General features: G+C 37.8%; 1 protein-coding gene across 3 annotated transcripts; it reads right to left on the reverse strand.

Moving 5' to 3' along the window:
- Positions 1–4,821: 4,821 nt before the first annotated feature.
- On the reverse strand, positions 4,822–42,368 carry LOC591714 (ets DNA-binding protein pokkuri). Of its 3 annotated transcripts, XM_030989239.1 has the most exons (10): positions 42,140–42,368; positions 27,976–28,021; positions 18,655–18,989; positions 18,146–18,352; positions 16,735–16,812; positions 14,181–14,306; positions 12,645–13,319; positions 11,739–11,873; positions 7,628–7,877; positions 4,822–5,967 (listed from the first exon to the last, which is right to left on the reverse strand). In XM_030989239.1, the coding sequence occupies exons 3-10, from the start codon at positions 18,818–18,820 to the stop codon at positions 5,385–5,387; spliced, it is 2,220 nt and encodes a 739-aa protein (XP_030845099.1). In that variant the 5' UTR covers positions 18,821–18,989; positions 27,976–28,021; positions 42,140–42,368; the 3' UTR covers positions 4,822–5,384. The 3 variants fall into 3 exon arrangements, with proteins under 3 accessions (XP_030845099.1, XP_030845098.1, XP_030845100.1); XM_030989238.1 differs by lacking the exon at positions 27,976–28,021; XM_030989240.1 differs by lacking the exons at positions 27,976–28,021; positions 42,140–42,368 and adding an exon at positions 31,561–32,210.
- Positions 42,369–72,089: the final 29,721 nt, after the last annotated feature.

Below are 72,089 nucleotides of genomic sequence, written 5' to 3' on the forward strand. Positions count from 1 at the left end.
TACGCTGTAATCCTGGAGATGGAAAAGGAACAGGATATTCACACGCTGAAAATAAAGCTCTGTAGAAGGATGTCGCTTTTAGCGTTCATTTGTCTTGGCTTTGATTCAAGAGAGATAGGATGACTGAAAGGATGAAGGGTGAATGACAAAGATAGACAGAGACAAAAAGGTAGTGAAAGAGAGAAAATGAGAGAATGTCAGAAAGAGTGGGAGGTAGAGAGAGAGAGAGAGAGATACAGATGAGATCAAGAAAGAGAGGGAGAGAGATGAAGGATGAAGAGAAAGAAGGAGCAATCATAAATGGAATCGTAGTGAGATGTGGAAAAAAGTGATGGGGGAAGATGTTACGAGATTCAATTAAAATGAGAAAAGAAGACGACGCCATCATTTCATCATCAACATTATCACCACATCACATCATCATCGTCATCATCCCAATTAGTTATTCCGGGAGGAGAGACCAGAAGCCTAAAGGTTACAGTGATTCAGTTTGTTTTTCATTCCCAGGCTCAGGTGACGCCAAATACATCATGATAATTATAATAATAATCGTCATTTCCATCATCACCATCATCATCATCACCATCATCATCACCTTCTTCATCATCACCATCATCACCACCACCATCACTATCATCATCATCATCATCATCATCATCATCATCGTCACCATCACCACCACCATCACCATCATCATCATCATCATCATCATTATCATCACCATCATCATCATCATCATCATCATCACCATCACCATCATCACCATCATCATCATCATCATCATAAAACCTATGTGTCCATTTTTGTTGCATTATCAAACATACAATCATGTAGTTCGATAGCACGATTTTTACAACTGATTGATTTTACAGTGCTTCAAATTTGTCATGAGTGGACGAACACAACAAACAGCAAATAAAGAATGCAACATCAAAGATGGTTTTCGATTTTAGTGCAAAATCTGACCCACTATCTTCCACTTCCATAGCGGGTACAGACATAGATTTAATATTCAAAATTCTCTTCACTTTCCTCTCCAGTGCCTAGCTGCAATTTCTGTTACCAAAAAAATGAGATTCAATGCCCTCTTTATCTACTGTCTATTTCAACTTGCAATACTCTATCCTGCATTGCCTGTTATATAATGGTTCCATAACAGGCTGTATAAGTATAAAAAGTGTGTTCTTGCAAAGAATAACTGGATAACTAGTACCTAGGACTGGGGCTAGAGGTTTGATCAAACCTGGTTCAGTGACCACCTGTATAGAAAGACCACCTGTCTACAAAGACCACATTTTTTGTTTCCCTTCAAAATAGTTTCTCATTGAAACATGTACTAAAGGAACCTGTACATTAAGACCATCTGCCTGTAAAGACCACTTTTCTTTTCTCCCTTTGGTGGTCTTTATAGCCAGGTTCCAACAGTTTCAATGTAGATGGAAAGCCTTGATCGCCAATGTCTGGAATAGACAGGACACCTATAGCAAGCAACAATCTAACATGACACATGTACCTATACATGTTTGAGGTGTATGATTATATCTTCCCCAAAACAAGTTTTTTGCACACTTCTGCCAGCTTATAGATAACAAGTAAGTTTGTTTCGACCCCCCCCCCCCCCCCCCCCCCCCCCCCCCCCCCCCCCGTTTGTTCAGGTTCCCATAAATCTCAACCTTTATACAAAAAGAAAAGTGTGTCTTACAAAGAATAACTGGATAGCTATACTGTAATGTTCAAACATGTCAGGAAAAAAGATCTTTGGGTTGTGTATGAATATTTTCCTGGGAGCTTTTGTATAATTCCGTCAGATTTATAGATCGATCACAAGAATACAAGATCTTTGACCCTTTTTCCTGTCTCTATTAAATATTACAATTACATTTACATATCTTCCGACCAAATCAGCTAGGAAAATGGATAACAAGTGATAATATGTGAAGAAAATGGAGGAAATTGAGCCGATAGGACCTGTAGTCCCTTATATGCATATATGTGTTTGTGAATTGGTGCTTTTGAGGGTGTTTAAATTAAAATGAAGTACATTTGTATTTTTAAAGATTGCTGGTTTTGGCAACTCATCGACTTTGAGATAAACGAGTCACAGTGAATCTTTAACAGTTTTTTCTGTCAATCCAATTCCATTACAATGATTCGAGAACATTTTTTAAACAATTTTCAGAAGTTTTCAATAGCTTTGCTCAGCTTTGAAAAAATAAATGGTAGCAGCTGCTTAAATTCCAGGTGTGTATTGAATCAAGATCAAAATTTGCAAAATATTTTTGCATCATCTTTACATTGACTATCAAATTGCTTATCAAATTGAACGAGATTCCCTAAAGCTACGCTTATTTGCATGTATTGCACCCTGTCAAAATAGTATATTTACAAATTATTACATTTGAGATTAAAGATTTGTGATTTAAGGTGAATTTCAGTGATTCATTAATGTCATAAACACATTAAAAATCAGGATACCAGTTTTCAAATCCAGAGAGAGAGAGAGAGAGAGACAAGAGAGAGGGGAGGGTAAAAGAGAGAGAGAGGGGGGAGAGAGGGGAGAGAGGGAGAGAGGGAGAGAGGGAGAGAGGGAGAGAGGGAGAGAGGGGAGAGAGAGAGGGGAGAGAGAGAGGGGGAGAGAGGGGAGAGAGAGAGAGGGGGAGAGGGGAGAGAGAGAGGGGGAGAGAGAGAGAGACAAGAGAGAGGGGAGAGAGAGGGGAGAGAGAGAGAGGGGGAGAGGGGAGAGAGAGGGGAGAGAGAGAGAGGGGGAGAGGGGAGAGAGAGAGAGAGACAAGAGAGAGGGGAGAGAGAGAGAGAGACAAGAGAGAGGGGAGGGTGAAAGAGAGGACGAGAGAGAGAGAGAGAGAGAGAGAGAGAGAGAGAGAGAGAGACAAGAGAGAGGGGAGGGTGAAAGAGAGGACGAGAGAGAGAGAGAGAGAGAGAGAGAGAGAGAGAGAGAGACAAGAGAGAGGGGAGGGTGAAAGAGAGGACGAGAGAGAGAGAGAGAGAGAGAGAGAGAGAGAGAGAGAGACAAGAGAGAGGGAGGGGTGAAAGAGAGGACGAGAGAGAGAGAGAGAGAGAGAGAGAGAGAGAGAGAGAGACAAGAGAGAGGGGAGGGTGAAAGAAAGTGAGAGAGGCAAGAGAGTGAGAGAGAGAGAGGGGAGAGCATAAGGGGAAAAGAGTAACATGAGGGAGGGGTAAGGTTTAATAGCAGAAACGAGATGGGAAGAGAGAGAGAAAGTGGCGCATGAAAATAACTTTACTTCTCGCAATTCATGTATGTCTAAATCACAGTGACAAATCACAGGTCCACTATCAACTATACATGTATTCAGCTTGCAACCCTGGTTTTAATAAGTGTCTGTTTCAGGGTTAGGTTCTTACCTGCACAACACATACAATTATTTTTAACACATGATGTACATGTACATGTAGCTTTTATTCAAGGGAAATCCAACCTTTAATAATAGACAACTAGTCTAAAAGAAAGCAGAAAACTCAGACAATCAGACTGGTGAAAGTTTGAATGAAATGGGATAAAAACTAAGAAAGTTATGAATTTTTGAAAGTTGTAATCACTATAAGTATGGGCATTTTAAATTGGCAATTGGTAATTGGTAATGTCACTGTGACAAAGTGCTAGACTATTTTCCCATTATTTCAACACACAAATGATTAGAATTGTCAATTTTTCAAAATGTTTGATTCAGGATTTTAGGAGGGCTTTTCTTCTTAGAGGACCTGTAAGAATATGCTATCTATAATATATTTTGAGTAGTGCCCCAAGAGAGAAGGCATTAAGAAAAGAAATCTAAGGAATTAATGATATTTTTGTAAATGACTAATGAGAGAGTTGTCCCATGACTACGTCACTATCAACTTACCAAATCGCCAATCTGAGATTGGCATGGATTTAGTGATCTCATATTTCAAACATTCATAACTTCCTTATAATTGGCCTGATCGATTTCAAACTTTCACCTCTCTGTTTCTCTTACTTTTCTGCTTCTTTTCCAGCAAAGGTATTACAAGGGTTGGATTGCGCCCTTTTATTTCTCCATCCATTATACACAAAGGCAACAAAACAATACATAAATCTTTGGTTACGACAATAATAATTTCTCTGAGTGTATATATATGGAATACAATAAATATAAAATCTTAAATTCAGGCAATTCATGTCCTAAAATGCAAAATAGCTGTGTAGTGTTCCAACCGTGCAACTGTATAAATATACGTTGCCAACCTGTTTTAACAAATCGCCTTGAATAATGTTCATAGGTATACATGTAGTCATTTGTTTCGATGCGGATATTGCCATCTTATAACTTGTTAAAATTAAGATGAGAAAAATTAATGTGAGATACAGCTTGTGCAATTTACCTACGTTCAGTCTCATATTGAAAAATTAAACAAATTCATGAATTGTAAGCTTTGGAAGAAGACATAAGTATTCCATTCAAAATTGTATCGTTATTGATTCTTGGTTTCATTTGAACAACTGTTATCTCTAAAATTGCAAAAGCAGAAACTGAAATCAAAATTAAATGGCAAAAGTTTTGTAACACAAAATTTTTCTTCTGTAAATTTAGGTTGAGCAGAGCTGCAAAATGGCTTTGTAAATATGATAAAAAAAGAAGATTCCTGTTTAACATGTTAGTTCACTCTTAATTAGAGGAGCTTCTTAAGTTGCTAATAGGGAAATAAATACACTGCAAAAGAAGTATGGCACTAGTGTCTTAATCTTGTATGAGCTTAAAACAAGATTTTTAGTGCTCAAAACTATTTCCTAATATCTCATCTAAAAAGATGAGCTTGAATTCTCGGCAGTAATTTTACTCTGAATATGATGATGATGAACGCAACGCAATTCTTTAATTTCAAACAAAATGAGATACTTTGGCTTAGCTTGGACATTCATTCTGGAATAATGGCAGGCCCTACAAAATCAAATTGCAAAACAATATGATTTCAAACAAACAATTAAAAAAAAATTGTAGATCTTAAAATGTGAACTTTCGATGTGGTGCACTAAAGCGAAACGATCATGTTGAAATATCAATATTTTCTGAGATACGTCAATAATGATATAAACACAAGTTACTATCAAAAATATGCTGGGTAGTTTGAATTCAGAACAATTAAGACAATCTTGATTATCATTTAAATATCCAAATTTGGCCTGAAACTTTTGGTACTAGTTTTAAAGTCAAAGGCAACAGGAATTACATATACACAGTAAACATAAGACATTCTATATTAATGCATTCTTTACTGTTCGATACTGATCTTTACTTCAATGTTCGTTACTGTTCTGTATTTGCATTATGACGTGATGTCATGGTACACATTCTCCAACTACAGAGAGACAAAGGTCCGTATATCCTCTAGCATACCATGTCTGGCGAGTTCGATCTACTACTGGGTTCCTCTTTGACCTTTAACCCCTGACCTTTGGTATCCGACGCTCCCGAGGCGCCACCTTGCCACGGCGACGCAAGTGCCATCATGGACACGCCTTCCATCTGATGCGTCGCTATGGCGACAGGGTCGTCGGCAGCTTCAGGAGGAGACGGGGAGGGGGTCGACGACGTCGAAGCCATGTGAACGGACGACCTTTGACCTAGGGATGAACTTTGACACGTGTCTTTGGGGTCAGGATAGACATGGATAGATGAAGAGTGTGGGCTGGGAGTAGACAGGCAATACACCCTACTTGAACCGAGCGATGAGGGTGCCATTGACGAAGACATCATGGCCGATGACCGCGATGAAGTCGACGTCGATGTCGATGCCGATGTCAAAGGGGAAGATGAAAGCATCTGTGGTGAGGTGGATGATGTCGCCGAGAAGTGATGTATCGGTGAGGTCGTCGACCCCGTGACCTCGGAATGTTCTGCATTGTCCTTGTTACGGGCCATCTTTGAAAAGCGTTGACTGTTGGCGATGTCCTTGGGGTCTTGCAGAAACCTGAAAGTATATTAAAGGTGATAGAAATAAATAAAGTTAAATAAGAATAATAATCAGTATTAATAGCATGGGCAAGTTTGACACTTTTTTACTCTGATCGTACATGATAGTATGTTTTAGTACGTTTTTTGTTTTTTTGTTCTGTTCTTTTGTTCTTGTTTCTTTTTTCTTTCCTGTATGTGTGTTTTTAGGGGTAGGCTTTCATATGAGGAATCCCTCCTTTCTGCCTATCCCAAATGCTCTTATAAATTGCCATTGTATTTGTTATCACTTTCTTGTTTTTTTATTATTCCATTCTGTATTTGTATGTTTTAAATGTTTTCATGAAGAGTGTTGAATAAACTTTGAATTTGAATTTGAATTTAAAATGAGAAAGTGGATGGTAACAATTCTGTCAAAGAAAAACGCACAATCATACCTCATCATTTATTAAAGAAAGGATATATCGGTTAATCAATGCTTTGGCAACTTTCTATCAAGGGGTCATGTTAAAGGAAACTGTCAAAAACAAGTCACATAATCTTGATAAAATGATGATGAAATCTGACATCTTTCTATTGGCAATCGTTGTAGAAACCTGAATCCTTACATGTAGGTGATAGAAATTCGAAACTGGATGGTAAAAATTCTGTCAAGAAAAAACACCCAACCATACCACATCATCTTTTCAAGAGAGGAGTGGCAATAACATTGAGTAACTCTGATGATGAACACTAGAACATCTGGGTAGAAACTCTAAACCTTCATTACGACGATTAACACATTGGCTCCTTTCTGTCAAGGGGTCGCTTTCAGGGAACTATTCATAACATGTTGGTACATCACCTTATTGATACTTCAGCAATAAAGGAATATAAGGTGCATCTTCATCATCTCGCGATTGCCAAATAGCCTGCTATTTCTGATTTGGGAAATAATCCCGAAGTTACAAATCGCGTCTTCATCAGCTCGAGATTTGACCTCGAAACTTGAAACTCGACCTTGAGAAATTAGCTCAAGACATTTTGCTCAGCGTTAGGGCATAGTGCGAATCTTCGGTCTAGTGAAGACGCACAGGACAAATAGCTGGATATTTTGCCAAATAGTGGGATATTTTGCAAACTATCCCAAGATATCTTGGGATGAAAATCCCGACCAAATATCCCGCTAATTGCTACTTCGGTCTGATGAAGACGCAAATTAGCTGGATAGTTTGCGATCGGGATAGTTCAAATAGCTGGATATTTGGCAATCTCGAGATAGTGAAGACAGGCCTAGAGACATTATGACAAAGGCATACAGAGAACAGGAGAGCATAATAATTCGACACCATTCGTGTGTTAACCCAAGAACAACAGGTGTTGTCAATCACAAGGAATAACCTTCAGTTCAGTGATCAACATGCAATATGTATTAATGCTCTGCATTTTTCACCAGCTGGCCCATATGGAAAATTAATTATCTTGCATTTCCCTCAACCGAAGGCTCTCCGAGAGACTAGGGAGTATTTCTTGATGGGACCACAGGCTTGCTGTGTGTGAGATTTGTACACCCATTCATGGTATTTCCACCAAGTTTGGTGTCAGCGAATTATGACATGGAAACTGACCACCATCTCTCTTTAAGCCAAAGACAATGAACAAGAAATCCAGCATCATTTATTATGAGTGGGACTACACACCTGTATGTTAGCTTCTGCCCCTGTTCCTTCTGTAGAATCCCCATCTTATAGTAGTACCGGAGCGCCCTGGAGAGCTTCTCGTACGTCATGTTGGTCCTGTTCTTCTGCAGGCCCCAGAGATTGGCGATCTGGACCGGGTCCAGGATCCTGAAGACCCTCTCTCGTCGGTCCTCCCAGCGGATGTAGGGCTTGTAGGTCTCGTTCTTCAGGAGCTGGACCAGGAAGTCCCAGAGAAGACGACAGTCACCACCTGTTTCAAAAAGAAGATTACAAAACGTATCATTCTCAACACTCTTAACACATAACAAAAGTACAACCAAGGCATGAAGTGCATGTAATAATAAGTCATAACTTTTGAGACACAAACTTTATTAAATTAACAACATATAATTTGCACTACTGTACTGTATGTCACTAATACATTGTATTCAAGGCACTTTTGAATGTGGATAAGGCAAATTGAGCACTTAAAAACAATGAAATGTAATTAAAAGTTTGCATAAAATGTTTGTGATATTGACATATAAATACACAGACAGTAAGGTTCTCATTAAAAGTAAAAAAGAAAAGGATATCTTGTGATACATATATTGCTAATCCATGTTTTTTTACATTAAGGAGCACCGTTTGTCTTGTAAAGAGAACAGAAGGAAATGAAGTGGCATGAAAATTCAAAGATTAACCAAAAAAAACCTACATGTAGATGATGTAAAGGTTTGATGAGTTATAATGTGGTAACCATTGCATTTTTTTAAAACATGTAAATGAATGGCGACTTCGTGCAGTGTAATGCGAATGTGAAGTGCAATACAAACACATTATCATTATAAAAACAAAAACAAAAACAACAACAACAGCTAAAACTACCATCAGCCTTTTCACACAGGGGTAAGATTCATTAAACATATCTAAAGCTGTTTAGTTGAAAGCTTTTTAACTAAACAGCAAAAAGTTAATTTCCCTGTGTGACCGTCCAAATATACGATGTTAGGACAGATACGAACTCGCGATCTAATGACCGTCAGAGCAGGGTGCAGATAAAAAGCCTGTATCTATTAAGAGGCAAGACATTTTGTGTGTGAACGGATGTACATCCGAAACTTGGAGGAGCTAAGACCGGGACCAATTATCTGCCTGATAGTTAACACACAATGGCCCTACTCCACATTTAAGTGCAGTAAATCTTGAAACGATTGCACCGAAATTGTCTGTGTGTGAATGATGTTGTATGTAAAAGCTGATTTTTTTGAGCTTTTTGAGTTTTGAGCTCTTTAAACTAATCAGCTTAAACAAATCTTTCCCCTGTGTGAAAGCGGCGATAGTCATATCTAAATGAAGCTTTAGTCGAAATCATTAAAGGAAATGTCAGGGAAAATAGAATTTGACATACTTTCACTTTACTTGAATGGAAGGTACACTAATTCTTCCCCATCCTATTTCTGAAAATTGTTTTTGTGTTGCTTTTCTCAGAATATTGCCCACAAACTTGGCGACATAAAGTTAGGAATGATATCTCTTTTGCAGGCCGGGAGCACTAAAGAGGAAAGGGAAATTTATTTTGATCCTTCCTGACCACAAATTTCTAGGTATATGTAAAGTGAGCAGTGCTGGATAGCTCATTATTCAGAGCAGACTCATAAACTGAGTTAAGGCCCCCTTCTGAAGTGTTGGGAGCCCCAAAGTGTTAAGAGCTCCAAATTTGATGGCAACATTTCACTTAAATTGTATCATAATTTGAAAGAGGATGTCATTTAAAACTCACTTCTGCAAAGATCCTTCCCCCCCCCCCCAAAAAAAAAAAAAGACCAATGTTGGTAAAAGAATACATAACTTGGGTTTTCTTGTTTTTTTTTGTTTTTTGTTAACCAAATGTGGAAATAAACTTGAATTGAATAGGATTTATAGTTGTGATTGGAAACTTGTCTTGTAAAATTACAGACATTAGTAACTGTGTACAAACTTGCTATTAGAAGTACGATGTTTTATTTAAAGCTCCCCCCCCCCCCCAAAAAAAAAAAAAATAATAATAATAATAATAATAATAATAATAATAATAATAATAATGCTAATAATTATTTAAAATTAAAAATAAATAAAAATAAATACTTAATAAAGTACTTATGTTTTAGATGAAACAACAGACCACTCATGCGATTTACGTCACTACTACTTTTGTCTGTCATTGTTTCTTTGAAACTGAATTGAAAAAGATTGATTTTATGTTTGCAAATTTTGTTGCAAATTTACATATTTTAAGAGGATATGTCCACAGGACAAAGGGAATGCCATGCAGACTTCCTGGAAAACTGTCTGGCGTAATCTACCACTAAGGTTGGTGGATAGTCTAGTCCTTCAGACTTCTTGTTTAATGAATGGAAATGTGAAGGGTATTGTAGGTACTTGATTATCATTATTATTATTATTATATTTCTTTATTGCAACCAAAACTTGAGGCTGGATTTCAAACACAAATAATAACACAAACAGATATTAAACAATGGTAGAAATAATGTAAACAAAGTCAAAGAAACTGCATTCCAGAATGAATATTTGACAGGACTTTATCATAAGAAAATAAATGGTATTTCTGATTTGAGATTTGTAAACATAAAATGTTACAGGGCGCAGGTGTTTTAATTAAATTTTCTCCTCTGATAGGACAACTACTCTACTTTAAAAGAAAAAAATTATACCAATAACAAAGAAAATTAAAGTTTATGATATTTTCTGTGCAAAGCAAGTTGGAGAGGACCTTGAAAGATACCTAACAGTGTTGATGATTTGTGTTTCAGTGATGAAAACTTCAAAAATGTATACATTTCCTACTTTTAATCATAATTTGCTAAAAACTTTCACTGACCTGTTCTTCTCATTTTTTTGCTTCTATTAAAACCAACTTAATATCAGGATGGACTTCCCCTCCCTTCAACATGCACTTTACCTGTTTAAATGATTCGACCTTTGCTACATGACCAGCTTTGTTTTATCTACCCTCATCTATTCGTCACTAGACCACAAGGTGTGTCTACATGCGTGGGTTTCATTATTGACAAGGGCATTTTGCTATTTTTAGCGGAGTTGGGGATTTTGCCAGCTTTGTGTATATGGGAACTTCTACACTTGGGAATGTGGTTTTTCTGCCATCGAACATTAAAGATAAACTTTAGTACTGGTAATGCGATTGCATTGTGAAAGAAAAGGCGTGGAAAGGATCAGAAACAGTTGATCATGTAGCATGTAAGTATTGGTGTGCACTGCAAGGTTCTGGAGTCATCAAAATCATAATAAATTTGACCGAGTCTTGGTAAAGTAACAAGCACTCACATAGAAAGCTATATATGGGACAACACACATGGTGTCGGGGCTAGTACTACCTTCATTTCCTTGTCTTTCTATGCTCATTACTCAGCCAGTATACATTTTCTTCCAAAATTGTTTGGCACATGTCATTTATTTGTAATCTTGAACATTCAGTGTAAGTTTCGTTTGATTCTGTGAGAATTAATTTTCTTTTTTTTACCAGAACTCGAGTTTATCTTTAAAAGGAAGAGGACAACAAAAAGGATAGGCGCCGTTGTGTGAGAGAATGGAGGCCAGAGGGTTACAGTAAACTAAACTAAGCTTTTTATTGAGGTCATGATTGTAATACATTCTAACAAAATTTACATGAGATGTTAAAGGAATCTGGTAAATTTGTCTCAGATTCTGAAACAAAATCCTGGATTTAGCTCATGCTGCAATCATAATTACAAACGTTCATGTCAGTCAGGAATGCCATGACTTTTACAAGCCGATCGCCTGTCTGTTTATGATTGGAAATCGAAATTTCAAAACCGTTTTCGCAACGGTTTTTATTATACTACAGTCTGTTGGGGAAAATGAGGATGGTAAAACTGGTCGCTCAAAGATTTTTACTTTTTTGAGGCACTTCATGATCCTTTTGAAGCGCAATCTTTTAAGGGCTTCAATATTACACCATCTCAGATTTGTAAAACTGGAAACATTGTTAAACGATGCGTTTAATACAAGTTATTTTAGCCTTTGGCTGCTATTTTGAATGTATGTTTTTCAAACAATCAATCCATCAATCTGAAGTAAAATGTTTTGTTACCTGCAGCTTTTCGAGTCTCAAACCCTTCCTCATCCAGGAGAAAGACATCGTCTGGATCCATGCTCCGTCGTCGTGGCATCGATGAGATGCTCGCTGGATGCTGATGAGGGCTTTGCCCAAGGCCATCACCTATACCTGGGTGGAGAGAGGCGGTTGAAATGAAATGAAACGCAGCTGAAAATTGGAAGTCAGTTGGTTTGTTTGTTTTACCCAGACTGCTAAGAAAGCATGTGTGTGCTTGTAAGTAAGCTACCAGGGACCAACTACTTTAAGTCCTCTCTAATGGACCTGGTAATGAGGATCGATACCGTACCAAAGGGCACTATAGCGCATTGACTTGGTTTCAAACCCAGAACCTTCAAGTTGCGAGACCACTGCTCTACCACTGAGCCATCACGCCTCCATTTTTTTATTTATAGATTGATATTTTTTCTTACAGAATATGGATGCCTAATTACATTTGCAAGATAGAGAGAACATAAGGGCATATAAAACTGTTGAATAGAACGAATATTAAGGCAGATAGAGCTGAAGATGAAAATCATTGGATATTGCATGTTTTGAAAATAATCAACAAAATTCAACACCAGATGGATCAAAACCAGACATAAGGGTGGAAGCTATAACCAACTTATCACATTTTTGAAAGAAGTGTCATATTATCTGACCTTTCCAAATGTTTTCAGATCAAGTTACCTGGACTACAACAATAAAATATTACATAAACTGATCACTATTAGCCTAAATGACCATTAGACCAAATGATTATCAGAGCATGTGGGTAGTAGACGGGCTTGGTTTAGACCAAATGGGAATAGACCATATGGGAATAGACCAAATGGGTAGTAGACGAACTGGTTGTCGATCAAACGGCTCTAAACCATAGAATGCATCTCTTACATGTACCTTCAGCTCCTCCAGTGCTGTTTCTCCTTTGTTGCAACCTTGACAGAATGGCTGACCCCGCCGCTAGGCTAGGTACCGAGCAAGGCACCGGGATAGCTGGTATATTACCATGATTGTACAGTCCCGCCATACCAATCAGGGCACCGGTACTGTGCCGTTCGACCCCGTACGACGACGTGGCTCTCCCGGCTGCAAGGCCATCATCGGAGCTTAACCTGCGTCGTCCCAAAAGCCGCGGGTGCGTCTGAGGATGCAGGCTGTGGTGCGATCCAGGATGTACGCTCTGCTGTTCCATCCGCTCAGCTGTATTGGCGCGATGCCTGAGCTCGATGTGCGCCGTATTGACGTGCGGGAACGCCGTCGCAACCCCGCCCTGCTGCCCGTAGTCCATGCGAAGCCGCTTCGTGGGCGACGGCGGAACCTGAGAGGAATCCATCACCGACTCGCTGAAGTTGTCGTGGAGGTTTTTCCCGCCGGGAAGTCGCAAGGGTTGTTTCTCGAACATGCGCTGCTGGGGTGAGCTTCGGTTGGACGACGTGAGGGTGATCATAGGGGGCGCGTTCTGACGGCGGTAGTGGATGGCGGATGCTTGGTTGTTGGTTGCGGCTTGTCTGAGGTCTTCTGCTGTGTCGGGTGAACTATGACCTGAGTCGCTGCATGGTGTGTTGGACTTTTCTGAAGAAGAAAAAAAATCATCATTGTGAGTCTTTCTTAGCATTTCTCCATTGATGATGTAAATTTGATTTGATTTGATTTATTTAATTCCGTTTGATTTTCTTTTTCTTTTGCACTTTTACAAATAGATGACAAACATAACATTGCAAATTTTACACATGACAAAAGAATATATATTATGTAGAATAAAGTAAGGTTGGCTGTAACTAATCGAAAACATCAAACAGGAGGATTTGCAAAGTAAATACATCTATATTCCCATAATATACCCCTTGATTCAAATTCTACATTAAAAACACTGAATCACAAACACAAGACAGTTTACAAGGGAAACACTATGACAGTTTTTAGCTAAAATGCTCAAAAGTATCACTGGCATCAAATACATATTACATTTTTATGGTAGTTGTAAAACAGGTAACCTCAATTTGGTCTCCAAGTTTAGCAGTAATTTCAGTTAGTAGACATCACATGGATTTCCAAAACCTGAATTTGTTCTGGTGGAATCAGTGTAATATTGATGCAATATGAGATAAAACAATGTGTAGATAAAGAATATGAATCTTTGACATGTATGCATCAGGGGGGCATTTCACAAAACTTGTCATCAGTGACAATTGACAGTGTTATAAAGCAACTGAAATCCTTGCTTCTGATTGGTTATCATCAGATTTGTCACTGATTTTAGTCATTTGTCATTGAAAACAGGCTTTGTGAAATGGGCCCCAGGTTTGGTCAATAATTTTAAGAATAAAATGGGTAGTTACACAAAATAAATAACCCAAGGGGTATGTGTTCAACACCATTTTGACTTCACAGAGAAACAAAGAGATGGACATGTTTATCGGACAGAACAATTACCTGGCTGTGCTGAGAGATCCATCGGTAGACGTGGGCTGGAGTTTGAAGGAGGTATCGTCAGGTTGCCTTGGTAACCCATCGGTTCCCGCGGTGATCCCGGGACATTCTGATGTTCTGCCGCTCCACCTTATAGAAGAAAGGGGTATCAACATGTTAAGATGGTACGTGAGTGATGTAAAATTTGTTCCAATGCCAATTGCTCTATAAAGCTTAACTTCGTTTAGCGCTGCGATTGGTCTTAGGTCACTAAACTGCCTCCACCTTCATTTATCAGTTCCTACTCTGGGGAGTGTTTCACAAAGACTAAGATCGACTTTAAGTTGGACTTAAATATGGCAGGCCATTTATGCCACTGTTATCTCTCACCATTAGATAATAATTTTTCCTTCAATAATGAACTATCAAAAAATTAAAAGTCTGTAGATTTGTGAACATGATAGACCAATACCAGTAAATGGTGAAAGAAAACAGTGGCATGAACGGCCTGCCATATTTAAGTCCAACTTAAAGTCTTTGTGGTCATCCATTTCTTTTTCCTACAGTCATTTCTTCAAACTATCCATCCCAAAACATCTTTTTCTACTCCTCTTCCCTGCATTCTTTCCCGTCAATGCCAGATCCCCTTCCTAATCCTCCACAAATGTAAGTTTCACACAATCCGCAATCATTTCCTCTTCAGTACATTTCTTCTTAATTCTTCCTCATTACCCTTTAAACAGAATCCTCCTTAAAGATAAACTTTAGTACTGGTAATGCGATTGCATTGTGAAAGAAAAGGCGTGGAAAGGATCAGAAACAGTTGATCATGTAGCATGTAAGTATTGGTGTGCACTGCAAGGTTCCGGAGTCATCAAAATCATAATAAATTTGACAGAGTCTTGGTAAAGTAACAAGCACTGTACACAGAAAGCTATATATGGGACAACACACATGGTGTCGGGGCTAGTACTACCTTGATTTCCTTGTCTTTCTATGCTCATTACTCAGCCAGTATACATTTTCTTCCAAAATTTTTTGGCACATGTCATTTATTTGTAATCTTGAACATTCAGTGTAAGTTTCGTTTGATTCTGTGAGAATTAATTTTCTTTTTTCACCAGAACTGGAGTTTATCTTTAAGCGTGTTTTTTTCTATATATATAATGACATACATGTAGGTGTAATCCGCTTCCCGTTTTTGTATCTTATAAAACAGAGCTAAGTGAAGGAATGTATAAAAGACCATTGTTGCGTGCAGTTGCCAATCCTTCTCTGCAGCATGTTGTTGTTTTTGCGATGGTTTACCGAGTCATATCTAAACAAGTCATTAGAAGGAACTGCCGCTATTTTTTTTCCCAGCAATATTTTACTTTCTTTTGTCTAGTATTACTATAAACTGGAAGTCTCTTTCATGCATTACAGTTTCATCTGCATCCTGTCTAATAAACCACTTGACAAATGCAAACTGGGCTTCACTGATGCTATGTTTCATACTGTTTTACTTGGTAATGAAGATTAATGCCTTTAAAGATAAGATTGAGTTATGGTCATGCGATTGCATTGTGAAAGAAACGGTGTGGAGTAGATCAGAAAAGGTTGATCATCTAGCATATAAGTATTCGTGTGTATTTCAAGGTTCTGGAATCACCAACATGATAAGAAATGTGGTCAAGTCTTGGTAAAGTTACAAGCCCTGTACACAGAAAGATGTATATGGGACTACACGAACACGTGGCGTAAAAATCCGTCCCGATTTTTACGATGTTACATGCAATATTTAGAATATGAAGGCATTTGAAGAGCCATGCTTTTCAGGGAACATGTTTTATCTGATGTTTTTCCACATTTGCATAATAACAATTATAACGCTCTCAAATTATTGTTCGCCTCTTCCCAGAACTCAACCTTCTCTTTAAAGGTAAAGACCAGTTATGGTCATGCGATTGCATTGTGAAAGAAACGTTGTGGAATCGATCAGAAAAGGTTGATCATCTTGCATCTAGCATCTGCAAGGTTCTGGAATCATCAAAATGATAAGAAATTTGGCCCATTCTTCGTAAAGTTACAAGCACTATACACAGAAAGATGTATATGGGACTACCCTATATCTCTCACAGACCATGAGAGAAACAAATTTACCAAATATATGAATTAGTAGGTGGTTTCCCGGCAATTTTTTTATCATCATGTATTAGTCAAAACATATTCTTTCACATGATTGGTAATGAGAGCTTCCATTTCATTTTTTGAAATTGGGGCGTTTCCAATACTGGTCTTTACCTTTAATATCAAAGGGCACAAGTGCATTGACTTGGTTTCAAACCTGGGACCTCCCAGTTACAAGTCCACTGTTCTACCACTGAGCCATCGCACTCTGTTTCAGTAAAATTTCATCAAGACCACATTCCGATGACTGGGGTAATAATATATCTGTAAAGCGCTTAGGTACATCGTTGGATCGGTGTATTGAGCGCTATATAAAAAAACGGATTATTATTATTATTATTTCATAAAGGATTCATGTCAAATTCTGACGCCATGTTACATCTTTCAATTTTCATGTACAGGTACTCACTGATTCTGCTACTACTGTTAAACTGTGGGTCTGGCGATCTTCTTTGGTCTGACAAATTTGGATGATAAAATCGACATTCTGAAAAGAAGAAAAAAATTGAAAAGTCAATTTTTTTTTTTTAAATCTAGACACATCCAATTTTTGAACATATTGATGTACTTTTTCTTTGGATAATAAACTTCAAACTCATTATATAATGACATTTTGAGGTAAAAAGAAAAAAAAAGATATATGTATAAAAAAGGACAATTTGTCATTAATATCATTCATAAGTATATTTTTTCTGGGGTCGTGGGGGGGGGGGGGGGGGGGGGGGGGGGGGTAAGAGGAGAAGTCATGTGGATTAATTCAAATTGTCCTCTAATTGTTGTTTTTGTTCCCATCGCAAAGGAGCACTTGTAAACAAGTGTTTTAGACATTAAGTCTGACCAAGGCCAGGTTTTTTAATCTCTCACATGTTCAGAGTATTTCCTGGTTTGTGATATCAATGCCATTAAGCTTTTAGGAAAGCTCTATTAATAGTATCATAGCCTTGGGGGCTTGTTTTTAAAGTTACCGGTACTATCCAATAGTTTGTCATGATCAATATAAACATGAATTCTTCATAATCCACATTAAATTGTAGGAAAAATCATCTCATAAATTCTAGGGGAAAAGATCGACCTCGGAAAGATGGAGAAAAAAAAACGTATGCTCATTTGCAATAAGGTTTATTTATGAATTCTGGTATGACAAACCCTAAGATGGTAGATATCAGAAGCAAGTTCACAATAATTTCATATCTTAGTTACTACCCACATAAATTTGATTACCTTATAGGCTCATTCCTCCATGAAGCGAGACATTGTATTTTCTTTCATCTTTTATATGTAAAATGTATGGCAACAAGGGATGGAAAAAATGTGGCTGTGTGCTAAAGAAGATCCAAAACATACTGACTCGAATTCACAAAGGAGGTTTATATTTAACCCAAGGTTTAAATCTTCATTTACAAATTACTCATGGTCTAAAATTAAATTAGCGCAAAATAAGCGCGACACAGACAGAGGTCCAATATAAGATGCGCGGAAGGTAAGGTACGCTTATTTTGCGCTAATATTTAAACCATGGGTTATGTAAACAAAGTTCAAACCATGGGTTAAGTTAAATCTTTGTGAATTCGGGCCACTGCGTGTTATAAGATAAAGTATTATGAAGCGCTTGACACTTTAATACACAATAATGAAGAATTTTTTTTTTTTTGGGGGGGGGGTGTAAAGAATGATGCAGTTCACCAAATCATACCATATCTTTATTAAAGTGAATGAGCCTTTGAAAATGTATTCAGTTATTTCTTGAGATAGGGGGCTTTCGTTAATTATAGGTCACTACCATCAAGGGGTAGCCCGCTATAGGTCTAGCCCTGGCTTACCTTTACGGAATAATTTCTGAAGAAGCTCGTAGAGGATGTCCCCGCATTCCGGCGCCCGGTCGCAGAACGACTGCTTGGGCATGAGGCAGAGCGCTTTACCGTTCATGGTGAACTTCTCGGCGTTAACACTGTCCAAGGAGAACTCCTCTTGGCACCATTTCAACCAGTTCAAGACCTCCTCTCTGGTCCATTTTACCGGGTCCTGGTCTAGTAAAAAAGATAAAGAATACACGGTCCTCTTAATTTTGTCCTTCCTCTTATATCTTTGCTCAATCCTGTAATGTGTGTATGAGTGTATGTGTGTGCTTGTATATGTGCATTTAAATTTATATTTCTATTATAATGTACTTGTATGTAGGGTCCCGATTACAAGCAGTCTTGCTTCTCAGGGGTCCTGGCCATTGTTACTTTTGATGTTATTGTTCTTTGATATTATTCTTTTATTGTATTGATGTTTTTGTGTGCAAAAAGATGGAGAATACTTGAGATGAAGATGAGTTGTCTCTTACTTGTAGGCATGGGAGAATTTGTCTGCAGTATCATCGTATCACTGGCCTTCTCTGCTCCTACCGACGAGCGCTGGTGGTGATGATGATGATGGTCTTTGCCTTGCATCATGGGAGGCGGAGAGTGATGGTGGTGGTGCTGCGCCTGTCTGGTAGAGGCCGGGTCCATGGCTGGGGCGCTTTAATGGCGTCAGGAGTGGGATGAAAACACGCCTTCGTCGGTCCAGGAAGACGATTCCAGGTCGGGCGGAGCTGCAAGACTCTCAAGATGCGGTCAGGAGGCTTCCCTTCCTAAGACATCTTCTTTGATTCTAAAGGCGGAATATTTTCGTCTAAATCTGCAAGGTTATAAAAAGAAAACAATTAATCATTACAAATTGCATTTACATGTTTAATTATAAATAAATACACCTGAACATACACAAAACAGGTTGGGTGGGGCTGAAAGACTCAAAATGCTGTCTGGAAGTTGCTTCCCTTCCTAAGACATCTTCCTCGATTCAAAAGGCGGAAAAATTTGTCTAAATCTGCAAAGTCATAAAAAGAAAACAATGAATCCTTTCAAATGCATTTACATGTTTATACACCTGTAAATAAAATCCTCGGGAGTGAGTCAAACCACGAACCATGTGATCCACATTTGAGTAAATTATACACTAGACCACAAAACCCATAAATACCATCTCAATATATGTAAAAAAAGAACTTGTAATTAACAAACATCACTAACTGTTATGCATATTTCACAATTGCGAATGTATCTATTCATGCCACTATGTGTCGCTAATCTATCTCACAAACACGTTCAAGCAACATTCCAGACAATCAAAAGTACCAGTGACGGAAATAAATGATAAACAATCAACAGTCTACACACCAGTCTAAATGTATTTCCTCTTTCACCTGCAAACCCTAAAAGTTAAACTGATTGAATCGGACATTCCTCTCTTATATCAATACCCGACGAACTTCCCGCCTTCTCTGTTCTATATCTATTATTTACAGAGATAAAAATACCTTTGTCACATATCAAATGCTTGTTGAACAAAGGATAATAGAATTTTTCATGCAGGACTGATATGGCATCGAGAGGAAATTCTCGGAACTGTTGACATAGTGTGTAGTGGATCGGCAGATGGATAAGCTAAAAATAAGGTGATTTGGGTCCATTTTTTCTAGCAAATCTTTTATTTTCATGCAGATATCAGTCAATTTTTAATAATTTCTAGCAAATTTGTTTAGATTTTGGATTTCACAGGCCCACATGTATGTGTATAGAATATTAATCTTCTTTTTATTCCTGTATTATGATTTTATTTGGCATATCAAGTCAACAAAACAAACAAACACAATTCATGATAAAACAGACTGTGTAACCATAAGCAACAGACAGAACAAGATCATAAATTTATGCATACATACATGTACATCTTCCTGAGCATGCTTCCCCAAGCTGCCATGTACCGGTATGCACATATTTGTTTCTGTCACAATCTACTTTAACACTGACTTGAAATAATGACAAGACAGTATTGCTGTATAGCACTACAAGTTCATGTCGACTTAAACAAATTTACTCACCCTAAATCTTTATCTTTTTTATTTTCCAAGAACTCAACGCCCCTTGATGGGTACTCAAAATACTGGGCAAAGTTCGATAATTGCCACTTCAAACATTATAGTTTAGAGGTTAAATCTGAAGTCATACTCATTAAAAGTTTTATCTCACATTATAACTAATTTCAAAATGCAATCGATTCAACATACCCTCATGATCTGTTTATAGCCATATACTTTAACACAGAGTTAACATCAGAGGTGGATTTTTCAATTTGGGTTTTCTGTCTTGTTTGCTCATAGTTGCTGCAGGAATCAAAAATAAAGGAAAGGCTAAATTAAGAGGCTGAAAAGGTTTAACTGACATCATTTTGAGGCAGTTTGGGTATAAAGAAAATCCAGAGTATCTAGTAAAATGTTGTGCTGCCACTCGACTATTTGAGTTTCGGACTCTGATATCGTTATTAAAGCTGGATAACTCTGTGATTGTCTGCAGTGCAAATATTACTTTTGAGTGTGGAAATTACCCCCTTTGATGGAAAATCCCAGTGCAATTCAACAAAAACTATTCCTTGAAAACTTCTTACCCCACTTTTAAAAACTTCAACAGCACTCTAGACAATATACTTTCATGTAAACACTGCTATTTACATTGAAACTTAAATACATGCAGCTAATTTATCATAGGGGAATTCCTAAAAAGTACTTGTTCAGTTTCTAGTTTTCATTTCCAATAATTCTGTAATATATAGTCGAGTGTAAGGGAATAACCGGATGTGGTTAGTCTCGTAACAAGGATATAAGAAAAAAAAAAGAAAGGGGATGTTCAGATATTCTGTCCATGTGTATCGCATCAACGGTCAGTACTACAGGTATCAGTTACATGTTTATATAATCACATGAAAGTTTTTCCATTTGATATATTTTTAATAGAAATGGACAAAAAGTAATGTTACAGCTACAGAGCCACAATTGCATCTTGTAACCACGAAAAATTTACATTCATAATTAAAAACTATTTTACGTGTTACACATTATCTTGATAATTAGATTTTTTTCACTGCTATTCTGCAAATAAATGTGCACCATCTCCACTCCAATGGAATATTCAAAATAAAATTCATTTTCCATGTTATACATTAATTTGATGATCGGATATTTTTCAATGCTATTCTGCAAATAATGTGCACCATCTCCACTCCAAGGGAGAGCATTCCAGACAGTCACCATGTGCAGGCACACACTTGCTAATCAGTATAACAAACATTGCATACACCCGAGTAGAGAGAAGCAATGTTGATCAAAATGCCTTGCTTTGGCATTAATGCAGTTCATGACATCAAGACAGTTTGGATGGTCTGTTAATGGCCGGGGTAATAATATGATTGCAGGGCCCTCAGGGAGAACAGTATTAATACTGATGAGGCTACCCTCGGGCCTCGGTAGACAAGATATATTATTATTAGTAGTAGTAGTATATACAGGAAGTGTAAGTTTAATTGTGTTTGTTTATTCCATGACTCCAGTGTAAATGTCAACATCTTTTATTACATGTACTTCCTTAAGTTCCTTCTAACCTTTTTTCTCCCCATGAGCAGAGTTTTATATACAGTAGGCTTGCGGGTGCACCATGTGAGAGAGAGGGAGGATTGAGGAGTCCCGAAAAGGATTCTCAGTAATCTTTCTTGAGGGTTTGTAGTCCTGAAAAGGACTGTTTGGTATAGCCTTGAAAAAGACCGTTGGTTATCTTTCTTAGCTAATAGTTCTAAGGAGAACTATAGCGCTTGGAGAGGACGAGTGGCGGGAGTGGCTCGATGTTTCGAACAGGTCGACTATCCTTTTTTATAGTTGAACCACAGATCAATTAATTCAATCATGTCATATTTTTGTCTGGTCAGTGCCAAAAGGGCATTAACTCTCTATAAAAAGCACATGATTTAACGTCCTTCTGAATGTCAGCAAATGTTTCCCTTCAAATATTTGTACAGTGATTACATGTATATGAGTAATTCAAAATGAAACCGGTCATCAATAATTTGAAGCTCTTAAGAATGGTCTCATGAGCAGGTGATATGAGGAGATATGATTAAAAAGTTCAAGATTTTGTGTAAACGATTCAAGTGTTCTGAGAATCTTCCACCCACCTAACAGTTAAATTGTGTCATGTGACCTATAAAACTGTTAAAGAGCGCCAGATCTATGGCTTCATGTACGTGTACAGGCTAAACTAATATATAGTGATGATTTCCAAAGCATACTGGAAGTACACAATAAGATTTAAAATTAAGGTGAGAAGACATGAGAAATTTCAAGATTTTGTGTAAACGATTTAAGTGTTCCGAGAATCGTCCTCCCACCTAACAGTTAAATAGTGTCATGTGACCTATAAAACTTTGAAAGGTGCTGGAGCTATTGCTTTATGTCCATTTTGGAAGCACATAAATAAGACTTTAAATTAAGTTTAAATTAAGCTGAGAAGATATGGAAAAAAATTCAAGACTTTGAGTAAACGATTCAAGTGTTCTGACTTCTGAGAATCATCCTCCCTTCAAAGTACAATGGTGTCATGTAACCTATAAAACTTTAAAAGATGTATATGTAGGTAGATCTTTAATAAATGGCTGAATTGCAGGCCCTATGTAAGAAATTACACTTGCATGGCATTTTATATTCCCTCCCATCTCCCTGTCAACGTTGGCTTTCTGTATGCATGGTATATGCCATGCACCCAAGTGTCGGATCCCCAGTCCATGTACAATCTTCACAGGCAACCCTGGTACAACACTTCCCTTTAGCAGCCTAGTCTCCAAATTCAGACCCGTCCAATCGATCTTCAATTCCTTTTGTACTTTATCACTGTTGAAAAACCCCTCTCTCTGTCTCTCTCTCCCCTACCTCTCTCTTTCTTTCTCTGTCTCTCTCTCTCTCTCTCCCCCCTACCTCTCTCTTTCTTTCTCTCTCCCTCCCTCTCTTTCTTTCTCTCTCCCTCCCTCTCTTTCTTTCTCTCTCCCTCCCTCTCTTTCTTTCTCTCTCCCTCCCTCTCTCTCACTTCCCTTACATTCACTTCCCCCATCCTTCCCTCAATCCCCTTCACTCTAACAAAACCAAAACCACCCCTCAAATAAATTACACAAAAATATATATCCTCATCATGAATTTCCCCATAATCTATTTTTATGCCTCCATACATCAAATTCTAAGAAATACTTGCTCTTGGGTCAATCCTCTTCCTGCTTCTCACTCTCACCGTGGCCGTTTTAGTCATTTATGTATCCGTGTCGAGCATCGATTACTCTCGATTCTTGAGAATTGCAAATAACGATGTATTTATTCAAAGGAAAGCTGTTTAAAAGGCAAGCTATCTAAAAGTCATTCTGAATGACTTCTCCCAAGGTTGTACATGTATGCAGACAAGTGTACATTGCGCAACGGACTGGTGGAATAATGTTTACATTTAGACATGATAATAATTGTGTAAACTTACATGTATAGAATGCACACACCGTCCAGGGACGCTCAATGCGCTAGCTCAGCAACAGTTCACTTTAATACAAGTAAAGTAAATGTTTATTTAATAATAGAGTTATACCATCAGAAAATCAAAAACAATTCTACAACATTTTATTTCACCCAAAAATTACATTTACATCTTTAATCTTCTAAATTGTTTTAATTGTTTGATGTAAATGCTCACTTGTGATGGGCAATATTAAATGTAGAGATTGTATGATGTAAATGTACTGGGAGTAGCATTTCACTTTTGAGCCCCCTGACCCAATTGCTGTTCCAACTCCTGTTGTTTTTTCATAATTTTATTATGTAATTGTCTCTTGCCACTGTTTTGTATCTGTGCTTTGTAAGATTGGTCAAAAAAACAATAATAATATAATTACTTTAAAAAAGATAGTATTTAAAAATGTAAAAATTGTTTAAATTTATTGATGGGACAGGTTATTCCAATACACCCTTCTTGTCGTCTGTACAGAGCAAGAAAGACCATACAGAGTTAAACATGGAGTTAATGTCTATCTGGCTTTCAAAATACAATGTATCCCCTTAAAGGGGAAGTCCACCCTGATATTAAGTTGGTTTTTAAAAAAGCAGAAAAATGAGAGGAACAGGTTAGTGAAAGTTTGAGTCAAATCTGATTAGAATAGTAAGAAAGTTATTAATTTTTGAAGTTACCATCAATTAAACGCAAGTTGGTAACTCTGTGACGACTTGCAAGGTTCCCTTCCACTTGCTGAAATTTCCATTTTCTATTTCAATGAATTCAAATCAATTCTAAGCTTCATCAAACTCAAATCCCATTTTCTATATTCATAGTAATTTGGAGAATTATTCCAATTCAAATACCGGTATACATTTTAATTGACAACAATTTTCTAGGAATAAACTCCTTCATCATCCTGTTTCTGTACAACACTAGGATTGTAAAAGTTGCATCAGCCTACGTAGAACTGAAGGGCAGTTCACAGAAATGTATCTTTACAAAGAAAATTAAACTGAATTTTGGACCTATGCCAAGCCATTGTGTTCGATACCTCATCTATTAAACAGCTCTTTATCTAAAGTATGTAGAGCAGATAGTTTGTATTGGTGGCATCATATTATTAACAATTTACATGCAATCATGCATACAGGTATGTGTATTTGCAATAGTTTTTCACATTTTTTGCCCTAAAAATCTTGAATCTGATTATTTATTACAACATGGAAAGTCATCAAGCAAATTTGTGAATGAGTGGAATCATATGATGCGTTATGTAAAATACACATACATGTATAATAAAGGTCGTAGACATGTGTTTGTAATGGTAAAAATGTATTGTAAAAATTTGGATGCAAATGGTAGTACATGCGTACTGAAAAGTTCAATTTTGTAAATACAACAACAAAAGTAGGGCTCTTTCTACCCCTTTGACTTCACATTATGTGGTGGAAATATGAGAGAGAGATGGGGTGGAGGGGGATAGAGAGAGAGAGAGGGAGAGAGAGAAGGGGATGTACGGTATCTCTTTCACCCCGCAACTACGAAACAATTGCTCTTTCTGATGTGAACTGAACCACAATTCCCCCTGAGTTGCACACCGTTGGTCATTAGAATTCAACGAAGAAGAACCTTTTTCCTATCATCTTCATTAAATTAAACCTGACCACTTCCTTCCCACAATCATTGTGCGGACAAGCGGTGATCTCTCCATCCATCAGAAGGCCTGTCCTCATCAGCTCCAGTTAGCTAAATAACCTGCCATTTTCAGACTCGGGATATTATCCCCAAGCTTGAAATTGCGGCCTCACCAGACCGATAGGCTCATCACAAACTAGCTCGGACGGGCGCAAATCAGCCCGCAATTTTCCAAATAGCAGGATATTTTGGAAACGACCCAGTTTTCTCGGGATGTTTTCTCGACCAAATATCCCACTTATTGCAACTGCGTGCTGATGAAGGTGCAAATTAACTGGTTAATTTGCGATCAGGATACCGGTAGTTAAAATAGCAGGTTATTTGGCCAACTCAAGCTGATGAAGACAGGTCTAGAGGGGATTATTTATAGTGTACCAATCACTTGGATAAAAATAATTAGTGTATCTACATGTATAGCCAGAATATAGAAAAGTAATCTGTAATCACATCCATTTAGCACTGTGTATTAAAGATCTCACAATTATGAACCCAGTGCACCATTTCCACTACTTCTGTATTCTGTTCTGCATAGAGATGTGTTATGCGCTTTACAAAAATATGTTTAATTACTAATCAATATTAGTATTATAATCATTAATCAACCTGTTGTTTGTGAATCCACCGTATTTATGCTGAATACACGGCATACGTGCATGCAAATGTACATTTGTACATGTATGTCCTTGTAATTTTAGAATGTTGTGATTTTTGATCGCTGCCAAGTGACAAGGATATTGCAGCGAGGCGCCAACCGCGTACGCTGATGCGATATATATAGACGCGTACATTGGCAGAAGAGGAAAAATGAATCTCCATTTACGGTTATTTCGGTCGAACTCGTGGCTTGCTCAGTCATTCCAAAAACGTGCGGAGGCAAAGCTTTACGGATATATGCAATCAATGCTTGATAATGAAACAGTTCCTTTATAAAGTGCTTTCAATTTGTGTTTAAAATGGCAACATCAAAATAAACTGTTTTTACGATTGTGTGAATGGGTCCTCAGACTGGGTAAAGCTATGGTCACAAATCAGAGCAACCGACCGATCAGTAGCCTGCTCGGTCGCTGCTGAAATTAGGCATCGCCCAGCGATTATGTTGGTGCCCGGGCGGCGACCGCCCAGGCACCGAGCGTATTTTGGGCGGCCGCTTGGTGGCCGGGCAGCCGCCGGGCAGAATTGGTTAAAAACTCGCCGCTCGGCCGCCGAGCAGGCTACTTTTGGGTAATGTGACCATAGCATATTAAAAGGACAAGTTCATGGTCAAAACGATAGTACTTTCTGGGTCTTTACTCCTTCGTTCTCATGTAGCACTTAACAATAATCCCTTTGCTTGTACCCTCAAATTATTTATTTTGTGTGAAAGATCCTTTGGTTACTTTATTTTGCTGTTGTGTGAATGGGTCCTAAAAAACGGAGTAAGGACAAGGTCACTGTCAAAACAATGGTACTTTCTGGGCCTTTCCTCCTTCGTTCTCATGTAGCACTTAACAATAATCCCTTTGCTTGTACCCTCAAATTATTTATTTTGTGTGAACGGTCCCTTGGTTATTTTTTTAAAAACTGTTGTGTGAACAGTCCTCAGACTGAGTAAGGACAAGGTCACTGTCAAAACGATCGTCATTTCTGGGTCTTTACTCCTTCCTTCCCTGACCTACAATGAAGCCTCTGTTCAGAGCCAGAAGGGAGCTAACGCTGTGTTAAAGCATATGAATTAATGCCCTTCTGGCTCCAAACAGACTACAGTTCAAAGTCAAGTTGTAAAAACATCTAGTTTTTTGTCTCTGCATTGAATAAAAAGGCCTAAATCCGTTACAAATGTAGAATTATGCACAGGCTAGCACTACTGCCAGCTTGCCTCCCCCCCCCCCCCCCCCTAAAAAAAAAATCCAATTCTGGTTTTGAGAGCAGACATTTATCTGCAGTGTATGTATGTAGGCCTACACGTATGCTGGTTCGCAAATCAAGTGACGATCGCTCTATCTTTTACTGAACTATTAAAGCGTTTGCTACTTTTTCACCATCCTTTATAGCTACAAACAGTACTTGTAACAAGTGGGATTCAAATAACACCTGGAAATAATCTGAGCACTACATTAATTTTCAAAAATCTTGTAATTGATAAGCAGATATACATGTAGGCCCATTTACACTACAGAAAAACACATATTGAAAAATCATGGGTTTTTAAAAAATTATTATTTACACTAGTGGAAAAACCCATAAAGAAAACATTGGTGTTTGCTAATTCTGTGTTTTGGGTGAGCTGTGCGCACATGAGATGGCAAGGAAGTGAGGATATTTACATAAGCAAAAACTGGAATAATTTGCTGGTATTTTAAGAGCCAAAACTGGAATCATTGCATAGATGACTGAAACTAAACCTTCAAAAGAGGGTATTTCCCGGAAGAAGAAAAATCATAAAAATTCCCACATCATCTGCTTTGAAGGTGTTTGAAAGGTGTTAAGTCACATACTTTAACACAGATTTAACACCCTTTTGGCTCGGTACAGACGATATCGCCAAAGTGTATCATAAATCAACACATCATCGCCTATTTCTCACAAGTCTATTGTCCTACCTGAACAAAATGACCTCCAAAGCTTGACCTCCTCGACTGCAATTCCCTGAAAAATGAAAATATATCTGAAGTTCGTTCTCTGAAAAACACCTTCAATGAAAACTCGCTGAAGTTTGTTCCCTGAAAACACCTACAATGAAAATATCTGAAGTTTGTTCTCTGAAAACACCTACAATGAAAACCAACTGAACTTCACAGTCTAATAGCCGTGTTGAAATAAGGCCATTTTCCACCAAGGCACTATAGCGAGTTCTGAATGCTGACTGCACAAGTTCATTAAACATGATAAATACACACTGCAGTCTACTTGAACATTGCTTTATTTGCAGAGTAAAAAATAGCTCGGTTCCAAGAATTCACAGGTATTTCACCTGAGGCAACCTTTCATCCGATCTTTTCTTCTTAGGAAAAAGGCATGACCCGGATGATCCCGTTTGGTTTTTAACAATAGGCCTGTCCTCATCAGCTCGAGATTGCCAAACATCCCTCTATTTGAACTATCCCGATCGCAAATTATCCAGTTTATTTGCGTCTTCATCAGCCTGAAGTTGCAATAAGCAGAATATTTAGTCGAGATAATCATCCTAAGATATCTTGGGCTAGTTTGCAAAATATCCCGCTATTTGGCAAGATATCCCGCTATTTGTCCGGTGCGGCTTCACCAGCCCGAAGATTCGCACTATGCGCAAACACTGAGCAAAATATCTCGAGTTTCAAGGTCGAGTCTCGAGCTGATGAAGACGCGATTTGTAACTACGGGATTATTTCCCAAATCAGAAATAGCAGGCTATTTGGCTATCTCGAGCTGATGAAAACAGGCCTAATGCAAGATCTCTCGCCGTGGTAACCAGGTAAACATTGCCAAAACACGGATGTAAAAGATACCTTCCTTTCCAGAAATAACAAAGAAAGAGAAAGAGATTCAGGAAATGGGAATTCCAATCAAGGACTTGACTTATGGTGGGTATTATTACACTTTGCATTTTTTTTTAAAATGAAATGTGTACTTCGTAATTCAATACTCTTGATTTGACATGGGACCATTAGAATATTTGATTTCAAAATGTTTTCTCAGATCACTGATAATCTATTTTGGTAATTGGTACAGTGAAACCTGTCTATAAAGACCACCCAAGGGAGACAAGAAAAGTGGTCTTTACAGGCAGGTAGTCTTTATGTGCAGATATCTTTAATACATTTTTCAATGAGAAACCATTTACAAGGGAAACAAAAAATGTAGTCTTTGTAGACAGGTGGTCACTAAAGCAGATTTGACTGTAGTATGTTTATTGGTGCAAATACATGTGCAGTTAGCAACCAAATTATTCATACCCCTTGTAAATTTGATGTTTGCTTTTTTTTCTATGACTAAAATTGAAAGGTTGACTGGTTGAATTAGTGCCTGTGTTGAATACTTTAAGATGTGAGCTTTATTATGTCACATTATCAAGAAGCATAAATTGGCACACATCAATTTTTCATATACTTAAAAACTGAAAACTAATTGGTAAGAGTATGAATAATTTAGTATAGTTTTTTTAATACTAAGCTCTTATTCTGCAACTGTTAAGCTGGTCGTAAAAATATTGATGGGTCATGTATACAAATTATAAAGCGAATAAGCCTTTTTTAACTGCTGAGGCTATAAAAAGAAAATGAGCAATAAAACTGCACAAATTGTTTTTGTTTTGTCTCATTTTCTTTCTATGTTCCTGTCCCTTCTATGACATGATTATGATTTAAGGGAGTTCGTTCTTTAGTCTTTCTTTCTCTTACTCTCTCCTTTACTCTCTCTCTCTCTTTATTTCTCCTTCTCTCTTTCTCTATCTCATTTCATTCCCTTCTCTCTCCCTCTTGCTTTTCACCCTTTTCCTTCTCCTTCCTCTCTTTATCTTTCTTTCAAATTCTCTTTCTCCCTCTTTTACTATTCCCCTCTCTCTCTCTTTCTCTGTCTCTCTCACTGACTCTCTCTCTCTCTCTTTCTCTCAACGTCTCTTCCCCCTCTCCCTCTCCCCTCTCTCTCTAATTTCTCTCTCTCACTCTTATTTACCCCTGCTCTTTGTGTCTCCCTCATGCTTTCTGTTCCTTTTTCTTCCCCTCCCCCCCCCCCCCCTCTCTCTCTCTATCTCTCTCTCTCTCTGTTCAACTCTTTTTCTCCCCTATCTCTCTCTCTTCTTTCTCTCTCCTCCTCCCCCCCCCCCACCCCACTCTCTTTTCACCCTCTCTCTCCCCCACTCTATCACATGAGCCTGCGAACATTGGAACAAAGAGCGATGAAAATAACCTCTGGCTTTGGGGATGTTGATGTGGAAGCCAGTGAAAAGCGCCAAATGGGCACTTCCTCTCTCCGGCACAGCCCAAACAGGAAACAGCCTCAATTTCCCACTTCCTATTTCCACGCTGGCAAAATGAAAAGGTTACAAACAGAAACTCCCTCGTGTTCTCTACACCCCCCCCCCCCCCTAATTGCCTTTCAACACACACAGAAAGGTATAAAGATTTTCACAATGTATTCATACATGTTTACTGAAGCAGTAAATGCAATATTATTAAAGCTACGGAAGCAGTGGTCTGTGTGAAAAAACATCACCATGGTCTAAAAATCTCATCAGAATAGAAAATGATTTTTTTCTAAAATTCCTGATGACCAAAATAAGGCAAAAAAGGGTAGGAACTGAAAATCCCTATTAAATGGAGCATAGAAAGAATATTGGGCGAAAATCACGGGTACTTTTTGAAGTTCACTATGCCGTTTCCTTGACTTCCTATGGTTTAGACCGGTTTCACATACCATTGTCTTTGGGGATAATAGATTTAATTGTCTCTGCACTTTTTGCAGGATACATCCTTCATCGGTTTGGAGCTCTTCATCTCTATGTTAACCCAACGACCGCTGAATTCAATCAGTCCAATAGACTCGATACAGGATCCAATTGGTTCATGAAGGCAATGGGATCATGTTAGTCTAGAAAAATATCTGGCAAATCCCCAAAGTTTTTGTGTGAAAAACAAGCCTACAATCATTAAGTAAAATGAATGCGTTTACTGTTTCTTGTTGACATTTTTATGTACAGGGAAACCTGGTTTGAGGACCACCTGTCTACAAAGACCACATTTTTTGTTTCCCTTGAAAATGGTTTCTCATTGAAACATGTACTAAAGTAACCTGTACAGGTACATTGTTTTTTAGTATGTACGCTTATTTGGCTATACAATGGTTTTTCATATGACTACTGACATTTATGTGATTTATACACCTCTCACAACTTGACAATCCCTTAGATATTCCGAACATAGTCTGTAAACCACATAAACTGTTCGTGAAAGCTTCAATGCAAGAACAGTACAATCCTCACCCTTATCTTCAGCAATTCTTCAGCAATTATTGATATCCAGAGTTTACCATTATCCAAACAAGGCTAATCTCTCGTATAGCAGTTACAGTATATGTCAACTGGTATTATGAATAATGTTGTCTGTTTGGAGCCCGAAGTATGTTAATCTCATGTTGTTCTATACACAATCAATTAATCGACTACTGAATTATCTCATTCCTATATAGAATTAAGAAACAACAATACTTACCATGTATTCTAGTCTACATGTATTCCACAAGTACCTATTGTTATAGGTGGATAACAATGGCATGGACTCTCATTAATGATAATTCCAGAATCTATACAAGGCACAAAAAGCAGATCGCAAGTGGCATGCCACGAGTGTACAAGCAACTTTGACAGTCCTTACAGCTAAGTTCCTATGCCTTGCGTTACCTGCGAAACCATAAACGACTCAAGGATAACGCCAAAGTCGTCAATGACGAGAGCGTTGATGATTCCAAAGACGACTGAAGCCCAACAAAATCAACCGTCCAAATGTCAAATGCTACGTCCGAGCCCGACAGCCTTCTATACCATGACTACATTTGCAGATTGCGTCCGAACGAATGGTGCTCGTTGTAGAGTAGGTTAACCGCTAGCTGCGATGTGTCTAATTTTTGCCTAGACCATAAATAGCAATAAGGGCAGAGAGAAAGAGACGGAGATCAGAGAAAGAGGGATAGGGGGAAAAATAGACAGACTGTCTTTCTCTTTGCTACAAAAGGAAGAGGATACTCTAACAGTAGTCTTAACAAGCAGACTCTACGATACAACAAAAACGTCCTCAATCTTCCAAATTGATTCTAAGCGGCGTGCGAGTCAGCTCGAACAACAAAATAAAATAAAGGTTTCAGCAATGGACTATAATTGGCATCTATGATGAGGGAGAAATGCGCAAGATGCGTTGATTACGAGGGACGGTGATTTGCGAGGGTCTGGTTTGGGGAGACTACAAGCCTTAGCAGGGTACCCATTTGGTTGGATTGTCTGTAGAGGAAATAAGCCGAGCTTACTTCCTCTTGGCAGGAAATTACTAGTAGAGCGCCCAGTTCTTCTTCAAAGAGCCTGTTCTCGTTTTTATTGTCCTATCATCATCATCGATGGGCTCTTGGTTCTTTACAATAAGCAGGATTGGAATTATTTTGGGGCTTGAGGTTGAGGTTTTCCTTGTCTTTTTATCTCTGTATTTTTCTCCTCCCCCCCCCCCCCCTCTTTTTCTTTCTATGGTCTAGGTACGTTTTTCTCAGTAGGGACATTCACACATACAGAAAAAAAAAATCCAAATTTTTGTTTGCGTGTGCGGACAGAATAATTTCATTTATCTTCGCGATTCATATCGCGATCAAATTCGCAGTCAGTCTTGCGATTTTCAGAATGATCGCGATAGTTTGCCTGGTGTTGTATGTGTGATTGGTACATGTATTAAGAATCAAAATTGATTTATTTAATCCCAGGATTCCAAGCGCACATACATCGTCAAGATTCATGCATGCGCAATTCAGACGTTCTTGCTTTCGAACGAGAATTCTCTGTGTGTGAATGGTCTCCAAAAAAATATCAATGCTCCCAACATAGCCAGAGACTGGCAGACCTAGGCTCGGCTCAAGACTTCACAGAATTGTGGTCAAGTGTCAAATGAGGGTCTGAACCTGCAGACTATGTGGATCCGACCACACCTTCACCTTTGTGGTATCTGGGCCACACCCACACACTGTCTGTGCTGAAAACTATCTGTCTGGATAATCTATTTCATGCACATGTTTGTTGACCCTCTCTCCCCCTCCCCCCCCCCCCCTCCCCCCTCCTCCCCCCCCCCCTCTCTCTCTCTCTCTCTCTTTCTCTCTCCTCTCTCCTTCCTCCCTTTTGTTTGCCTCTCTATTTCCCTTCCTCTCACTTCTCTCTCCGCCCTCCTTACTTTCACTCTCCGGTGCCTTGCCCCACCCTCTCCTTCTGCCTACAGTATATATATCTCTCTCTCTCTCCCCCTCTCTCCCTTGCTCCCTCTCTCTCTCTCTCTCTCCCTCCCTTCCCCCCTCTCTCTCTCTCTCTCTGATGGACATGAAGCCCATTTCCTTTTGTAATCTTGACCATATCCTCTACCACCCCTTCTTGTTTCGTCTTCTTCTCTCTTTATCCTAGATTCTCCCTAGCGCACTTTTGTTCTAACTTTCAAAGGCTAATTCGATCTCTCCTCGTATGCAATTTATTCACTGCCCCCCCTTCCCCAATAGTGAACAAAGCACACCATTGGGAGCAAGCATACTCCCCCCCCCCCCCCATTACTTGCTGTGTACACACTGTAACCGTATTTCACCCAGGGCTGACCAGATGACCCCTCCCCAGCACCCCCTCCCCCCTACTGGAGTAGACTCTGCCCCTGCCGGTGCCCCATTTATCAATGTCTGGATACGCCAAGGACTTCTTCATAAGAAAATTCCCTAGTCTAGTCACGGACCTGGTCCAGTTCTCTTTTTCTTTGCTTAACCATCCTCATTTCCTTGTACAAACCACACACGAAAAACATTCATCAATGACAATTACAATAAACCTCGGTATAGTTTAACGATTGGGTCATTTATTGTTGTTTACACTTTACAGCAGGAAATGCTATGCGGTTTATTGTTGCTTTTAGTAATTAAATGCTTTCTGCATTTAAAGGAGGAACACATTACACAATGTAATTAAGTTGTTCAAGCAGCACTTCCAAACTCTTCATTGCAAACAGCAAAATATTTCATGCCATGAATAAGCTTGATATATAAACTTAGCCAGTGATTTCATGATTTTAAATGCACTTGTGCTATTGGGAGAAAAAAATCTAGTAAACTACTTTAATAATTTTTTTCATACGTACACAAATTTCAAAACAATTTTTAAAAATCCTCTCTCTCTTTTTGTATTACCCATGAAGTGAGGAGTGTGTAGTACCTAGATAATTATGAACATTAGCATAACTAAAGATCTTGTTCTAATTCAAAATTGTCTGCTAAGGTCATCTACATTGTGTACAATACCGGTATGTATATATGGCAAGGTCAACATTGTACTGACTTCAAATCTTTCAACAGGTATGAGATTGTGGAAAAAGTCTTTCATTCAAAATTCTACATGTTTCTGAAATATAATACTCATTACATATTTATACAACGTGTAATTAAAAACTCATCCTCTCTACCTGTCTGTCTCCCTCCCCTTCCCTCTCTCTCTCTCTCTCTCTCTCTCTCTCTCTATCTGTCAGTATCTCTCCCTCTGTATCTGTCTCTATCTCGCTCTGTCTGTCTCTTTCTCTATGAAGGAGATATATACAACTACATTTTGTAAATGTAGTCTATGCTCAGACTCTGTCAAACACAGTTTCATGTACAGGTAAAAAACTACTGACCAAGTCTATGAGTCAGACTACATGGGTATACTCATACAGGGTAGATTAACGATTGTGACACACCCTTGCCAGTCGCTGTGTGTAACAGTGTCTGCACAACAAGACTAGACTGACAGCAAGTCACAGCACACTACAAAGGCTCTGTACATTTAGCTGCATGATATGTACACTGGAAGAGACTGTCAGAGCTAGGCTCTGCTCAAGGCTTTTAGGGAATGTGGTAAAGTGTCAAGTTAGAGCTTGTGCCTTGTCAGTCTCTGTATGTGTAACAGTGTCTGCAAAGAAAGACTAAACTGACATCAAGTCACAGGCTCTGTTTACTTTAGCTGCTTCAGACAGAGCCAGAGACTGTTGGAGCTAGGCTCTGCTCAAGGCTATTTAGGAATTGTGGTAAAATGTGTCAAAATTGGAGTCTGTTCCCTGCAGACTAGGTACTGTAGGGCAGATTAAGGGCTGTGACACACCCACTGAGTGTCCATTGAAACAAGGAAGTCAAAACATGGAGCATTCGCTGAGGATGAGTCACCAGGGTTTGTTTCGCTAAAGTTCAGAAAAGTGCAAGGGTTCTTCTACCCCATCCAGGGGGGTGTTTCACAAAGACTAAGATCGACTTTAAGTTGGACTTAACTATTGCAGGCTGTTCACGCCACTGTTTACTCTCATCATTATGATCTTTAGATAATATGTTTTCCTTCAATAATGAATTCTAAAAAATGTAAATTCTGTAGATTTGTGACCATGATTTGTAGGTTCCTTGAGAGACCAATGCCAGTAAATGGTGAGAGCAAACAGTGGCATGGACGGCCTGTCATAGTCAAGTCCAACTTAAAGTTGATCTTAGTCTTTGTGAAACACCACTTCAAATCAAAGCTCAAACTTAACGACTTCAGCAAATTATGACCTAATTGAAAGAGCCTGGGGCTTTGGATCTTTTTACAGTAATGTGGTGTGACATAAATTTTAATGAATCGTAATGATCGTCGTCATCATCGTCATCATCATCATCAACATCATCACCATCATCATGGTCACAATCATCTTCGTCATCATCATCATTATCATCATCGTCATCATCACCATCATCACCATTATCATCATCATCATCATCATCACAATCCTCACCATCATCAACATCATTATCATCATCATCATCATTATCATCATTATCATCATCATCATCATTGTCATCATCACAATCATCATTTCATCATCATCATCCTCACCATCATCATCAACATCATTAGCATCATCATCATCATCACAATCATCATCTTCACAATCATCATCACCATCATCACCATTATCAATTTATCATCATCATCATCATCATCACCATCATCATCACCATCATCATCACCATCATCATCATCACCATCATCACCACCATCATCATCACCATCATCATCATCATCATCATCATCACCATCATCATCATCATCATCATCACCATCATCATCATCATCACCATCATCATCATCACCATCATCATCATCATCATCATCATCGTCATCATCATTATCATCATCATCATCATCATCGTCATCATCATCATCATCAACACCTTTATAGACAGACGGTCTTGCTATTTTAAAGGAGGTAGCTTAAGCAGGATGAACTGTATACACACAAATAATTTGATAAAAATTCTAATACAAAAAAATAAAACAAAGGAATATAAGAAGACTGTGTTTAAAGTTTAAACACAGAAATATTCATATAATGCAGAAGAATGAGAAAACCATGAATCCTGATATATCCGAGTCACTATAGATCCCTATTAATTATTGTTGTTTTGATTTGATTTGATTTGATTTGATTTGATTTGATTTGATTTGATTTATTGGTTTATTCATGTTTGAACAAGAACAAGAAAAAACTACTGGTAACTACAATTAATTGCTTTGTAGCATCTTACAACAGATTTATATTTATATCTTGATTTAAATGTTGACTTCTGTTTGGCAACTTAAAATCATACTGACTGACTTTTAACAGACCTAATATTTATAAAAAAACAACAAAAAAAAACCTGTTTATTTCAGCCACAACAGTACACCTGACTTTTTTCAACACAAGTCTTAAATTAATCTCTGATTTCTGAAGCAAGATTTTGTTTCTTTTATATTTGCCTTAAATTTGCTTTAATACAAATGACTCTGAAATATAAGGAACTTGAAGAGAAAAAGTGACAGCAAGCTTTGTAGCATACATGGCTAAGCTAAAGAACTATTATTTATAATACACATATTTGTATTCGCTATTTCAACCATTCTACACAATAATTCATGAGTGCTACATGGTTAATTGCACTGGTGGGTGTTAGACTACAAGAGAAGGGAAATGGGGAAAAAGAGGGAAAATCCCTTTTCACTTAAGTAGTGTTGCTTCCAAGTAGCGAGTTCTTTTTTTGCATCGTTCATTAAAAGCTTTGAGAACCTGACTAGCTTTCAATGGTCATATGAGGCTCTCATGCTCAAATAATTGGCAAGCAAGAAGCAGAAGAATTGATTGAATAGTGTCAAAGAGCGTTCACATTACAGAGGACGTGTTCACACAAAATGGATTTTCACACAATGTTAGAATCAGTGGAGATGACTGTATATGATTATGATAATAATAATAATAACAATAACTACTCTGCTTTTAAAGCGCTTTCCACCAAAGTCTCTAAGAGCTATAGCGATTATGATGTGCAATACAAAAAAAATAGTGACGATACATGAAGCAGACCCTCGTGATACAATGATTCTGTAAAAAGATCAAATATTCTGTTTAGTGCCAGATGGGCATAATCTCGTAAACTTTAACAGAGTGAACACCTTTCTTGTTCTAACCAAACAAAATGAACAGACTGAGGGGTGTTCACGTTGGAGGATGTGTTTGTACAGAAATGGTGTTCACACTACATGTATTAAAGTCAATATCAGTAGAGTTACATACATGTAACTGCAAGCCTTAATGATAAAATTAGTCTTTCATACATGTATGGATTAAATTCAAGGGAGTGTTCACATTAGAGGATGTGTTCACACAATACTGCTTTTCATAGAAACTTAGAAAATCAAGATTTGCAACCAGAAATGTCACACAAAAATTGTTCTCAATGACAAGTTACAATGGCCCGAATTCACAAAGCAAGGTTTGAGCTCAAACCTCCTTTTGTTTCGCCAAACCTCCTTTTCTTCTCTTCAAACCAGGTTTGTAAAAAACGCATAAAACGCGTCATATGACGTACGAAAAGGTTTGTCGACAAACCTCCTTTGTGAATTCGGGCCAGTAAGTTCTGTTACATGTATAAGCTACTGAAATTGTGGCAATCGATTGACTGAGAGCAAATTTGTCATAGAATTTCAGCACTTGTTATTGTAAACATGTTTTATGAAACAGATCCCTGCACTCCAAATAGAATGACCCTACGTCATGACAGCAAATTCAAAGAGCTAAATTAATTGATCATATATATTTTACTTTAAATTGGCAACAATGATATTTTCTTTTAAAGGGAAAGTCCACCCCCAAAATAAGTTTGTTTCGATAGAGGCAGAATAATAAGAAAATCAGGTGAGTGAAAGTTTGAGCAAATTCTGAATGAAAATAAGAAAGTTATGAATTATTGAAGTTGTGATCAATCAAATACAAATTGGCAACTCTGTGACTTATTATACGAGCTCTCCTTCATTTGCTTTGTGCATAATATTCCATAAAATCATGTTTTCTTCGTTATTGATGACGGAATATATATTTGTTCCTTGCAGGGGGAGTATAGAAACATATTTGCAATTATTATATTTAGGGTGCATGTATGGAAGACATTTTTCTCGAGGGAAAATGAAAATTTTAGATTTTTTTAGTACTGAGCAAATGGAAGTTGAGCTCGCATGATACGTCATAGAGTTGCCAATTTGTGTTTGATTGATCACAACTTCAAAAATCCTAACTTCCTTATTTTTAATCGGAATTTGCTCAAACTTTCACTGACTTGTTTCTCTCATTTTTCTACTCCTATTAAAACTAACTTAATTTCAGGGTGGACTTCCCCTTTAAAATTGGCGACAATGATATTTTCTTTTAACATTACAGGGTTCTAATAAAATGTAACATTTCATACACTACATGTAGGGCCTCTTTCACATGTATGAGAAATTCCATGTTAGCAAAATCTCAAAGAAAACTTGACGATTTTGTCCTTCACTGTAGATATTTTTATTTTATCTACAAGTATTTGTGTAAACTTAAAAGTACTCTAAATAGATTAACAATTGTACAGCATTTCCGCCTCATAAGTATTATGGGTAATACAATGTTTTGGTTATATTTCAACAGGATTGGATTATGAAATTTAAAATTTGCATTCCCATTCCCTACACGTACCTAGTGTTAGAATAGGCAACTGTGAAAAAAAATTGGGCTCTAAAACGCTAAGGATTTTGAGATATTAAAAACATCAAATTAATTGGTGCTCCCGATAAATTTCAAATAGCGCCTACGGCCATGGTAGCTGGGACCATGAAAATCTCGGAATATGCAGTTCTGTATACAATTTCCAAACAGGAATACAAAATCTGTCAATTTTAGTCAAGAAACATTGTTTTGAAGCTCAAGTAATATCAATCTTGAGAGGGAGCTATACAACATAAAGAGTTTATTATTTACAATTTCATCAATTTACACTCGATTTCGACCCCCACATCGATCATTGAATATTGTAGGATCCCATACCGTATTTGCCGGCGTAAAGGCCGCAGTATTTTTGGAAGAGAAAATATCAAAAAGTAGGGGTGCAGCCTTTACGGCGAAAGATTTAAAAAAAATTAAAAAAATCAAGTCAAAACCAGCACGATTTTGCACATATGGGACTATGAACGGTACAATAACTATACCACTATGGTACAGGACATTTCAACACATCTTACCGACAATTTTATCTTGCATTGTTGACATGAATACGAAAATAAATTGCTAAACCAACATTTGCCGATAGATCTTGATCTAAGTTCGTGCCAATGCATTGCAAAAGTAAAGGAAGGGACCATTTAACGGAGCTGCCGCGAAGCATCCATCCGAAGTCGCCATTTTGTTTTCCATTTCATGCAGTTTTGCATTACACCGTACATACACCAGTTTACAGTTGTGTGCGCCATTTTAAACATTAAAGCCAATGACCTAGAGGTCATGTATTTATGCGTAAATTAGGATTGCGCCCATGCAAATTTTGATAATATCACTGCCCTACGTGCTGCGTTGTGCGCACATCATCATTTGCATGGGCGCAATCTTAATTTACGCATAAATACCAGAGGTCAGAGGTTATTGGCCCCGTTCCGGGGCCAATGACCCGAGGTCAACTGTCTGCGCATGCGCACTGATACAACTGTAAACTGGTGTATTGTGGTAGGGGTATATACATGTATCGGTCCCAAATCTGCCTGCGATCACTTTTTGAGCCAAACTTCCGGTAAATTATATATATGAATATTGATGAATTTGGTATCAGTTTGTAAAAAAAAATTAGTATTTTACAAGAAATTTACGATAATTTTGTTTTGTCCGTTGTTTTTTTTTTTTTTCCTCTTTGAAATGTCAAAGTTGGGGTGCGGCCTATGTGGCGCTGTGGCCTTATCGCCGGCAAATACGGTACATGTATATTCATGACCCCATACCAAAACTTTGTACTACCTTAATAATGCACGCACGATGCCAAATTGTAGTTGTTCTCACAAACAATTCATTGCAGCGTTTTTCATTCTACTGAAGGCATGAAAAGTAATTAGAATATAAATGTGATTCTTCTCTCAAACTTTGGAGTCCAGAAACTTCTTATAGACAAAAACTTGGATTTTCTACCGAGAAGTAAAGGGTGTGTTTTGGTCAAAATTGCGGATCTTTGTTTCCTAACGAGGCAAACACCATAGAGCAACATATTAAACAGGAAAATATAAGTTCAAAGCATTATTTTTTTCTTCCAAACAAGAAAAGTTTGCATAATTATGACCTTGTAGATTATTCGAATTGTAATTGGTGTGAAATATGATTTATTCTTATTTCAGGTTTAGATTGAAGCTCATCGACAAATTTTTGTCTAGTATTATTATTAAGAGCATTATTATGCTCATGTAAATCTGAATTATTCCAATCCATTGTTTTGACGATAATAGACTTTCATGTACATTTTGTAGCTACATTTGTACACCATATTACGCAGAATTGGACTCTATTCATCTGTATTTTATTTGTAATGGTGTGTTAAAAACTTTGCAAGACATTTCATTGAAATGCTTTCCTGTACTGTTAGTAAGTAGAATGCAAGGTGGGATGTGTCAACCATCCAGACACTTTAAAGGGGGTGAAGCATGACGAGACTACGTGTCTTTCCCGTGACCTGACTCGGGGCCAATCGTGCGTGCAACATACGCGAAACCGAAGCATGAGGAAAACTTCGGTCCGTTTCGAGAACGTAGCACGCACTGACTGTTATCAAGTCCGTTTACGCGCAGTTGTCCAAAAGTCCTACCAAAATCGCTGAATATGCACGACTCGAACAAACAGAGCCCTTCTCAACCTCGTGCATATTCAGCGATTTCGAGCGATCGGCGCTCGATAGCCTGAATATTCATATTTTCTTCGCCACTGCCGCGCATGCGTACCTTCTCATCGCTATTTTGAATCAACGCTGCGACATGGAAGAATCGTTGGTGTAGTACCCCGAATTAACCTTTTTTTCCCATCAAAGACTTCTTCAAATTATACATTCAAGTGATTGGAGTTGAGCCCTGAGAAGTCGTGCACCCTATGATGTAAAAATTGCAAGTACTCCCTTTGCAGATTTAACGATAATATCACCCAATCGGCTGTTTTACTAGCCCCCAAGAGAAACCAAGGAAACCACCCGAAGCTCAGACGCCTGCGGCGCCGGTGTTGGAGCTTCCCGGAGTTATCCTAGTTGGCGTTAACCAATATTTGCCATGCTACACCCCCTTTAACCAACTAAAATGGCACCCATTTTTGCCTGTGGATTTATCAAAATGTATGCATCTATTTCAATTCTAGCTAGGCCTATTATAAAGGCTACATAGCATAGCTCAGTTCAGTTTACTAAAAAAACATGAACACTAGAAATATTGTCTATCATAAATCCTAAAAATGAGTAAAATAATTTATGGAATATTGCATATGAACTTCTTGTTCTGTTTAATTAAAATCGAATATCTGGATTAACAACATGTCCGAGCACATATCGCCTGAATGTATACAAGTGATAGCAGTCGATCATACTCGCTCTCGATCTCGCCATCACGCTTCAATTACAATCACACTCACAGTCACACTGTCACAGCACTGATCGGGCATATCTCAGCAAGCTTCATTATGTTCAGTCCCATACATACATAATCGAGCGACTTACCTCGACTTTATTTTGATTTTCCTTCGTCAACCGGTTCCAAAATGCCACTTTGAGACGTGCAGATAGAACAAGAACAGTAAATCTGACGCAGAGTTGCTGTACCGGCCGTGTGAAAATATGCTGGTTGACTGTATGGTCATGGCAGTGGCTCGATTTTCCATACCGGAAATTCGATGAAAAAGTTTCCAGGAAATTCCAGGTAACCGTATAGCGACGTCACCGGAAGAGGAACGAGGATATTCCATTGAAGGATGCGAGACTCTACGTGCAGCGCTAAGCTGCTTCTTCTCACGCTGAATGACGTCACTAAACTTTCGGCCAAACAAAATAAACTGGCGACTTTGCGGTGATAGTATTAACGCCATCTATAGTCAAAGGTTTTACAATATCAACTTTCTATTTTACAAAGTTCAATGAATAATATTGTCCAATGTTTTACAATGTAAAAATAGACATAAAATAGGATCATCGATCTTGAAATATAGACTTAAGATATTGTAAAAGAGGGGGTTGTGTGTCTGGATATTAATTTTTAAGAAAAATAAATCGGTCACGTTTGCCATTGGATATTCGACATATTGAAGGTACTATGTCCCTTTCGCAGGCCAAACAAATGAAAAGATTAAATTCCAAATACTAATTTAGAACTCCCCTTAAAAAATGGGGGCTTGAAAATGTCTTTAAGTGGGAAAATAATGACTATTAGTTGTCAAATCGACTTAGGAGCTATAGAGCCAATAAGTAATAGTCTTGATTTTCAGACCATTATACCGCATGGTCGTACGTTTTATGCTGCGCAAAGATTCAATCAGTTTAATTTTGGCCATTACAAGAAGTGGGTTATTGATGTAGACAAATGCTTGTGTACCCGTTTTATGTATGTTATTACCAAAGAAGAAGAAAAAGCCAGTCAGTCACTCAATACTGACAGTGAAGTCTAGCAAGTAAGCGGGTTTCCTTGCATAATTTGAATATAAGGACACTGCTTACGTTTAAATTTCACAGATAGGACATACATAACATATTCATAATTCCTGCAAAGTTCTAAAGAATATGAGGTTGGCTGCAAAAGGGACATAGTATCTTTAAGGCCTATCTGCACTAGATTCTAGTTTAACCAGAAGGGATTGGACCTCCCTGCCATGGGCGTCGCTAGACCTTTTTCAGTTGGGGAAGGGGGGGGGGTGTACAGGCCACCGATTACCGACACATATATTAATGCCGATGTCCCGCTGTCTACAAATAACCTATAAACCCGGGGCCGGGGAAAAGAAAATGTCTCGAAGTCGTCACAGTGAGAAAAAAAATGCCGGCCGACCGACATTATACAGCTCACCGACTTCAAACTTCTGCATTGATATAATACACGAGGATCGAGCAAGAATACCGACACAGCAACATATCTACGCGTATCTTTCTTGCTCCCTCGACGAGACGACACTACCCAACAACCCCCCCCCCCCTCTCTCTCTCTCTCTCTCTCTCTCTCACTCCCACCCTCCTCTCTCATGCTCTAAACCCCCTCTCTCTCCTCTCTTTCATCCCCCGTTGCTGTTGTTTCTTCTTTTTTTTCCCTTTCTTTTCTTTCCTTCCTCTTTTTCTTTTTTTCCCCCTCTTTTTTCATTTCTTCTCTTCTCTTTCCTTTCTTTTCCTCTCCTTTTTTTTCTTTCCCTTTCATTTTCCCCTCCCCTTTTCCCCTTTTTCCCCGACAATATCCTGACAGGTGGAGGGGGTGTCGCACCCCCCCCCCCGCCCTTAGCGACGCCCCTGCTCCCTGCGTGGTCACTGGCAGGTGGTTATCTCATCAAATCAGCTCTAAGTTAATATAAGAAAATGGGACCATGGGGATCAACGGGTACCGCTTATGCATTGTTGGCATAGCTTTTAAACTTCTTTAATTCTACTTTAGATATCCAACGTCAAACTAATAACCATCCAAATGATCAAGTTAAGCCAGCTCCTCTATTGCTATAGCGCCCACTTTGGGTCAATGTTTGTCCAAATCAGCTGCGTACCGCTGTACATTAAAAATACCAAGTCGTTGACCAGCGACTCATCTTCAGTATTTCTGTTCCCCCTCCCCTTCCTGTTTTAGTCAACTCTCTCTCTCTCTCATCCGCCCCCTCTCTCTCTCTTTCTCTGTCACTCTATCTCTCTTTCACTCTCTTTCTTTCTCTCTCTCTCTCTCTCTCTCTCTCTATGATAAAGAGCTTCAATGACAACAACAAAAAATTAACATTTATAGAATGTATAGCAGTCAGTGGTAAATGAGCAATATGGACATAATTATGCTCTCACAACCGATACAAAGATAGAGAGGCACTACAGCTTTCTAGCACCCCCCCCCCACATCTCTCTCCCCTCTCTCTCTCTCTCTCTCTCTCCCCCTCTCTGCAAACTAACCACCACCACCACACTCTCAAGGTGCACCTGACACAAAAACATATAGAGAGGATCGTCTCCTTTCTGGCACCCTCCCCCCCCCCATCTCTCTTCTCTCTCTCTCTCTCTCTCTCTCTCTCTCTCTCTCTCTCTCTCTCTCTCTCTCCCCTCCCCCCCCCCCCCCATCTCTCTCTCTGCAAACTAACCACCACCACCACACTCTCTTATGTGCACCTGACACAAAGACATATACACTCTTATTTCCACGGAGTCAAATTTCACTCTAAATGGCGTCAGCTGGGAGTCAACTCTATTCCTAGTTAAAGTGACACGGATTCCGAATCAATTTGACTCGGATTGTGTGGCATCAGCTGAGAATTGACTCAATTCAGAGTCAAGATGACTCCTTTTCCGTGTCACTTTAACTAGGAATAGAGTTGACTCCCAGCTGACGCCATTCAGAGTGAAATTTGACTCCGTGGAAATAAGAGTGTAGAGAGGATCTTCTCCTTTCTGGTTTCTAGGCCGCGGAAATGATAATCATTTTTATTACCACATTCACCGCACAATCACCGGGACAATCACTTGATGTGGTATGAACGCTTTACAATCAAAACAAACTTAGGTCAGACGTCAATCGTTAAATGTTGTAATCCATTTTTTTTAATGTCCAAATTCGTTCACTGAGTTTCACTTATATGAATTTTGTTTAATACTTCTTTTTGACTATTTGTTAGAGTAGTGAAATATTAAAGTTAGTTTCCCTATTCTAGACCGCATATTATTAACAATTTGCATGTAATGTATATGAGTAATACTCATATACATTACATGCAAATTTTTAATAATAGTTTGTTTATAGCATTATTGAAAGAACAATTATAATTTAAAGTGGTTCCAAGATAAGTATAATCATCAACAACTTCAATTTTACTAGCACCAAAATTAAAATCAGGGTATTTACTAACTTTCCCTCGAAAAAAAAAAGTAATATTTTAGCTTTACTAGTATTAACAGAAAATTTCAATAGCTCACAATACTGATGTACTCCTGGCTTGATTAACCTCAGCCACATTATATTGTCGTCAGCATAAAGTAACGCATAAAATCGTAGAAAAAATTCAATATCGTCATTACTGAGATTTTTTCTAATCTCAGAAGCACACATATCAAGACTCCTATAACACCTGCTGACAAAATATTTAAAGTCATTTAAATACAAGTCATATCAAACAATAAAATTTTCTCCTTGTCTAACTCCAATATTACACGCAAAAGAATTGTAAAAATTACGACCATGCTTAATACAGGACTTAGTATTTTTATACATGTTATAAACAACACGGATGACATTAGTAATTAGTTTAGGACAAAGGCAAGACCTGTCATTTTGGTCAAATGCTTTTCTGTAATTTATAAGCACAATTTCCGAACTCCGCTGTATGCAAAGTTGAGATCGGGCTAGCTGAATTTGTAATTTACAATAGCGATAGCAAAACATCCTTTACGTAGACTTGTACAATAATCATGAATTGTTTTAAATTAGACTAAAGCATGGAATAAATATATACATAATATTACAACAAATATGTCAACCAAACTGCGTGACAGTATATAAAGCCCGGTGGTCTCAGTCATGTAGAAATACTGTATACAAAAACATGCGTGACCATAGGTTTTTTCAGACATCCCTTAAACGAGGATTTCTTCTGAAGCCAAAATACACCCTAATGTGGATTTCGCGTGGTTTTTAACCGAATTCACACCCTAAACGGGTATGTCAAAAAGTGTACTCTCAAACAAGTATTGTAAAATTGTAACCCCTTGAGCATTTTGAAGTGCGATAGGGGTCACTATTTAGGTGGGGGGGGGGGGGGGGGGGGGGGGGGGGGGGGCCCGGGGAAAAAAACGTGTAAAAACAAGTTAATGGTCTGACCTGAAGGCTAGAAAATACCCCTAAACGCGTTTACCGGTGCGTACAGGAGGATTTGAACCATTTTGAAAAAGTACCCTCTTTCTTGAAAATGGCCCAAAATTGACGTTTTTGAACCCCATAATGCGGCACCGCGCGTCCAATCTAACGAAACACCATTATTGGTCATGCATGCTTACAGTATTTTAAAGTTGACTGAGACCCCCGGGGTTATTTTCCCAGCTGATTGGATGCTCGACACGGAATCAGTCCAGGTTGTGGACCCACATCGCTGTTCCCATCAGCCATTGGCTGAACACTAATCGGCAGCACTTCTAGTGTATTTCGTTCCTTCAGAAAAGATAAAGAAAATATTCGATTTCTGAAACGTATAGAGGTATATTACTGAAGAGTTATATATAGTTATCCAGTTAGTGCATTGTATACAACTGCTCTAACTCTATAAAGTCATTAGCTGGGATTAATAAATAGTAACCTCGGCCTATATAGATGGGAGACGGGGTAACATCGACCGCCTTTTTTTTGGGGGGGGGGGGGGGCTCTTGGGGCTAAACCCGACACCTACGGTCAGACTGACAACCTTTTTGTCAATGAGTTACATGGTCTAAATAACTTTTAGGGGTCATATCTTATGGGTCAAATTGTGTGTCTTAATGTGCGGCTATATCGGGACAGGCTCCCATAATAAAAACATAATGACATATACATTGAGATCGATGCATATCATTAAAGTATTACAAAGGTTCCAATAGTATTTAGGGCTTGCGCACGTGATTCATCCCCTGATCAATGACTAAAACAATAAGCAGAAGCAACAATCCTTTCAGATCATTAAACACAAATAGACTTATTATATTTATCTATCATTACATGGCAATACTTGTACAAATAATTATTGATTCAATAACAATTCATGACTACTAGACTGATTATCATTTTCTTCACATGAACTATGCAAGCTTAGCCATAGGAAAATGTAAATGAAGCTATGCTTACAATATCCATGATTTGTTCAAGTCTGTCCGGCCCCGGTGTTTGTGGAGGAGTTTCTAATATGACACCGCTGTTTCCATCGTCGTGATGACGCTCATCCATTGGCTGCACACCCAACGGCAGCTCGTCTTTTGTATATTTTTCCTTCAGAAATAATAAAGAATATCACAATTTTTAGATTTTGTAAAGATATAGAGGTATATCACCCAAGGGTTTATTTCATTTAGCTATCCAGTTGGTGCATTATATACAACTGCCCTAACTATTATAAATTCATAGTTGGGATTAAGAAATAGTCACCCCATGACCTAGACGGCATTTTTTTTGGGGGGGGGGGTGAGGGAGAGTCTGGAGGCTAAACCCAACAACTACGGTCAGCCTGACGACCTTTTTGTGAAAGAGTAACATGGTCTAAAGAACTTTTAGGGGTCATAATCTTATGGGTAAAATTGTTTGTCTTAAAGGTAATACAAAGTTTTGGTATGGGGTCATGAATTTGGTTAAAATGAACATATTGGACGCAAATGTGGCCCTACAATATTCAGTGATCGTTGTCGCGGTTGAAATCGAGTCTAAAGTTATGAAATTGTAAATAATAAACTCTTTATGTTGTATAGCTCCCTCTCAAGGTCAAGATATAAATTAAGCTATACAACAATGTTTCTTGACTAAAATCTACAGATTAGTTGTTCCCGTTCGGAAATTATATATCACAACTACATATTCTGAGATTGTCATGGTCGCAGCTACCATTGTACGGCCGTAGGCGCTATTTGAAATTTATCAAAATTTACCGGGAGCACCGGTAAATTTTTATATTCAATTTTTCTCAAAAGCAGAAGTAGTCTAGGGGCTAAATTTTGTAGTGCTTATAATACATCCACAGGGGCATCTAAATATATCAAAATTGTAAAGAATCACTATTCACCCAATTTTCAAAATTTCCCCAAACTTTGTATTACCTTTAATGTGCGACTATTTCGGAACAGGCTCCCATACTGAATAAAAACGACATAATTATCATTGAAATCGATGCATATCATTAAAGTATTTCAAAGGTTCTAATAGTATTTAGGGCTGGCGCACGTGATCCCTACACTAATCGAGTGATTAAAGAAATTAGCAGAAGTAACAATCCCTTCAGATCATTGAACGCAAACAGATTGATGATACATCTCTTTTATTTATAATAATCATTGATTCATTCACAATTAATGACTATGATTAGCTGATTCCTATAGAATGAATATGTCAGATTTAGGATTTTGATTTGATATGATACTCCTACAATATCAACGTTTCGATTTATGCTACTTGTATAATGCGTTCCTTTTCCTTTGTTTTTTAACGTAAAATTATATTTTTTTTTTAATTATAAAGTAGGGAGCTTGTCCAAGGATATTTCTCCCAAAACGATTCCCTCCAAGTGTTGACGAACCCCCCCCCCCCCACCCATAACTCAACGAGTCTGAGAGGGCTGAGGGAATTCCCAAAATATTACCGAATAAAAAATTGCTTCTCCCCCGCCGCCCCCCCCCCCCCCCCCCCCCCCCCCCCCCCCCACTCTCCCCCAAATGCCAACCCTTAACGGCTGGCCCAAAGTGAGTCTCGAAGGACTAAAGGCTATTCCTTATGCTCGGAAACTGGTAGGATTAGCTCTCCAATCCTTCTAATTTTGACACCCTTCATTTCTCACCTTGCATCCCATTTCATGGTCGCTTCTGCCACTGTTACGGGATGAATTGCCTTTCACTTGCTGTTGCGGGTAGGTTGCCATTGTATGGCTGAAAGATGAAACATAATTATGTTCTATCAATGGTCGCGTGAGAGCAGATTACATCAATAAGAAAATAAAATAACTAGAGGTGCTCCATAAAAACTGTATATTTCGTAACTGATTTAGAATTCAAAACTTACGCTCAAGCAGCGGAGCGTATGAAGAGTCAGACTGCGAACAGGGGGTAGTAGGCAGATTTTTTGTTGTTGGGGGGGGGGGGGGGGGGGGTCCTCAAAATTTTTAAAATTTGCACCCCCCCCCCCCTCCCCTGGATCCGCCACTGATAATGTCTACTGCTAATTGGTCAATTTAAGCATAAGCCTGTTAATGGAAACTCATTTCGTTCTGCTGTCCTTACTGTCTTCTAAGTAAATTATCTGTGATGACAGTTAACGCCAATGACTCGATTGTTTAAAGATACTACTAAAAATGAAAAGGTTAAATTCCAAAGGCATTTAAAGGTACTATGTCCCATTTGCAGGTCAAAAAAATGAAAAGATTAAAAGATAATACTAATTTAGAACTCGCCTTAAAAAAAGGGGGGCTTGAAAGTGTCTTTAAGTTGGAAAATAACGACTTTTAGTTGTCGAATCGACTTGGGAGCTATAGAGCTAATAAGTAATAGTCTTGATTTTCAGACCATTGTACCGCATGGTTGTACGTTTTATGCTGCGCAAAGATCCAATCAGTTTAATTTTGGCCATTACAAGAAGTGAGTTATTGATGTAGACAAATGCTCATACCCTTTACAGCTCATTTTATGTATGTTATTACCAAAGAAGAAAAAAGCCAGTCAGTCACTCAATAGTGTCTGACAGTGAAGTCTAGCAAATAAACGGGTTTCCTTGCATAATTTGAATATTAGGACACTGCTAACGTTTAAATTTCACAGATAGGACATACATGACATATTCATAATTCCTGCAAATTTCTACATAATTTGATGTTGGCTGCAAAAGGGACATAGTACCTTTAAAAGTTAATACTGATTTAGAACTTCCTTCAAAACGAAAGGGCTGGAAAATGTCTTTTGTGGGAAAGTAAACGATTAGTTGTTGAATCACTGCTTAATCAAATGACATTGAACGTGTGCAGAAAAGGGTCCGTCGAGTCATCCTTAATAGTGGGTATGACTCCTACCGCGGTGCTTTGGATCACCTCCGTCTTGATTCTCTCCACTCACGACGAGAAGGTCTTCTCCTCTCTTTTACACGTGACCTTCTCACGTCAGCTCGCCATCGTGACTTTCTTCCAAAGTCCCGACGATCACTGTCTGGAAGGCAGTTACGGAACTCACATCTTCTCCATGAACCAAAATGCAGGACCACAAGATATTAAAATTCTAGTATCCCATCAATTGTTCGTTTACTAAATAGGAATCCCGACCTCCTCATATAGGTCTAGCTATTTAATCATGAACCTCTATCTGAATTTGTATGTAGTTTTATGAATATAGTTTCGATAAATATGATTTTAATAAATAGAACTTTGATAAAATGCAGTTTTTAAGAATTTTATTTTGAGAAAAGAAATGTAATTTTTAGAGATATAATTTAGATAAATGCAATTTTGATCCGATAAATTATTATAAAAGATATTCTCATTGCCAATCTATGCAACTCAGAAGAACAATGTATATTATCTGACTTTTTAAATTCAACTTCGATAAATGCAAGTTGATCAATGCAATAATTATTAATGTTATTTCAATAAATGTAATTTTATGTTTTCAAGCCGGGTTTTACATCACGTATTCATGAAGATCATACATAACAATATTTAATAATTGTATTTTATCGATTTATTTTGTATATATACTTCATGTAAATGTTACAGTTTAATCATTTAGTTTCAATTTTTTAATGATCAATAATAATTTTTCTCTTAATACATTATCAAAATGTCCTGCACCGACTGTCAAACTGTATATCTGATCTTACACCCTTTGAATTTCTATTTATTTCATATCCAAGTATGCAAACCAAAATCAATATTATTATTGTTTTCATTATTTATGACTTATTTACTATGTACTGTTTATATCTGGATTCATTTAAAAGTGTTAAAGCATATAATTATATTTTTATGTCTATGAAATTATTTTTACCTTGTAAATTCACTTGCATCAGCCTCCAGCTGTATTGTTGAATATTCGAATAAAACCTTATCAATCGACAAATAGTTTGATTTTCAGACCCTTATACCGAATGGTCGTCAGTTTAGTTTTGGCCATAACCAGAAGTGGGTTAATAAATAATGTCGACAAATGCTAATGTATCCTTTACAGCTCATTTTATGTATGTTATTACCAAAGTAAAAAAGAAGTTGGTCAGTCACTCAATTGTGTCTGACAGTGAAGTCTAGAAAGTAAACAGGTTTCCTTGCATAATTTCTATACTAGGAGACTTCTAACGTTAACATTTCACAGATAGGATTATTACGTGACTCATTCATCATTCTTGCAAAGTTTAACAGAATTTGATGTTGGCTGCAAAAGGGACATGGTACCTTTAAGGGAAAGAAGTTCTAGAATTAAAGATGGTTGAAATATACACTCCTGAATATTATTCGTAATTATGCACAATATGCAATTCATAAATGTTACTTTAAAAAGATTGACAATGCTTCTGCTATTTACCCGCATGCTTTGTCTCTTTAGTTTACGTTGTTGCTAAGATTGTCTTAATGTATGAATGTATAAGCAAAGAAAATAATACTAAGCTAAAAAAAATTGTTGAATTTACTTTAATTTTTAGCCAATGTTAATATTCATTTAATCTTTGATAATTAATGTAAATATGTATTGGAATTATGGAAATAAAAACCTCGCTTGAGGTAAAGAGAAATTTTTTAAAATTAATTTTGTACACGACAACCGGAAGAGTTACCCGCGACTACGTCACAAACCATTGGCCAAACTGCCAAATTTGAGATTCGCATAGACTTAGTGATCTCACATTTAAAACATTCATAACTTTATTATCATTGGTCCGATTCATTTCAAACTTTCGCCATTCTGTTTATCTTATTTTTCTTCTTTCACAAAAATAAACTTATTACAAGGGTTGTCTCCCCTTTCTCTTCCTCTCTTTTTTGTATTTATTGCGCCCCCTTATTTTTCGTTTTTGCGCCCCCTTCAACTGCCACCCGAGGCACGCGCCCCATTTTACTTCCTGTAATGGATATATGTTTCTCCATTTCAATAACTCGTAATGATTTGGAAGAGTTCAAAAAACTTTAGATTTCAATTTTAAGGCACAAAGTATTTTGCACGCGTCCGTGTCTATGAAAAATATTTAAGACAATTTTTTATAGATAGATCTTATCCATAATCGATCTGGCCTGTAAAAGCTAATGCAATGGATATATATAGTTAAAATATGATTTTAAACAAAACTTGCTTCTTGAATCTTGAATATATTTGAAAAAAAATGTATACCCCAGCTATTATTGGTTTTCTTTTATTACTTTAAAACAAAAAAATTAAATAAAACTTTATTGAGATACAAAATCACGGATAACATTATTATTTACAACAAGCAAATTACCACATATTTGAATAAGATCAAATTATATAATTAACTATATTTACTTGAAAGCAGATTATAAATGCATTTTCCTGTAAATCATCAATTATCTTTATCTACTTTGTAGTATTCGCATCTATTTTCTTCAACTTCTAGTCTGCATTTTAACATAGTAAAGATATATTTCCCTAATTTTCATTTTCTTGAGCTTCGTCACAAAGGCTCTGTTTCGTTTCTGAGGATGATGTCATTTGAAATCCCGGACACAGAGATTGTAACTCAAACACAGCATTGCATCCCCTGGCTGTGGTCTGAATGTTTTTTTGGATGAACAGGTGGCATTGTTTGCAAGAGTGCAAAAATGGACTTGCGCCAAAGTGATGCCTTCAGTATGTATTATGTTGGGATTAGTGGAGTGAGAGAATGGATTGAATGCATTGCATCAGGGAGGTGAGACTTTACACACCCACACACACGCCCACACATGTTCCTTGATATTTGATATTCGATATTTGATATGTGTTGCATGATTAATTTTGTTAGGGGTGTTATTTGGATGTGCAAAGACCGAATTAATACCCAAATCCCAATTGTTTTATTAAAACATCACATAGGCAACTTTGGCGCAAGTCGATTTTTGCACACTCGCAAACAATGCCTCCTGTTCACCCAAGCGTGAACACATACCACACAAAAATAATACTGAATGATTCGGGATAAAACACTCTTTCATAAGATGTATAATAATTTACTGTTCATAGATGATTTATAAAATAATTAGCAATTTTCTAGGTGTAAACTTTTTTTTGACTCACTCTGTAAATGATATAAAGATGATACTGAGGGATGGTAGGGGAATTATTTTTTTTTCATTTATGTCTATGCATATATGTACATTTATATATTTCCATTATTGTTTAATTACATCTCACCATTCAATATAATGCAATCCAAGATTCCCAGTATGGTCCATGAAAATGTTTAATTATTGATTTGTTTTATCAAATAAATCCATTTATATTTGACTTTGATTAAAAACACTCACAAACTATTCATCCCAGCCCACTATTAAGTGCATTATGTAGGCTCTGTGTTTAATTTCCACACTGCTCAGTATGATTTGTTTTTAACCTTCTCTGAATCCCGAATAATATGTAAAGTAAATACGGATGAATATATTTTGTTTCTTAATTTTTCATTCTCCGGCTTTGATTTGGAACTTCACCATAATTTAGAGATCTCATCTTATTTATTTCAGAGCAATATTCCGTTGTTATTGTTTTTTCTTTTCTTTCTTTTCTTATATGTATGATCCAAACTGTTGAATTTTCTGGCCATTTAGTTCAATTTACTTTACAGCTGTAACCAGTTTTCATTTTACATTAATTGTGTACGTTGGTAATTATAATTATGTTCCTGTATTTATTGTACTGTAGATTTTGATCAGTCTTGGTTGCACCAGGGTGGGTTCGGGGAGGATGGCCTGCGGGCTCTAGTCATTTAGTTGGCTCTTTCCATACCCAGGCTGCACAGCCTGATGCACCCATAGCTGATATATACATGTATGTATATTCGATCTTTATATTATGTTTGCCTGTTGTTTGTTATACAAAATGCCAAATAAAATAATAATAATAATTGCTAAATTAAAAGAAAATTATTTGCAACAATCACTATAAATTGCAAATGAAGCTTAATGAGGTAGTAAAATAATATTTGTAACATTTCCTTTGCGTCATGTAAACCATATACAAAAAAATAAAAATCTACAGAAGGAGTTACATAATAAATATTTCAATAAAAACCGGGCATGGTGGCTCAATGGTTAGAGCGTCCGCCTCATGAACGGGAGGTCGTGGGTTCGATCCCCGGCCGAGTCATACCAAAGACTTATAACAATGGGACCTTCTGCCTTCTAGCTAGGCGCTCAGCATATTAGATTGGAGAAGGGTAATAGTAACATGTTATGCAGGGCCCGCTGGGAGAGCAGTTTCACAACTGAAGTGGCTACCCTGGGTAAATAAAACGTTATTATTATTATAATAATATTCCAAAACAAGACAATTTTTTTTTGCATTGAAAAATACATGCATTATGGTACCAGTTTTGTTACAGTAATAACACAAGTCGTTTTCTTTGAGTTTCCAAACAGGTGTTGGTAACATTTTATACATAAATTTAAAGTTGAATTGAATCAAGTGATTATATCAAACATATTTTTTGAATAAACACATAGGATTGTCTGTAAAGTTTTAATCAAGAAATCTACCGCTCTAGATGGTTTTTGAATTAATTTGTATGAGTTCCGTATAGATTCGTTTCACAGTAATACATTGGATTGAAAATTCAAAACTATTCAAGTTCAAATTACAATATATCATTGATTTACGTTTATAATCGTTACAATTATTAACTTGTTTATCAAATTAATCAATAACGTTTTCCATTTTTTTTGTATAGCGATTCGTATTTTGACATATTAACTCAACCATCTACCATCATAATAAATAAGTTTATCTGTTAGCTCATCGACTGTTAAAAATCTATTCCCTATCGCTATTTCCCCTAAGAATAATATACCTGATTTTATCCAATTTGTATACAACAATACTTTTTCTTTAATTTGATAACACAATTTAATCAAACCATTTCTTTCGTAACAATTCCATATAAGTAGGTTGTGTAATTTTATCTTTGCTTTACTGTAAACCACGTATAAAGTAAATCACGATAAAATCGTCATATCATCAGCCAGTTGAGCTATCTTAATTTCTGTGTTGTTTTTTCTGATAAAACCACCTTTAATATTTATATTCTGCCTTATTTTATTATTTAAAGCTTCGACACCCAGAATGAATAGTAGGGCAGAGAAGGGACAAACTTGCCATATTTCTCTAGATGGTTTAAAATTGCCAGTAAACCATCCATTTACTGTAACTGATAACTTCGGATTTGAATATAACAATATTTAAGATTTGTTAATGTTTGCAATGTTATTAGTTTTAATAAATTACAAACATTTAACAAATCTTGAATATTTCTTTTTTCTATTTCTATTCATCTACAAAATAATATATGGCGTTGCTTTTGTTAGCTTTCTTTTCGAGTCGTATACATTCAGTTTCTCCTTTAATACGTAAAAAGATTTCAAAGCTGCACTGTTCAAAATTGTATAAAAAAATCCAATTCCTTTAACAAAATTGACAGGGAACCATAAAATGAGATTAGAAGTAAAAAAGAAATGTTCAACATATTGCACTTCAAACTCATAATACACATAAACAAATATTTCCAATTTAAAAGACAGAAAAAAAGAAATGAGATAAATTAACAAGCTGTTAAGAAAAGGAAAATATAAAACCCTAGACCTAAGACCTCTATCTATGTTCACGCAAGAAAATTCGGCAAAATTATTGTATTCTGACTTCCAAAAAAAAATATGACGTCATCCCCCATTGCGTACGCACGGGACTTCCCCCTTTCTCCTGCACCACCGATGACGTATTGGTCTTCTATGATCAATGCTGTTTTTGAGAAAGAATACACAAACTTTTAATTGTCTTATTTTAAAGTCTACTTTTCTCTTTAAAGGGGAAGTCCACCATGAAAATCAGTTGGTTTTATTAGAAGCACAAAATGAGAAGAACAGGTCAGTGAAAGTTGGAGAGAATTCCGATTAAAGTGACTTGGTAACATTGTTGAAGATTGATGACAAAATTGCTTAATTTTTGTATATAATGTTACTTACTATATTCCTTCTACTGTACTAACCCTCTGACATGCAAAAAATCCTGAAAAAATTCTCAAACCACAAAGATATCTATGGTTTTCTTTGAAAGGGTCGATGTATGACACCCTCTAACAGTAATTAACATTACATTCTCCATATTGCACTTCAAACTCATAATAAACATAAACAAATATTTCCAATTTAAAAGACAGAAAAAGATAAATGAGATAAATTAACAAGCTGTTAAGAAAAGGAAAATATAATACCATAGACCTAAGACCTCTATTTATGTTTATGCAAGAAAATTCGGCAAAAAGATTTTATTCTTCCAAAAAAAAATTAATGAAAAGATGTCGATTTCAGTTTCAGCCTATTTTTTTTTTACGGCATTATTACACACACACACACACACACACAAAAAAAAAAAAGGCAGAACAAATAATCATAATACACTGTACTTACTGAATCCAATCCAATCCAAAATATATTTGATATAGCGCCTTTTCTGCACACACCGCTCCTCAATGTTTGGGCAACTTATAAACAAAAGTCAGTCACTTCTCAGAGATCAGTTAAGTATATGTAGGCTGGTAATAAAGTAATTTCTAGCAGAATATATGTGACTTGAGTAATTTCTTGAAGTGGTCAGCAGATGGGCCTATCTGCACAGCAGTAGGTAGCTGGTTTTACAGTTTTGCAGCAACCGATGGGAAAGACAATTTCTTAGAGAGAGTGAGCCAGATAGATCAAAACATCAATTAAAGGTTGTCTTGTTCTGTCGCTCTTTCAAACTTCGTCTGCGAGCTAACACCTATCTCAGTATCTTCTCCCGGTTTGGAGGTTGATTGCAACATTTCACACACCCACCCACGCGCGTAATCATCCAAGGACAACCGCAGGCGCGTAGCCAGGGGGGGGGGGCGGTGGGGGCGGTCGCCCCCCCCCAAAACGCCGGCCAAAAAAGAAAAAGAGAGAAAAAAAGAAGAAAGTAAGAGGACGTAGGAAGAAAAAGGATTAAGAGTCGAGAACGGTACAACGAATCGTCTTCTTTCTCTAATAATTTAATGAAACGTCTAAGCTTCGCGCGGGAGGGGAGGGGGGGGGGGAAACTGAATTCAGATAAGGATTAAAAGTCGAGAACGGTACAACAAATCGTCTTCTTTCTCTAATAATTTATGAAACGTCAAAGGTTTGGAGGTTGATTGCAACATTTCACACACCCACCCACGCGCGTAATCATCCAAGGACAACCGCAGGCGCGTAGCCAGGGGGGGGGGCGGTGGGGGCGGTCGCCCCCCAAAACGCCGGCCAAAAAAGAAAAAGAGAGAAAAAAAGAAGAAAGTAAGAGGACGTAGGAAGAAAAAGGATTAAGAGTCGAGAACGGTACAACGAATCGTCTTCTTTCTCTAATAATTTAATGAAACGTCTAAGCTTCGCGCGGGAGGGGAGGGGGGGGGGGGAACTGAATTCAGATAAGGATTAAAAGTCGAGAACGGTACAACAAATCGTCTTCTTTCTCTAATAATTTATGAAACGTCAAAGCTTCCGCGGGAGGGGAGGGGGGGGGAACTGAATTCAGATAAGGATTAAGAGTCGAGAACGGTACAACAAATCGTCTTCTTTCTCTAATAATTTATGAAACGTCAAAGCTTCCGCGGGAGGGGAGGGGGGGGGGGGGAGGACTGAATTCAGACAAGGATTAATAGTCGACCGAGAATGGTACAACGAATCTTCTTCTTTCTTTAATAATCTCATAAAACGTGAGAGCTTCCGCGCTACAGCTTCCGCGGAGGAAGGGGAACTTGATACAAAAAAGGATTAAGAGTCGAGGACGGTACAACAAATCGTCTTCTTTCTCTAATGAAACGTCAAAAGAAACTGAATTTAGATAAGGATTAAGAGTCGAGAACGGTCCAACGAATCGTCTTCTTTCTCTTATAATTTGATGAAACCTCAAAGCTTTCGCGCTTCGCGCGGGAGGGGGGAAACTCCCCCCTCCCTGCACCCTCCCCCCTAGCGAGCGCGCTACGCGCGCTCTGTAAGTGATTCGCACGCTTCGCGTGCTCACTATCGCCCCCCTAAAATGAAATCCTGGCTACGCGCTTGGACAACCTCAAGGAGATTATAATCTTTGGGAAAACCAGTTTCATTCAAAAAGGAGCTAAATCCACTTTGGGTACTTCTAAGTAAATCGCCTTTTTGTATTTCTTCACTTCCTTTTAGCCATGTACCTTCATGTTGTTATATATCTTAAAGGTGTCACCCTGGACCAATACTATATGATAAGACAAAATCTAACATTTTTATTTTCGTTTAGCTCCTTTTGGAATGAAACATGTTATTGTACCTAATCATATTTTCTCAATAAAGTCACTGACATTTTATTCAAATTTAGCAGTAAACCTTTCTATTCAAATAATAATATTGAAATCAAAAAAAAAAAAAAAACTTTTGAAAAGAAAGTAAACAACATATCACAGTTTCATTCCAGAAGGAGCTAAATCCGTTCAATTCCAAAAGGAGCTAAATTCATGTTTCATTCCAAAAGGAGCTAAATCCACAACATCTAAAAAAATTGATAAAAATCAGAAATAACATGTAGATTTTTTTCATTATCATATATTATTGGTCCAGGGCAACACCTTTAACATAGATATCAACATGAAGGTACATGGCTAAGAGGAAAGTGGAGAAATAAAAAAAAAGGTGATTTACTCAGAAGTTCCCAAAGTGGATTTTAGCTCCTTTTGGAATGAAACCGAATCGAATTTAGCTCCTTTTGGAATGAAACATGATATTGTACCTAAATTTGTTCATACTTCCTGGTGAAATTAAAGTTATGATTAAGCTTACATTGAGAAACTTAGAGACTCAAACCTAAAATGATATCAAAAAGAAGATATTGCATATTATAGCACTATACGACTAAAGTAATCCTTTAATGTCGTAAACAGAGTCATAGCTAACTTATTTTTGATCTGTTATTATTGTATATTATTGTATGTTGGAAGCTTGTCGAATAAAAATCAATCAATAAGATGAATTAAAAATGGATCGCACACAAGCCTAAAGTAATAAAAGTTCAACGATCCAAAGAGAGAAAGTGACGTCGACATTCAATGGGAAACTCGAAGACCTTCCAGTACGATCATGAACAACCGTTGAACTACCAACCATTAGTAAATAATCAATCATGATCGATTAATCATTACTTTTTTTTTTTTTTTTTTTACTTATTCATAAAAATTTGCTCTTTTGGCAAATTGAAAATTCAAGGCCCAAAACCATCATTTTAATTTGCACCTACAGTATCTATCTATTTAGCTAGTATCAGGCTATCGTTCATCCAGACGTTGGACAAAGCCCTCCATTGTCCTTAAAATAAAGAGGAAGAAGACAAGAAAAGGTGGAAAAGATATGCTTTTGCGCCCCTCTTGCCTCCCCCCCCCCCCAACGAGACCAAGCGCCACTATACGCACTGGACACAACTGACGTACTGATGGGGGGCAGCCCCCCCCCCAACAAAAAAAACAAAAACGAAAAAAAAAAAAAGTAGTTTATTTCCAATTCGATTTCTGTGAATTACAAATGTTGTGAAATGACATAATATTCCCGGATTTTCCTCACTTTTTTAGTAAATTATACTTTTTTATGCGTTTGTTGGAAAATGTCAAATTCCCAAATTTACAGTCAGGCAAGAAATATACTTATTTAGAGGCCTACATGTCAGGGCCCGCGGAACGGCGGTATATCAAAGATAAAAGGAAAGAAGGAAAAAAGGAATTGCCAGTGTCACAAAATAATGAGGTTCAAAATATGCTCATCAGCCTAGATCGTGATTAAATGCCTTAAACCCTGAACTTAAGGGTGCTCTGCCCCCTGGACCCCACCTAGGGCCCTAAGGCGGGCCCGTGGATGCACATCTGACGGTAATTTAATCCCTAAAATCCCTAAACTTCTGGGGGTTCCGTCCCCTTGGCCCCACGCCAATTAGTGTCATGCCAGTGTCACAAATAAGGTATCAAAATATGCTCATCAGCCTAGATCGTGATTAAATGCTTAAAACCCCTGAGATTTTGGGGGCTCCACCCCTCGACACCACCAGGGGCCCTAAGGCGTGCCCCTGAATGCTTATCTGACCGTTATAAAATGCCTCAAATCCCTGAGTTTCCTGGGGCTCAACTCCCTGGACCCTACGCTAATTAGTGACCTGCCAGTGGCATTAATGAGGTATCAAAATATGTTCATCTGACCGTAACGAATGCCCATATCCCTTGAGCTTCCAGGAGCTCCGCCCCTTGACCCCACGCCAATTTATGCTATGCTCTACCTTATCGTAAATACGTTAGCCTCCCCCACCCACTTTGAAAGACGTTCAGCGGGGCCTGTATCTAAGAGTGGTGTTAATGCGGATTTGTTTTCCTTCTCCCTCTCCCCCCCCCCCCCCTCAAACGTTTTTGCTCATTACGCCACTACTGGTCACCATTACGTAGCGATATTTGGCTCGCACGATTTCAAATTTTGCGCCTGCAAACATTTCCATGCATTTCAACATTCAACATGCACTTGACTTAGGAGTTGTGTAAGTACTTCGTGTACTTTCCCCGGACATTTCCTCCGAGCAGCAGCAGTGCAGCTGCCCTCCCAATAACCTTTAAACCTTTTTTATATGCCATGTACTTTCTCCCTCTTTCCTTTCTCCCCTGACTCTCTCTTATCTTCTTCTAATTCATCTCTTTCTCTCCCTCTCTCTTCTTTTCTCTGTTACTTTCCTTTCTTCTTTCCCTTCTTCTTTTCATTTCTCTCCCTACTTTCTCTCTTCGTACTTTTTTAAAGGAGAGTGAAGCCCGGGAGGAGGGGGTCGGTTTTTTGAGTTACTTTACCACGGGGCTACATTCTCCTTTAATCCCGTCATTCTATATTCTTCTCTATTTCTCCCTTCTAGCCTTTTTCGTTTTATACTTCGCTTATTCGCCGCTAAATCCCCCCCCCCCCACCCCCACCCCACTGAGTGAAATATCGGTTGGCTGATTTTCATATTTCTGGGGGAAAAAATTGTGCTCACTACCCCCCCCCCCCCCCCCACACTGAGCGAAATATCGGTTGGCGCGATTTTCAAATTTCAGGCCCCCCCCCCCCCCCATTGGAAAATCCTGGACACCCACTGATTTATTTCATCATTATGGTGTACCGCTTCATTATTTGTTAATGATGTAAGCATAACGTGGCCCACAATCCAGTTTCTTATAACTTACAGATTGTGAGTATTTAACAACTAAATTATACACTTCCCAAGTTTTGTAATTTTGTTAGTATGTGAAAACTTGATTTACCCTCATTCATGTCTATTGAAAATGTGACACATTAACTTCAAGGTTTTCCTCTAAAAGTATTCGACGAAGGCCCTAATTCTACCTTTCCACCTTTCATTCTTATAAAAACAAAAGTAAACATCCAATTTAAAAGGGGTATGATATGAATTTAGTTGTTAACTGTATATGTCGGACCTATACTCCTAATAAAACAGGTAACAATCTATCCCGACTGATGAAGAACAAAGTAGAAATATGAAATATCCCATTAAGGGTAGGGAGTCGCGCTGGCTCAGTATAGCAGAGCAGAGGTAACGGGTTCAAACCCAAGTCGATGTGCTAGTGCCCTCGGTAAGACAGGCTTTAATCCTCGTTACCGAGTCCCTCGGAGAGTATTTGAAGCCAGCGGCACCCTGGTTGCTTACTCACAAGCATACAAGGGCGTATATCTAGGGGGTGTTTTGGGGTGTTTTAGAATTTTAAATACACCTATTATCTGTTTTTTGTATTTGGCTCCCCCCCCCGGCAAACAGAGTAAAAATGTTGTTGTGTTTTGCTCAATGAGGGGGGGGGGGGGGAGTTGATGTTGAGGAAGAAAAAAAAGAAGAGTGTTCACATTCGTATTTTGAATAGCGACCCCGATTTCGTATTATGAATAGCCGTCCATTAGGTTATAGAAGTTCCATGTCGTCAATAGCTGTCATTATGAATAGCGACCAGATTTCGTCCTCATAGAGGCAGGCACGTAGCCAGAGTTTGATGTTTTTTTTTTTTTTTTTTTTTTTTTTTTTTGGGGGGGGCACATACATGTAATCGATCGAGGTAAAAAAAGGGGTCTAAAAAAAGTTCAACCGATCTTGGACATTTTTAGGGGGCACGTGCACCCCCGTGCCCCCCCCCCCCCCGTGGCTACGTGCCTGCCTAGAGGGCACTTGTATGTGAGGTCAAATTTGTTTTGTTGCGCAAACGTGAAAAAAGGAATCCAAATGTTTAGTAATGAAATGAATCCTGTCAAGTTAATTGTTAGGGTTTATCAGGCTTTTAGAATTGTATGCTGACATTTCCGATGTCTATCGTTTCTTATCCACCCAATGTAAAAATACAGTGTGATTATTATGGCGCCTTGAATTTGAAGAAGTATAAACTGGTCTAGAAGACATACTTTTTTGCCTTTTGTATGTAGCCAACCTAGATAAATTCAAGCCATAATTACAATTGTTAATACTTGCCAAGGCAGTGTGGGTATTAATTTGTTATTTTTCTTTCTTTTTAATGTCTTTGGTAAACTACATCGTACACGGGGAGAGTTCAGCTTGGGTTTAGAGAGCACTTCAAGAGAAAAAAAAATCAGTTAGAAACAGCTGAAATGTGCATAAAATATCTGATTACATTAAACTTTAATTGGAGACCAACTTTTATTTAAGAATTTAAGAAAATATTTATACATTCTACACATTTTTGAAAATATACTAATACCAAGATGGTTTTTAAATAGTTTTGATGATATCATTTTTACCAAACATCACATTCACATATTTTAATGTTACCACATATAATAGTTGAAACTTGTGATGTAGCAGTTGAGAGGGCACTCCCATGCGTTGAACCCGCTTTTGTAATGTAAAGAGCCGTATCACTTGGCTGTCTTTATATGTTTCTACCATTATTAAATTACTATCGTTAGTTTATATTGATAAATGATAATGTTTATAGTAACTTTAGTTAGTAAAAATCTGTTTGACCTAGACTGTGCTAATCCTTTAAAGGTTCTATGTCCCATCTGCAGCCATCATCAAAATCTGTAGAAACTTTGCAGGAGTTATGAATATGATTCGACAACTAGCGGTCGTTATTTTCCCACGAAAAGACATTGTCAAGCCCTTTCGTTTTGAGGGAAATTCTAAATTAATATTATCTTTCAAATGCCGGTGGAATTTAACTTTTTCATTTTTTTTTGGCCTGCAAATGGGACATGGTACCTTTAATATCCATTATTTTTAGAAGAGCAAGCAGAATGAAATATATTCCATACTTGCATATTTGGTTTTGCATTCAGTGACTTATAACAAAGCGTCATGTGATTATTTATTGTGTTCATGAGTTTATTCCTCATTAAGATTTAGGGGCACTGACATTTGAATTGTTATTTTGTACTTAGCCATCAAGGCTGCATGTACAATGTAAAAATGTACAAACAGGATCTGACACATTGTCTGTTTTTTATTGGGTATCTGGATGATTATTAAGACTGTCTGACAAGGTGTGGCCATGGTAACCATGTATTGAAATATAAATATAGGGCCTACCATTCTTTTTTTTAATCTGGCAGAGAGAGAGAGAGAAAGAGCAATTTTGCAGCATGAAACTTGGCATGCGATCCAGTTTTGCAGGGGTATTCATGATATTGGTATTTCCTGTTTAAATTGAGGATGTACTTCAATTAATGGGGATGAACACCAGTTGTCTGAAAGGGACCGATATGTCACCTATTAATGTTGAGATTTTCGTCTCTGTAAGTACATGTCTTGAGCTTAATATTGATTATCATTATTAATTAATTCATTTCGACACAATTCTAGTATTTTTTTATAAATGTAATGCTTCCTGGGAGAAATTTCAGTTATTCAAACATACACTGTCGCTCATATAGCTGGTATATATTTTTTTTTACCCCAATTTATGGAATTATTTTAAAAATGATTTATTCGTAATAGATCTAGATAATAGTATACATTCCCAGATTTTATTGAATAATAATTTGCCATTGTTTGTTTTGCGTGACTGCTAAAGCATGTGTATGCTTATATTCTTATCAACTAGGGAACCTACGCCTTTAAACCATCAATGACAGTAATGACGATTAATGCCCCACAAAAGGTCACTAATATAGCATATCGACACGGTTTTGATCCTGGGGCCTCACAGTTACGAGGCCATTGCTTTGTCACTGAACCATGACTGTACGCAGCGGGGGCTAGGGTAGGGGGCAGTTCCCACAAATAAAAAAAAACACAAAGAAAATGCAATAAATGTTCAATAATTCATTGCTTTTTACCCCGGTCCCCAATATGAAAAAATCCTCTGTATGCCCATGCCTTGAGCCATAATGCTATGCCGTTTTGAGCCCTAATTTGAATCTGAATAAATAAGACCCAGACAAAATGTTTCATGGTGTGACATATATGAGGGTAAAGAGGTAAAGAGCAGGTTTTCACCTTTAAAATGATGTTGGTCATTATTTAGTTAAAGTGTCATATACGATAGCTTTACAAACCGTCCAAGTATACAACGCATTTTGGCCATTATTGTATATGCATGTATTGTGAGAATAATCTATGTATTGTGCGGATAAACCTCGTTAATGCCGGTTTCAGTTCTAATTTCTATAAACCTTGAATATAATCGGACTATTGTGAAAACCCATAACTTCTTCAAAATTGAAGGTGTCTTCATGAAATATTTTAATATCTGAAGACCGGCCAAGTCGCATTTACTTTCGATATAATCCCGAAAGCGCGCGCCTTCGGACTTTTATTAATTTTTAAGCACACATTTGAAGAAAACAAACGCTTCGTATCGTCTGTTATTGCGGGGGGGGGGGGGATATTATCGAAAGTGAAATACTAAGCTCTTGAAAAACTATACTTTCATGCGCTGTGGTTGATTAATGACCAGTTAAAGCGGTACCAGTGTGTTGTGGTAATTAGGGTCCTTCAAGGACCTAGTAATTGGTAAAACGAGAGTCCAAGAGAAAAAAACAGGAAGGGAGATGATACAGAAAAAGAAATATAAAGTTGAAGAGTTAAAGGAAAAAGAAGAGGAAGAAGAAAAAGAAGAAAGGGGAGGAGAAGGAGGAGAAGGAGGAGAAGGAGGAGAAGGAGGAGAAGGAGAAAAAGAAGGAACAAGTTCGGGAGAATATCAAAGTGATACTAGGCCCTATATGATAAGGAAAATGTACGGATATGAAAGTTCCAGAATAACAATATCTATGAATGACAGCAACATTTAAAAAAGATGGAAGTATTGAAGAGAAATTAAAGAAAATTGAACTTACGAAGGTCTTCCATGAGCATTGTAAGGTCCATTTCAGCGGGCTGCGTTACCGGGGATGAATAATTATACTAAGACAAAAAGTCTCGGCATATGACATATATGACATTAAAGAGCACCGGTGTCTACCACAGAACTGGAATATAAGTGGACTTTTTTTTAAAGCCCCACTGCAGTACTTATAGCTACTTGCGCCCTCTATATAGAAAACAATGCCTAATCGGTGACCATTGGTCCCCATCACGATCCTCTTATGTTAATTGAAAGCTGATTTGATGAGATAACCACCTGTCAGTGACCATGCTGGGAGGTCTAATCCCTCCTGGCCAAACTAGTGCAGTGGGGCTTTAAATTTCTGTGGTTTCAATACCATGGAACTGGTGAGAAAATAAGTGGAAATACTAGTTCTGTGCTCTATACTGATGAAACGGAGGTTATAAGGGCGGGTTATATCAATCTTATTTTTCGCGTTTTCTTTCACCTCTCTTTCTTCTCTCTTTAATGTCGTTTCTATTCAAGCGGGAGTGCCCCCTAAAATTTCCAGGATCGGTTGAAATTTTGTAGACCCCTTTTTTTTTACCTCGATCGATTACATGTATGTGCCCCCCCCAAAAAAAACAAACAAAAAAAACAAACAAACAAACAAACAAACAAACATCAAACTCTGGCTACGTGCCTGCGGCCCTCCCCCTCCCCAGTCAGAAGAAATGGAATCGTGTATAAAGGGCAATTGTCAATATTAATTGCTTTTTACTTGTGACAATTCGCCTTTTCTAGCTAAGTTTGTACAAGGACAATCTGAGAAACATTCTGAGAAACACCGCGCCTATTTATGCAGCGCTACACCCTCTATGCCTTAACAAGAGAAGCACTGACCAATTAAGGAGGCCCCTCTAAAAGATATTCTGGAGATGCCGTTGTTTTGGTCTTTATGAATGGGCGTATGATAGTCCATTTGAGAAGAGCCCTACATCTAATTGAACTTTGTCTTTACCCAATATAAGCAATATAGAGATGTGTTTGCTTTATATGGGCAAATAAAGGTATGCACACACGGTCATGGCAAACAAAACTGAATATCATCGTTCGAGCAAAACTTTCAACGTTTATTACGAATACAAGCTCGTTTAAAACTGTTGTGTGATCATTCTACGTTGCTAATAAGACTTCTTGTATGCAGGAGGCTAGATGAAAAGGGGATTGAAGTTGGAATTGTACTGGTTTAGAGTTTAGTGACTCAGTAGTTCAGGAAAAGTAAATCTCGCCGGAATCGAAAAACAGCGAAAGTTGAAGGATGGGAGATTACTACACGAGAGAGCACAGTTCGTGGGACTATGTAAAATTTATCTCGCTGCCTGCGAATATTAAAGCACCGCGTCTATACTGCGTTGCTAGCGACGACAACGTTGTTCTGGTTGGCGATACGCTGCGCGGTCTCGTGTACGACGTCAACCTCCAAACCGAAAAGATAACGAAGAAACCCCTGCAGGGGGATGTAATGGATTGTGCTATGGCACCGGATGGGACACTCTATGCTAGCGAGTCTCCATCGGGGTGTATTGGTGTGTACGCTAAGAATGGAAAACGTGTGAGGGAAATTCGTGTTAGCGGTGTCGCAGCCCCGTGCACGCTGGTCATCGACGTCGACAAGGATGGCGTGATCGTGGCCGGGAACCTGTGCGGGGGCAGCAACGAGGTCCACTTCTTGAATCCGTCGACGGGGGAGATCCTACGAACCGCGACGCTGTCCGACGGCGAGGAGATCCGAGGCGAGATTCGGGTGACGGCGTCGGGTCTCGTGGTCGTCAAGGCGTGCGAAGACGGGTTCGTGATCCTGGACGGTGAAACGGCGAAGGTCAGGAGCACGTTGAAACGTAAGGAATGGGCTGAATCACGCTGCGCCGTCGACCCGGCCAGTGACATCCTCTTTGTATGCTCTCTTCAGGAGAGCAAGTCAACATCGAGTCCCGTCATCGCGGTGGTCGACGAAGTCGCCATCGACGGCCGCTTGAAGAACAAAGAACCGATCACGTTTAAGCAGTTGACCAGGCCTGTGATCGCGCCATTGATTACGTCACGAGGTCAGATGATCGTCTGTAATGGCAAAGATCTCCTGATTTATAAGAAGGCATTCATGTACGAGAACGCATTCACGAAACCTGAGAAAAAGTGGGTTAAAGTCTGAATTAAACTTTTCAAATTCGGCATATTGAATTTAAAAAAAACCGAACAAGGCTTTCCGAAGTCCTATAACGATCATTGACGAGGTAATTAAGTAATTACAATGCTGATATCACTAACATTATTTTAAATAATAGCACAAATTAAAAGTACGAACATATCAATTCGGTGAGATATTTATAGATCATGAAAGATGAATAAGGTGATTTAAAATTGATTGATTAGCCATCTTTGATATTATGTCATAAATACAAAATATAAGCTCTCTTAAAACAATCAAAAGTTGTAAGATATGCCCTAGTAGGATTGTGAATTATGATTATTTAACTATCATTTAGGTTTATACAGACTATGTTGAATTAAAGGTGTCTAATAAAGCAGACCTAAACCGTTTTCCAAAAAATGTCTTTCCATATTTCAATCATATACTTGATCCCCATTTACTTTGTCCAAGCTTATAAGACACGCGCAAAAAGAAATGCTTTCATTATTTTGTAATCTCTTCTTTGCCTATTAATGTGCTCTAAAAGTATAAGTTATAAATGACAATTATTTTTCGTTCTGAATTTCTTGCTGTTTACCACTTTAATATCGAAGAAATCTCAAAATCCTGAGTTGGATATAAACGCATTATAGTACGATCTTCAAATTTATATCTAATTTTAGTGGATTTAAAACAAAATGGAAAAAGTGAGAAAACGAACATTTTTTCAGGATGAAAATGGAAATGTAATTATAATATTACGTCCGCTATATTCCAGACTTTGCTGTGTAATCTTTATGATTTGTTTACTAGTATTTTAATCAATTTGATACGTTCTTATGTAGAACATTACGTTATTATTTATACTCATTTGTACATTTGTATAGCCTATATTTGCAGCTTCGTCGAACATAACTTCACAGCAAAAGAGGTCTTTCTCGATTGCGAGTTGTCAATATGCAAATCTCTTGATGTCCGAATACAATGTGAACCATGCATGTGGACTTCAGTCATTCACTACCGTGATATATTGCTAATAAATTTCAATTTATATCGTGGCAATTTCGGGCGTGCTAGTTATATTACAAGAGGTCGTTCGAGATGATTTGAGAAAAATCGCATCTGGCCGTTCCAGGTTTTTGTCGTCTAGTCCGGCGTCTAAGTACATGTATTAAGAGAATTAACATTACATAATTATGTATTCACTTTAATCTGTTATCGTTCTACAATTTTCTATATTTTGTTCCTCCATATTTGTATTATTGTGTATCCTTTGAGGGTAGTCATACTTTCAAGCTTTGCTTACTTTGTCAACCCTCCTGTTTGATGTTTTCGATTAGTTACAGCCAGCCTTACTTTATTCTACATATATTCTTTTGTCATGTGTAAATTTGCAATATTTGTTTGTTATAAATTTGTAAAAATGCAAAAGAAAAAAGAAAATCAAACAGAAATAAATAAATCAAATCAAATCAAATCAAATCAAATCAAATTTGACCAATTAAGCGATTGGACCATCTTGAAATTGGTGTCATAAATTAATATGCACGCAAATATTTGAACATTACTATGGACTTTAATCTTTCAATATTTGTAACAAAAGGGCATGCCGATAACATTCCAATAGCACTCGTCGAAGTGCGAAGTAGTGCATTGTTTAAACCCTTGTAATATTTGAAGGGGCGAAGCAGGATGGAGGGGGTGGGGTTTTGCGCCCCTTCGTAAACTATTTTTTGTCTGCATATCCGTGATTATGGACATTTTGTATATATGAACTTGTCAAAACTGTAAGAGCGTGAAAGCGGTTCCAGACGAGTATTATATACATAATTTTATACAGATAATATATATTTATGTTTGTATATAAATACATAAATATATAATATATATAAATAAATGTATATACAACAAATAATTCCATTTGGAAAATCCTCTGTCATTAAATGATAATTAACATTGAAATAAAATCCTTAAGAGTTCACTTTTTCACTATGACTGGTTTCAATTTTGTTTCAATTTGTATACCAATTTCAATTGTTTTAATTATTATATAGGCCTATGTATATATATATATAGAGAGAGAGAGAGAGAGAGAGAGAGAGAGAGAGAGAGACAGAGAGAGAGAGAGAGGGAGACAGACAGAGAGAGAGAGAGAGATAGAGACAGACAGACAGAGACAGAGAGACAGACATACAGAGAGAGACAGAGAGAGAGGGAGAGAGAGAGAGAAAGAGAGAGAGAGAGAGAGAGAAATATTGTTCTGCGACGGAGGATACTTAAAAAGAGACTCGGCACAAACTTCATTATCTAATTTTTTTAAAGGGGGGGGGGGGGGGGGGATTGAGCCCCAGCCCCTTAGAACCAGTAATGTACTGTATACCTTCATAAATTGTTCTAGCAACACTTCTGAATATTTGCACAGGGTGCTCATCCTTTGTATAATAGATCATTATGAAGATTATAGTTCCAGTTTGTCCTTTTAAGTGGAGGGTAGTTGAACTGAAAAATGTGAACTTTAATAATTTCATTATGGGTTAAAGTACAATGGGAACAATGGAAAAAGTGTCGCAATAATATTTTAAAAAAGAGAAAAAGTGCGATCATTTCAGTTTTCTTGAAAACTCAGATTTTCGAAAGAGGTGTCAGAATTAATGTCATATAAGCTCGATGTAAGACTCTGATAATATTGCTCAAATTGTGGCGGTAATACGATATTTAGTCAAAATTATTGTATATGATCGTATGTAAATGTAATAGTCCTATGTTCGCAATGTTTTATTTGCAAGACGTGTGTATAAACAAATAAATTAGTTTGGTTAATTTCGTTCAGACTTGGTAATGGAAAGGCTATTCTAATATGTAGCTTTTAGGACTGTTGCGGACTTCCCCGTGAGAAAAATTGCCGCCGGACAACCACAAGGACAATTATTCCTAGGAATAATACTCCAATTGGGCGTTGCAAGAAAGGTGCGATTTGTTGCAAGTTGCCAAATTTGCAATCGATTGCAACTCAACTTTCTTGCAACGCCCACTAGTCTCCTACATATCCTAGGATTTTGTTAGGATTAAAGTTTTAACGATGACATTAACTAGATCTAGCTTTTATTCTCCCCATCTCTCTCTTTTACTAACGAGGCGTTGCCATAAAGTTGAGTTGCGACCAATTGCAAAATTGGAATTAATTGTAAGACTTACGCTTGATTTTAGGGATTTGCAATCAATCAAAACTTTCTTGCAACGCCCCATTAGACTGCAACTCCCCAGGACAACTTCGATTTATCCTGATTACCCGAAGCCAACTACTGCGGTGTATATTAGTTGTTGGGGGTAATGTTTTGTAAGGTTGTTTGCCCCCGGAGTAAATGTCCAGGACTGGAGGTAAATTGTGTAGGGTGTAAATATCAAGGGGGTCAATGTCTAGGGTGTAGTTGTCCAGGGATATCTTTCAGGGGGTAGTTATCCGAAGGGGTAGGTGTCCGGAGTAGGTAACCTGGGATAGGTTTCCATGGGACAGGGTTGGGGTGGGGTGGTAGTCCATGGTCCAGGGTGTTAAAGTTCCTTGAATTGTTTGGGGGAGAGGGTGCTAAAAAAAAATTCAAATTCATACTTCTATGCAAGCATCCAAGGGAACTACAGATTTACCTTCATCTCCTCTCTGACAGAAAACAAGTATTACAAATTTAAAGTGGAGAGATAGAGAAGGGAGAGAGAGAGAAATGAGAGAGACAAGAGGAGAGAGAGAGGGAGTAGAGAGGGAGAGGGAGGGAGAGAGAGAGAGAAGAGTAAAGAGAGAGAGAGAGAAGAGGAGAGAGAGAGAGAAGAGGAAAGAGAGAGAGAGAGAAGAGGAGAGAGAGAGAGAAGAGGAGAGAGAGAGAGAAGAGGAGAGAGAGAGAGAAGAGGAGAGAGAAAGAGATGGAGAGAGAAAGAGGGAGAGAAGAGGAGAGCGAGTGGAGAAAGGATAGAGAGGAGAAAGGAGAGAGAGAGAGAGAGATAGTGAGAGAGATTGATATTGAGAGGGGGGGGGAAGAAGAGAAAGAGAGAGATGTTTAGAAAATAACCCACTAAAGAATTACATACTCTGA

Source organism: Strongylocentrotus purpuratus, unplaced genomic scaffold (assembly GCF_000002235.5).
Source record: "Strongylocentrotus purpuratus isolate Spur 01 unplaced genomic scaffold, Spur_5.0 spur5_scaffold_18, whole genome shotgun sequence".
NCBI classification, from domain to species: domain Eukaryota; kingdom Metazoa; phylum Echinodermata; class Echinoidea; order Camarodonta; family Strongylocentrotidae; genus Strongylocentrotus; species Strongylocentrotus purpuratus.

Bases quoted from the DNA above. Each gene is read 5' to 3' on its own strand.
- LOC591714 (XM_030989238.1), bottom strand. From the start codon at position 18,820: ATGGACCCGGCCTCTACCAGACAGGCGCAGCACCACCACCATCACTCT. The intron at 14,307-16,734 runs GTGAGTACCTGT...TTCTTCTATAAG, and splicing joins TAACAGTAGTAGCAGAATCA to GTGGAGCGGCAGAACATCAG. The intron at 13,320-14,180 runs GTAATTGTTCTG...TTTCTTCTTCAG, and splicing joins GGATCTCTCAGCACAGCCAG to AAAAGTCCAACACACCATGC.